Source organism: Hipposideros armiger, unplaced genomic scaffold (assembly GCF_001890085.2).
Source record: "Hipposideros armiger isolate ML-2016 unplaced genomic scaffold, ASM189008v1 scaffold_358, whole genome shotgun sequence".
Lineage (NCBI taxonomy): Eukaryota > Metazoa > Chordata > Mammalia > Chiroptera > Hipposideridae > Hipposideros > Hipposideros armiger.
Genome location: NW_017731708.1, coordinates 1650871 through 1718889, shown reverse-complemented (window position 1 = coordinate 1718889; position 68019 = coordinate 1650871). Strand labels below are relative to the sequence as shown.

The 68019-nt window shown below is 38.6% G+C and overlaps 1 long non-coding RNA gene across 1 annotated transcript; it reads left to right on the top strand.

Moving 5' to 3' along the window:
* Positions 1-8343: 8343 nt before the first annotated feature.
* LOC109392952 (uncharacterized) lies at positions 8344-52046 on the top strand. Its single transcript, XR_002126143.1, has 3 exons — positions 8344-8416; positions 47882-48005; positions 49471-52046. It is a non-coding gene; the product is annotated as an uncharacterized LOC109392952 (long non-coding RNA).
* Positions 52047-68019: the final 15973 nt, after the last annotated feature.

Sequence of the window (68019 nt, the reverse complement as noted above, 5' to 3'; positions counted from 1 at the left end):
ACTGATCTGCCTCGCCCGGGAAGAGTGCAATGATGGTGCCAACTTGGGCCAGTGAAGCAACGTCCTCCACAACTAGACAGAAGAACAAAAAGACAGTAACTTGTCTGTTCCCCTTCCCCCAATTCCCCAGCGCTGTTCCAATTCCCCAATAAAAACCTTTAAAAAAGAAAAGCTGCTGAAAGTTGGGTACATGTCTTTTTGTGGACATATGCTTTCATTTCTTTAGGGTAGAAGTCGGCAATTTTTTTCTCTAAAGGTCCAGATAATAAATATTTTAGACTTTATAGGTCTGTGTTCTCCCTTCTTGCACTGTGGTCTAAAAACTCCAGGCAGCAAACGGGGGCAGTGCTCGGACTCACTTACTTCATTTGTTTCCCTTCCCAGGTACCGCTGACTAGAGCTAGTCCAGTCCGTGTTACCCTGTCTTGGCTGGGAGGGGAAAATGTGTCTATACATTATTTTTTTTAATTTGGGGAATTGGGGGAGGGGAACAGTGTTGGGAAATTGGGGAGGGGGACCAGCCCAGTTGTTGTTCTTCAATCTTAGTTGTGGAGGGCGCCAGTCACCATTTGGCTGCCCGTTGGCAGTTCGTGGGCTCTAAACTCAAGGTGCTGTGTCACAATCTTAGTTGCGGGTGGGCTAGCCACCATCCCATGCGGGAGTCGAACCAGCGCTTTGTTAAGAGTGCACGCTATATCCACTGAGCCATCCAGGCAGCAGCTCAGTTCAAGGTGCTGAGTTCAGTCTTAGTTGAGGGTGGGTGTAGCCCACCATCAAACAGGCAATCTTGTTGTTACACCAGCTGAGCCATCCTGCCACCTGTTGGCAGCCCAGCGGCAGCTCAGCTTGGGCGCAGTGTCACTGGCCTGTGTGGGAATCGAACCGGTGGCCCTGTTACTCAGAGCTTGCACTTTTAAGCTAACTCTTAACCAACTGAGCCACTCTGCCCGCCCTGTCTATAATTTTTAATGCTATTGTATTTCTTTTTTAATGCCTTTGTATTTAAAACCACTGTCCACATATGCGAATTTTGTGTTTTCATATTATACAGAAGGTGCCAAAAAAATGTATACACATTTTAAGAAAGAAAAAAAATGTATTAAAATTGTAATACTCAATATATACAGATAACAAAAGAAGAATACAAGTCACATTTGACTTCTGCAATTACAAGAGGTGCTCAAAGTGGTTACAATCAGCATAATTTTAATACAGTTTTTTCCTTAAGATGTGTGCACATTTTTTTGGCACCCTCTGTATTTATGCCATAGAATATGTAGTTCAAATACTAAACGGGGTGAGTGACTTTTGGAATTCCCTAGTAGCTCATTTCTTAAAATACTCATCTATTTATACAGGAATATTAAAATATGTTAATGTATTAATTAATATTCTACCCATAATTTAGAAGTCACTCTTTTACTGATTGCGTATGTTGTTTTTTTCTTTGTGCTTTTTATTAAGAACTATTATGTTATGAAATATAATGCACACTAAAAAGCACATGGATCATGAAAGTATATAGCTTAATGAAATTTTAGGTAAGCAGCATTCATTTAACCACTACTCAGGGCAAGAAGGAAAATATTTCCAGCATCTTAGATGCCTCTAGCATGCTCTTTCTCATTCAAAAACTTCTCCCTCCCATCAAAGGTAACCACTGTCCAGACTTCTGTCGTTATACTTTGATTACTTAGGTGTAGACCTCTAAACAGTAAGATTTGGCTTTGCCTGTTTTCGAAACTTACTTAAATGCATCCCTATGTTCTTTTACATTTGGCTGCTTTTGCTCAATGTTGTGATTTTGAAATTCATCATGATATATGGAATTCATTCGTTTTCATTTCTCTCTCTCTCTCTCTCTCTCTCTCTCTCTCTCTCTCTCTCTCTCTCTCTCTCTCTCTCATTATATATAGGTATTTGGATGGATGGCAGTTCTGGGGTGATTACCCTTAACAGCCAAACATATTTGTATGTGTTTTAGGATCATGCACACACACACCTGTTGAGTATATATCTAAATGGAATTGCCAGGACCTCGGTTATCTATGTATTCAACTTAGGAGATAATGCATGTTATAAATGTCTTCTAGTCAGTTGCTTCTTTCGCTATTTGAATGTCTTCTTTTTAAAATTAGTGTTTCTTTTCTCCCTCAGTTTTACTGAGATATAATTGATATATAACAATGTATTAGTTTAAGGTTTATAACAATGATTTGTGAAATGATTACTGTAGTAAGTTTAGTTAACATCCATCACCTCATGTAGTTATAAATTTTTTTTCTTGTGGTGAGAACTTTTAGATCTATTCCCTTAGCAACTTTCAAATATACAATATATAGTATTGTTAACTATAGTCACCATGCCGTGTATTACATCTCCAGAACTTATTTATCTTACAATTAGAAGTTTGTAATTCTGGCTACCTTCACCCGTTTCTATCTCCCCACTCCCCACCACCACTGGCAACCACCAATCTGGTGTCAGTTTCTATGAGTTGGGTTTTCTTAGATCCCACATATAAATAAGATCAAAAGTATTTGTCTTTCTCTGTATGACATGACATATTTAGCATAATGCCTCCAAGGTCTACCCATGTTTTGCAAGTGGCAGGGTTTCTTTTTTTATAGCTAAATAATATTTCTTTGTGTGTGTACACACACACATTTTCTTTATGTATTCATACATTGATGGACACTTAGGTTTCCTTGTCTTGGCTATTAAAAATAAGGCTGCAATGATTATGGGGGGTGCAGGTATCTCTTCCAGATAGTGTTTTGCTTTTCTTGGGATATTCAGAAGTGGGATTGCTGGATTATATGTTAGTTCTATTTTTAATTTTTTGATGAACCGCCTTACTGTTTTCCATAGTGGCTGTACCAATTTATATCCCTACCAACAGTGTACAAGGGTTCCCATTTCTCCATGTCCTTGCCAACACCTGTTACTTGTCTTTTTGATAATAGCCATTCTAACAAGAGTGATATCTTTTTGTGGTTTTGATTTGTATTTCTCTGATGATTAGTGATGTTGAGCACATTTTTATGTACCTGTTGGCCATTTGTATGTTTTTTTAGTTCACTGCCCATTTTTTCAATCGGATTGTTTGGTTGTTTTTGCTATTTAAGTTGTTTTTCTTTATACATTTTGGTTATTTACCCCTTATCAGATATATGATTTACAAATATTTCTCCCATTCTGTAGGTTACCTTTTCATTTTGTTGTTTCCTTTATGTTGCAGAAGTTTTTTAGTTTGTTGTAGTCCCACTTGTTTCCTTTTGCTTTCGTTGTCTTTGGTTTTGGTTTCAAATCTGAAAAAATCATTGCTAAGACAAATGTCAAGGAGCTTACCCCTTCCTTATGATTTCTTCTAGGAGTTTTATGGTTTCAGGTCTTATATTCAGTCTTTAAACCATTTTTAGTTGGTTGTTGTGTATGGTGTAAGATAAGGCACTTAGTCTCTTAATATTGGTAGCTTAGCATCTCTTCCTATATACCTTTGCAAAATGATTCAGCTTTCTGTTGTTTACTTCAGCATCTTATTTATCTTTCTCTAGTCTTTTTTATTTGTATTTAGTGCACTCAATATATATTTCACTTAACCAAACATCATTTTCAGTAATTTGTTTCTATTGGCACACAGATTCTTTATTTTAACATGTTATTGGTGGTGATGCTGGTTTTGTGTTTTTGTTTTTTACAAAATTCTAGAGCATTTGTTATGTCTGTACTAGGGTTTAGAATGCAAACTAGAATAGAAAAGTATAGGCTTTGAAAAGTCTCTAAAAATAATAATAAATTTACTCGTTGGCTGATCCAAGTTTTACCTGGGCTTAAGGGCACACCTTACTTTTATTTACATCCTACTGGAAGTCTCAAAGAATGTAGTCCTTCTCAATAATATGCATATTCTCAAATTCAAAAAGGCACTATTGATCCCATATTAAGTGCATTTCTTTTATCTGTTTTTTTCTAGCAGTAGATATGTTAGTTGTAGTCTGCTGTTTGGAGAACTTGCTGTTAGCTATGAAGTGGGGTTTTATGTAAGTCACTACTCAAGATACTGTAAATCTTTTCTAGGTTTTTTTTTGTTGCAGTTTAAAAATATATCTTTTACTGGGTGTTGTAATTATGACTTGTAGACGGAACAGTTAATTTTGAGTTATTTAGCTTCTTATTTTTAAAAAGATCCCCTTTCCCTTTTTTTAAACTTTGAATTGGAAATAATTATTTTCTGGGTTGTCTTTTAAAGCAATATTTCTATCTATCACCAGTTTATGATGAATGAGGTTCTTTTAAATAATGTTTATTTTATTACCTGACAAGTTTTATTTTTTTCCTTTATGTGAGAAACTTTTCTGGAAATAATTTTGCAGCTTTCTTTCCAGTATAGTTATTTGTTACTATTTGTATTTAGGAAATTAGTCTTGCCTATGTTTACTTTTTCAAAAGCTCTAATAGATTCAGTTTTGTTTGTTTTGATTTTAACCCAACAGTGTCTTATTGCTGCTTTCCAAAAAGAGCCTCTTTGGTAGCCACGCTATAGAAGTATTTAGTTACAAACAGATATTTTAGGAGTTCTTAGTTAGCATTTATATAATGGTTATGTTAATGCTTACGTAACTTAAGGGCAAAACACCTGGTACTAAATGAATCTGGGTTTCCATTTTAACATATTCATATAAATGCATTTATCAGTCTGAATTAATGCCTTACTATGGGGATTTGAAATGTGATTGCTGTATTATACACAAGTACCCTGTCATCATAAAATAGAGGCCATTATATGACAATAATTATGTATACAGTTTGGCAAAATAATTTTTTGAAAGGTAAAATCATTTTAAGAAATGTCTCATCTTAAAAGTGGGAATTTGTATTCTCAAAGTATTAATTATTTTACACATAGCAGGCCTTTAAATTATGATACATATTAAAACCCACTCAATTGGTGGTGGTTAGTATAATCTATGGTAAGGAATAATAGGCACATGAATGAGAAAGAACAGTTTTTAAGAAGTGAAATATATGTATGCTCTGTGATTGATATATTTAAGAAATTTCTTGTTTAGGAAAAGGTGGTTTTTAGACATGCAAGTTAGAGGAAGGGGGACACCCCAAATAGTATTTTTTGTCAAGCTTCCTGAAATACATATGCATAGTAATTAGAGGCATATTGGTTTTTAAATGTCGCCTAGCTTTTATTCTCTTCTTTTTCTAGCATCTATTTGTATGAACAATGACTATTCTTACTGCTAAAGGGATTTATCAAAGTTTTTGTGAATACTTGTTATATAGGAAATAAATTACTACTGCTTTATTTACCTAACATTGAATTTATGATATTAGCAATGATTTGTGAGTTAAAGTTTTGTTGGTTGGATTAATTTCTTATTTGTCAATTAACGGCTAAGAAATTTTCCATTTCATAGTTGAGATTTGGGGACACTCCTATGCTTTCTACTTGCATCCAGTAAACAAATGCCTTTAGTCATGTTTATAACCTTAAACAACATGCTAAAATGCAGTATTATTTATATTGCAAACTTAAGTAGCTTTTTTGCTAAATTGGTTTAATTCAGGATTGTGTTCATTAGCTGTTAACATTCTTTTAATGGCCTTTAATGCTTTATAGGCCTTTAAAGAATGTTGGGGAACACATGATGTTCCTGGGAAACTCACTACCTTATTTCATAAAATCTAAGGTGCTTTTTTTTTTCTATTAGTTTCAGGTGTACAAAACAATGTAATAGTTAGACATTTACACCCCTCACAAAGTGATAACCCCCTCCCCCAATCTACTACTCCTCTGATATCGTATATAGCTGTTACAATTCCATTGACTCTATTCCCTATGCTGTACTCCACATCCTGTGACTATATGTATATTAAATTATAGTTGACATTCATTATTATTCAGCTTCAACTTCAGGTGTACAGTGCAGTGGTCAGGCAATTAGAGTGCATTGTCTTAGTCTTACTAGACTGAGTCAGTAGAAGGTAATCACATAGCCACTTCACAACTGTCACCCTATGACAATGATTATATGACACCATAGAGTATCAGGGCCTCCTAATTTCAGAGAAGTTAAAATATGAATAAATGCATATCCTGGAATTGTTGAAGTAGGATTTTTGAAATTACTAACTGAATTTAGAAGGATAGTTATGATAATCTTGTGTTATAATTTTTTTTATTAGACCAGTATGATACACTGAAAATTTTCCATTTGATTGTTTTGAGTTTGCAGTTTTTTTCCTTCACTTTAGATACTACTCGATTTTCCATTCTTAGATTCATGCAATAGAATTTGCATTCATCCTAGAGATAATATTTTACATGCCATAAAAGGCTATTAGCTTTCACTATCTAGACTCTGAGGAGACTGCATGTTGGCCTAATTTTGGGGGGAAAGAGTATAGGCAATTTTTTTTCACATTCTTTATGTACAGTAATGTTAAGACTGGAGTTGTGTCCATTGATTCAGTGTCCATTAGGGAGTGGTGATAAAAGAAAGATGAGATAAGGGCCGGCTGAGTGGAGCGTTGGTTAAGAGCTGGCTTGGGATGCCAGCTCTGAGCATCAGGGCCCCGGTTCGGATCCCACTTGAGGGCCAGTGACACTGCCCTCTACAGCTAAGATGCTGAACAACAGCTCGACCTGGAGCTGGGCTTCCGTGAGTCCCCTTTGATGGCGTAGGCTGCTGCAGTGGGCTGCCATAAGCTACCGTGTGTGGCTGGCAGCCAGCGTGAGTGGCCAGCAGCCAGTGTGAGCTGCCAAGAGCCACCTTGAGCGGCCATCTAGAGGCCGGCGATCCATCTGCCTCACCCGGGAAGAACACAATGATAATACCAACATGGGCCAGTGAAGCCGAGTCCTCCACAACTAGACTGAAGAACAAAAGGACAGCAACTTGTCTGTTCCCCTTCCCCCGATTCCCCAGCGCTGTTCCCCTCCCCCAATTCCCCAATTTAAACAAAGAAAAAAGAAAGATGAGATAAACACAAGAATATTTAATTATGCTCTTCCTCTACCATGTAGCACTATACATTCCACAAGCACAGTTCTAATGATGGTATGCCTTCATTCACAATGTTTTTGTTTGTTTGTTTGTTTTATTGGGGAATTTGGGAAGGGGAACAGCAAAGTTGTTGTCCTTCAATCTTAGTTATGGAGGGTGCAGCTAGCTCAGCTCCAAGTCCTGTCACCATCAGGCTGCCCGTTGGCAGCTCACGGCCACTCAGTTCACTCAGCTCAAGGTGCCATGTTCAATCTTAGTTGCGGGTGAGCGCAGCTCACCATCCCATGTGGGATTTGAACCGGAAACCTTGTTGCTAAGGGCACGTGCTCTAACCCCTGAGCCATCCGGCTTTCACAGTGTTTAATGCAGTCAAGAATGATGAACCTCTTTGAAGTGGGAATAGGAAGGGAGGGATGATTCAGGGAAGATAACCATAACGTTTTTTCCCACTCCCTGTATGGTTTGATTTTTATTTTCATGTGTATTTTCTTTTAATAAGAAATAAATACATCTTATTTTATAAAAATATGACTCCATATTGCTTATAAAAGATAACAGCATTTGACATTCATGATCCATTCAAAACTTCCTTTGGGTTTTCATCTCCAACTAAATTATCCATACTCCAGTCATACTTGTCTACTCTTTGTCTCAAATCATCTGCATTCTTAGGACTTTGTTTAAATTTCTTCCTTTGCCTTATCCACCCTTTAAAGCTAAGCCCAAATCCTAAATTTAGACTTTTCCAGCTCCCTCATAGCAAGTACCTCTTACATAGCAAGTACGACTACTTTGCAATGGCGAATACCTTTATAAATAGCACTTATCAGAGGCCACCTTTTTTATTATTTATTTATTTATTTATTTATTTATTTATTTATTTATTTATTTATGTTTTAGAGGCCGCCTTTAGTTAGGGTTAATTATTTATGTGTCTGGTTTTCCTGTCAAATTTTGGGACCTAATTATTTAGGTTTGTATTACCTCCTTTAGTACAAAGTATAGACATACAGTGAATGTTTCTTGAATTGAATCCTTGTAGATTTTTAAATATAGGTATCACGTTCTGTTCTCCCCCAGAGACACTGTGTAGTAATTTCTAATCTGTTAGTGTTCTGCATTTCAGTTTTTGTTCTCAATACTTACCCACTATTTCTTGAAGTATAAGGATTATTCCTTTGCTAGTTACTACCCTATAGTGAAAAAGAAAAAACAATTGCATAGATACTAATTTTTCACAGTATCTGTCTGTTATCTTTTAATGATTATATAACCTTACATTTAAGGAAAAGTAATTTTAAAAGAATGCTTTTTCTTTTCTTTGTAGGTTACTTCCTCAGAATGTTGGCCTTCTCTATGTTGGAGGTTATGAAAGACCCTTTGCACAAATCAAGGTATGATTTTTCATTTTCCAGTATACTTTTCCTAGACGTAGTTAGTTCACTTGTCTAGAAAGCCCACCAAAAATCTGCAAATAACCGTCAAAATATCAAAAATTTGTGAATGTGAATGATTAATTTCATTTCTTTTGTATATATTTCTGCTGAAGAAATAATTCAGCTTTGTAAAGAATTATTTTAATATTCTTGCCCATATGTAGTAGAATTCACTTTGACCAAAGTACTTCAGTGATTAGTTAAGAGTACAGTTTAGAGCCATAGATTAATCTCTCAGATTACCCCTTTTGCCCTAAAATTTTTTTGACAGCTTTATTGTATGTAATTAATACAATAAACTATACATATAACGTATACAATTTGATAAATTTTGACATGCTTACACTTCTGAAACCATCACTACAATCCAGATAATGAAGCCATCACCCCAAAGTTGCCCTGTGCCACTTTGAAATCACCGTCATCCCCACCTTTCCTTTATCCCTCCTAGTTCTCAGATGACCGCTGATCTGATTAATTTGTCATTATAGACTAATTTGTATTTTCCAGAATTTTATATAAATGGAATCATACAGTATTCGTCCCCCAACCCCTCTCAGCTTCTTTCACTCAACATAATTATTTTGAGATTCATCCACGTTGTTGCACTTATCAGTAGTTCATTCTTTTTTACTGCTGAGTAGTATTCCATTATATAGTTTTTGGCTATTTCAAGTAAAATTGCTGTGAACATTTGTATATAAATCTCTGTATGGATATATAGTTTCAAGATGGGAATGGCTGAGTTAAATGGCAGTCGTACGTTTAACTTCAAAAAAACTACTGAAGTATTTTCCCACCAGCAGGGTGTAAGTTGCCAGTTCTCTCACATGCTCATCAACATTTAGTATGGTCAGACTTTTTTAGTTTAGCCATTCTAATAGGTTTGTAGTGGTATTTCATTGTAATTTTAATTCACATTTCTGTAATGACTAATAATGTTGAGCATCTTCTCATGTGTTTATTTGCATCTGTACATTTCAAGTGAAGTATGTGTTCAAATCTTGCCATTTTTAACTGAATTTTGTTTTCTTACTGTTGAGTTTAGAGAATTTTTTTAATCTTCTAGTAATAAGTCCTTTATCAGATATGTGATTTTCAGATATTTACTCCCAGCTATGGCTCATCTTTTCATTCTCTTAACAGGGTTGTCAAAGAGCAGAAGTTCTCAATATTGATTAAATAAAGTTTATTAGGTTTTTTTTTTCATGGTTCATGCTTTTGGTGCTGATCTAAGAAGTATTTGCCTAACCCAAAGTCACAAAGATTTTTCTCATATGAAAATGAATCTTTTCTAGAAGAAAAGATTCTTCTAGAATCTCTATATAGTTTTCGGTTTCACGTTTAGGTTTATAATCCATTTGAGTTAATTTTTTGCATATGATTCAAATTTTAAGGTATAAAGGAGTGTCCTTCTCTTCCACCCACCTTTTTTGGGGACACATGGATATCTAGTTGTTCTAAAACCATTTGTTAAAAGACTACTTTTCTACCATTGAATTGCATTTGCATTTTTATTGAAAATCAAGTGACCATATATGTGTGAATCTATTTCTCGACCCTGTTTTATTCCACTGACATATGTGACTACACCTCCACCAATACCACCACTATCTTTTTTTTTTGAAGCTTTTATTAATACCACCACTATCTTGATTATTGTAGCTTTATAAGTAATGAAGACGGTAGTGTAAATCCTCCAACTTTGTTCTTTTTCAACGTTGTCTTGGCTAATCTAGGTTCTTTTAATTTCCATGTGAATTTTAGAATCATCTTGTCAATTTCAATAGAAAAGCTTGTTGGAATTTTGGTTTGGATCATGTTGAATCTATAAATCAATTTGAGGAGAAATGACATCTTAACACTATTGAATCTTTCAATTCATGAAGACATATTTTTCCTTTTATTTAGGTCTATAATGTCTCTCAGCAGTATTTGTTTTTTCAGTGTACTGGTCTTGGACATATTAATATAAATTTACCTGTAAATATTTTATTTTGTGATCCTATTAAAAAATTCTTTTATTTCAACTTTTGATTTTTCATTGCTAGTAGTAAATAAAAAGATTAGACTTTTATGTGTTTACTTTGAATCCTACAGTTTTACTATACTCAGTTATTAGTGCTAGTAGCTTTTTTGTAGATTTCATAGGATTTTCTACATAAATGATTATGTCATCTAATAAAGACAGTTTTCCTTCTTCCTTTCCATTCTGGGTTCCTTTTATTGGTTTTTCTTACTTGACTGCACTGGCTGAAACCTGTAGTACAGAGTGGACTAGAACTGGTAAGAACAGACATCTTTGCCTTGTTCCTGATCTTAGAGGGAATGCATTTAGTCTTTCGTCAAAAATTGTTTTTATAGTAATATTATTTGAGGTTTGATCATAGATTTCTTCGAGGCCTTCTGTAAGAAATAGAAAAATATTATGAATGTTCAAGGTAGTTAATAAAAAGGAAGTTTTGAGATTGTCTTTTTCTTTGTTATTATAACTTATTGTTAATGTTTTTTGACAGGCCTGTAAAATTGGTTTTTGTTTTTTGTTTAGTTTTCTTTTTTTTTCTTCACATTTGTTTCTTGTCTTCCTGAGTTATTTTTCTCCTATTCATTTGAGGGCTGTGAGTTTAAATTCATTTCCATTGTGCTTATGACATATATTTTTATACTTTTTTTTTTTTTTTTAAGGAATATATACATACCTTCAACTACCATCAGGGATTAACCAGTTTTATTTATTTTTTTTTTTAAGATTTTTTATTGGGGAATTGGGGGGATGGGAACAGTGCTGGGGAATTGGGGAAAGGGGAACAGACAAGTTGCTGTCGTTTTTTTTGTTGTTGTTCTTCAATCTAGTTGTGGAGGATGTTGCTTCACTGGCCCAAGTTGGCACCATCATTGCGCTCTTCTCTGGCGAGGCAGATCAGTCGCCGGCTTCTGGACGGCCGCTCACTGCGGCTGCTGGCCGCTCACGCTGGCTGCTGGCCACACACGGTAGCCCCTGGCAATCCACTGCCACAGGGACTGCAGCCCACGCCGTCGCCGGTGACTCAGGGCACCCAGCTCCAGGTTGAGCTGTTGTTCAGCATCTTAGCTGTGGAGGGCAGTGTCACTGGCCCTCATATGTGGGATCCGAACCGGGGCCCTCTGGCATCCCAAGCGAGTTCTTAACCATCGCGCCACTCGGCCGGCCCGACATATATTTTTATACTTTGAAAACTAAGAATTGTTCAGAATAGACTGAGCCTGAATAGGACATTCAAGATATTTAATACTGAGAGTTTAGTCACATTGTTGATATTTTTAAATGAAAAATCTTATTTGCATTAACATCAGCATCTCTTTAAATACTTCCATTAATTTAACTTAAAACACTCTCAAAAGTCCATCATCAGGATTTTCAGTCATGGATTCTCTTGTACTTTTCTGATTCCTTAATAATGGCAAGCATTCAAATACTTTTTTTTTCTTATATTTTTAATATTCCTGGAACATGAGTGGAGTTGGAAAGAGTCCCTTTCTAAATCTCCCTCACTATCCTGTTCACTGAATTCAACATATAGCCAGGAATTCTAATAAGTTTCAGCAAGAACATTTCTGAAAGCCTAATTTTTTTTCTGTCCATTGGTTTGGAAAATCCTGTTTTTCCTTATTAGAACTGAAATAACTAAAAGTGAAAGGTTTACCTGATGTGTTTAGGGAATGGTAGAATGTGTGTTAGTGTGTGTACGCGTGCGAGTGTGCAAGTGTGTTTTATACATGTTTCAAAAACATAGTTTAAGTGTATGTATGAGGGTAATTCCTCCATCACTCACCTGATTCATTAACATAACATTTTCTTTATCCAGGCCTTTCCTAACAAGCCCAGTGACAGAGGTCAATCCCTTGTCAACCCTTTATGCCTGGATAATCAACTCAATAGAAAAATGTCCATCATTTTACAGCATCTTTTTCCTTTGATGTTGCTGTGGGAAAGGTTTCTCTCATACACTGTGAAAGGATTTCTAATCCTTATTAATTATTGAAGTTCTTTTCATAATTCCTATGGTTCTTATGAAAATGCTGTATAGATCCCTATCTAATTAGGTACTTATAAGTTAATTGGAGAACAACTTTAAAATCATAGTTTAAATGCTTTAGATTAGGCTAGAAATTCAAGGTTCATTTCCTTCCTTGCTTTGCACCTGACTTCTTTTAGATACAAAATACCAGTGTTTGTTAATGTTCATTTTTCTCCCATTAAACTGAATGTAATGATACTATGTCATATGGCTTAGACATCAGATATAACCTTTAATAAATGGAAACTGCTTTTCTTTTCTTAAGGCATATTGGTTGTTGAATTTTTTATAAATCAAGATAGGAAATTGTTCACTTGACTATTTAGGAAAAGGAATTCTCATTCATTAACATCACAGGACTAAGTGTGAGTGGCTTGGTGTTAGAGTCTCTGTTTGTTAAAGAGACATGTTACAATTGTATTTTTTTAAAAGGATATCCTTTATAAATATCAGGAAGAGAAAAAGAAAAAATGGATAATAGATATTTGAACAAATGTTAATGACTTCAGAAATTTGCTATAGCATGACAATAGATATCTGTACTGTTAATATATAACATGAGTCATTATAACCATTCTGCAGACACATACACACACGCTTCCATTATTGCCCAGCTTTTAGTTTTAGTTTTCTATCCAAGCCCTAGATAAAGACACAAAAATGTACAAACATGGGACTTACTCTAATTATAGTTTTAGACTAGTAAATCTTCATGCTAGTTTCTGATTTCATTATTTTTAGGGGAAGTTATTCCAATTTACCTTGTATCTCTTAACATCTTCTATAAGTCATTGGGATGGTTCTTGTTTTAAAGTAAGTTCAGTCCTTTTACATATAACTTTAACCCGAGGCAGCAGTTCTATTCTCAGACCATTGATCCTTTTGAGAATCCTGTAAAAGCTATGCACTCTCTCCCTAGAAAAATTTACACACACACACACGCGTGCGCACACATACACTCTTATAATTTCAGAGGGTTCATGGACCCCACTGAAGTGCATTTAAGGACCCCAAATTAAGAACCCTAAGAAGTGAGTAAAATACGCTTATGTTTTCTCAGGTTGTTTTCAGGAGGAATTTGTCATCTGAAGAACTTGATTTTAAACATGCATGATTATTCTCTTGTTTTATCCTAAAATATAATAAACTAAATAAAACACTGGTCACTTTATAATATGTTGTAATACTGCGTAAGAAAGGAATTACCTCACATATTCATAGCTATTGTTTTATGTTATAAATGAAGCAGATTTCACCCTCATTCAAGACCAACTTCTTTCAACTTTATTGGGATAATTTGTTTCTAAATGTACTGGGATGTATGTGACTTAGGGTTTTCGTAAGAGATATGATTTATTATACCTTCATATGCAGTCTTTGAAATTAGAAAGGGAAGTTTTGATTAAAATAAAATTTTGCTTAATTCTTTTTTGTATGCTTTCAAGCTGTCAAGTGTTTCAGTAGTCCCTTATTTTGGGGTGGGGGCGGTGTTTCTGTATATCTTTGAATAATACCGTTATCTTAATTGTGGGTGTATATATCTCCTATTATTCATAGTTTATTTTTGTAGACATGTTCAAGTTTAAGCAATAGTTTATATTTTAGACCCATTATTCTGTGTTGTTTTCTAGAGCATTTCATAGTCTAGTAAAAATCTTAATGCTATTCTTATAGGTTTCTAGTTCTGGAGGCTCCACTTAACAGCCCAAATCCAGAAAACCAAGAAGGATTGAAGCCTGTCAGCATCACTTTTCATCAATTCAAGGGTTGTTACAGAAAGTCTCAACGCAACAGGGCTGTCCCTCCCTGCAGGTCTTGAGATTAGTTGCTTCTTCCAGTTTTGACAGCCCAAGAAATGCATGAGATCGTGAGACTTAGTCACATAGTTTTCACTTTGACGTTGCAGAACAGCTGAAAAATGTCTTAGGTATTTTAGCTATGAATTCCATGCAGCAGCCATATATGAAAAGTAAGGAATATAACCATTATTCTTTATAGTCAGCACAGTAGTGCCCTCTTTTCCACAGGTGATATGTTACCAGATCCCCAGTGGATGCCAGAAACCATGGGTCGTACTGAATCTGTAGATACTGTTTTTTTCCTATACCTACATACCTATAATAAAGCTTAATTTATAAATTAGGTACAGTAAGAGATTAACAATAATAACTAATAATAAAATAGAACAATTATAATAGTATACTGTAAGAAAAGTTATGTGAATGTGGCCTCTCTCAAAATATCTTTTTGTACTGTACTCGCCTTTCTTCTTGAGATGATGTGAGATGGTAAAACTCTTACATGAGTAAACATTGAATACAAGCACTGATTGTCTATCTGAAAACTGAGATGGCTACTAAGTAAGTAAAGGACAGGTAGCATATACAGAGTGGATACACTGGACAAAGGGATGATTCCTGTCCTGGGTACAACAGAGCAGAAGTTGTGAGGTTTCATCATGCTACTCAGAACAGCGTGCAATTTAAAATTTATAAATTGTTTATTTCTGGAATTTTCTATTTAATATTTTCAGACAGTGGTTGACCATGAGGAACTGAAACCATGGATAGCAAAACCACAGATAAGGGGGGACTACTGTACAGCTAAATTATTCTGTGCCTCAGAACCTGGTTCTGTACCTGCTTAGGGACTATGTGCCATTGGTCACAGTCTCATATGCTAAGCTTTCTGAGCTTGAATTTTTTTTTTTTTTAAGATTTTTATTGGGGAATTGGGGGAAGGGGAACAGACAAGTTGCTGTCGTTTTTTGTTCTTCAATCTAGTTGTGGAGGATGTTGCTTCACTGGCCCAAGTTGGCACCATCATTGCGCTCTTCTCTGGCGAGGCAGATCAGTCGCCGGCTTCTGGACGGCCGCTCACTGCGGCTGCTGGCCGCTCACGCTGGCTGCTGGCTACATACGGTAGCCCATGGCAACCCACTGCCACAGGGAGTGCAGCCTACGCCATCGCCGTCCACTCATGGCAGCCCAGCTCCAGGTTGAGCTGTCGTTCAGCATCTTAGCTGGGGAGGGCAGTGTTCACTGGCCCTCATATGTGGGATCCGAACCGGGGCCCTCTGGCATCCCAAGCGAGTTCTTAACCATCGCGCCACTCGGCCGGCCCCTGAGCTTGAATTTTTTAAAATCTCTTTACAGCCAAGGAAATATAAGATTGGTGTTTGTATTCCTATGCATGTGCAATAGATGCAAATAAATAATGATCTCTTTGTTTTTGAAGTCATATTGGAAAATCTATCAAACTAGCCCTCAGACTTTTTTCTATTAAAAAAAGAATATTTTTTCAGCTCTGAGCAATAGCGGTTCGAGTCCCGGCCCGAGCTGAGCAGCTGCTGAGCTCAGCTAAAAAAAAAGAAAAAAAGAAAAAAAAAGAATATTTTTCCTTTAAGGTGTATTGTGTTCAAATTGTTTTATTAATTAAAAGGTTTTTTTGAGATGGCTAATAACATGTCAATTTTAATTTTTAGGGTAAATTAAATTTAAAGGTAAAGTGTTTATTTGGAGTGTCACTATTATGAAATACTGAAAAAACTAGGAAAACTGATTTGGTTTGTTTACAGACTGATGATTTTTTAGAAAATACGTGGCTTATTAGATCAACACTTTTTATTAAAAGAGATTATTTAACATCCATATTTTAAATTACTACAATACCTGAAGTATTACATCAAATAAAGATGAGGTTCCTAGAACTTGGTATTCTACGAGTAGTTTAGTGGCTTTTATACTTTTGACCATGACCTGTAGGAATGTAAAAAATGTATTTCCATTAAGATCCAGTACACACACACATGCATATATTTATACACATGCAACGTAAACTGAAAATAAGCATGATGCAATAGCTATATTTTCAGTTCTGTTCTGTTTATTTTTCTGTTGATTTGGTTTTTAAATGTAGCTAGTCTCAACCCACTAAATTAACTTCTCTGTTGGAAAATGGGTCATGACTCAGTTTGGCTGACATTGCTGCAGGGTAGTACTCGTCCAGCTAATGCCGCCATATGCTTCTGGCAGGAGAATGCCACAGTTACATAGTGCCGGTGACTGTGGAAGCTTCCCCGCCCCTGAGTCCTTGATAGCCCTTGGAATGACTTTGGAGGGGAAGGAAATGATGAGATGCCATAGTTGCTGGGAAGAAGGAGGAGGAAAGTATAGGAAAAGAAAATGAGAAATGAATTAAGATGTTTTATGGAGCCAAGTAAAGCTATTTTCTGTTTCAAAAAAAAAAATCCTAATTCTCAAGAACAGAAGGGAGACTTCTACGCCTACTCTGCCTTCGAAATGATTCCATGTATTTTGAGGGTAGAGAAAAAAATAAAGGTAAGATGTCCACTAGATGAAAAAATAGAAAGAAATGGAGGTGAGTGAGAAATTGAGAGAAGGCATTGGAATCAAATTTAGATTTGTGTGATACACTCATTGAACAATGGATACATTTTTTGTACTGTAAATGAAGAGGCAGATTTTCAGTGTATCATATTGCAGTAATAAGGTTGGATGTGGTTATCCCTTTGTTGAATACAGACTTAAAAAATAAAAGAAACTTAAAAAAAAACAAAACCTCATAGAAGCCAAAAGTCACCCCACTTCTCTGTGGTAGCTAATAATTTCTCACAACTTTTTATCCTGCATACTTGCTGACAGTGCTTCAGGGTCACGGCTGGGCTCTTACCATGAGTCCATATTGTAACTTCCATGAACTGTTTGCTAACAAGCACATAGTGATTGCAGACTAGGTTTCTGAAAAGTATATAACTGGAAGTTTGTACCTTTGACCACCTTCACCCATTTTGCCCACCTCTGGCAACCACCGATCTGTGTTTTGTATCTGTGAGCTGTTTTTTTTTTTTAATCATTAAGTATTTACCATGAAGTTCATCAAAATATTTAAAATATACATACTTACTGCCTTAAAACTTTATTTTCCATTCTCTATTACATGTTGAGTTGGGATATCTTTGAGGTTATATAAATTAATTTTATTTTCTAATTTAAGATTGTGGTTGTAAGTTATTATTAACATCAGTAACTATTTGAAATGTAGATTTTGTGAATATATTATTTTGAGAACATCTTAAATATAGTCCTCAAATTAATTTCCATTTAAGAAAGTTAATGTTTTTCTTAGCTGGAAATTCTAATAACTTTTCATTTTTCTTGAGCTAGACACGTTATAGAAAAATATTAGAAATTATTTTAGCATATTCTAGTTTTGTTTTTTGTTTTTTAAACTAGACTTATTGTACTAAGCTGAGTTCTTGTTAAATGTTGTTTGGAAAAAAAAGAATAAACAATTCTTTTTTGTAATTTTGTAATGTTCTCAAAAAAATAAATGGTATCATGCCTACTGAGCTATTTATAATGCAATGACCCTCCTGTTTTGGTGAAAGGAAATAACATGGTGCTTCTTATACTGTTGTGTTTTTTCCTACCAATATTTTACTTCCAAAAAGTAGTAGTTCTCTGACTTGAATTTCAAAGGCACTGATAACCATGTAAATATGAAAGATCATATCTAAAATGACTTGCTAAAGTCATATTTCTGACAATGCCTCAGTTTCTGATCTAGATTTATATTAGACATCGAGAAGTCATATATATTTATTTTATTCCCATAAAAGGAGAAAAATAATTTCTCCAGTAAATAGTCAGTTATGAAGGAATATTCACTTGTCCTCTTGCTCAATACATTTCGAAAAACACCCTCCCCAAATGCAGAGACAACAGAAAAGACCCATTTCAAGTGTTCCATGGCTGTGCTTGAGGCAGTTAGGAAAGCTGCAGACTACTCTTCTCATTGTTGACTCTTCAAGAACAGTAACAAACTCTGAAACTCTGACACTAGGTATACAAACCCATAAATATTGCCAGTGTTTGTAATCAGAAGTAGTAAAGTTGCTACCTTGAGCACCTTCAGAAGTTTGGGACTGTAGCATAAGTGATATCTTGTTCTAAATAAATATTGTGGGGCATGGGTAAAAAGGATCTTTAATTTTCTAAAACAGGAATAAAGAAATATAGTCAAGTAAATTTTATCAATCTCTTAAGAATAGTTTTTCCTAAATAGTGAGCTAAATATTTTTTCCCCCATATTTCCAGGTTTCATCATCTATAGAATTATTTGCCAGTAAGTAAAAATGACAAGTGTGTAGGTCAGGAAATTCATAAACTATGCTTAAGTGTAATGAACTAGAAGGTTCGGAGAAACATTATAAGTTTAACATTGCAAATGTAAGTCAGCATTGAGGTACGTACCATTGGGATATACAGTTTGACTAAAATATTTTCAATATTAATATTTAAATTCTTTGATACCCAGGAAATAGCTATGGAAGTGATTATTCATCTGCTAAAATAATATGTTGTCTCTGATGTTAAAGTACTTTTAAGTTTCTTGCTAAGACTTAAATCTGGTAACAGTTGAAATATTAGATGTGAACATATGTTATATATACAGTATATTATTACAGTCCTTGAAGTCCTTCTGAGTTCCACTTGCACCCTAGGCCAAAATTATCCCTGTAATTGATATTGGGTTGTCGGAAAAGTCATGACACATTTTTGCAATGAAAAATATAGAAAAAATATGTCATGACTTTTCTGACAACCCAATATAATACTGGTTAAGGCACTGATTGGACTAAATGACTTGACCAAGGGAAATTTGGCTCCACCACAAGGATTAAAATAGAGAGTCTTAATATTTTGTTCACATAAAATGAGATGGGATTATAAAGAGCTCCAAGTTATCATCTAACCTCTGCTACTTATTTAGTCATTGTTGAGTGTTTATGTTCATTAGTTGTTAATAGCAAGAGCTGAGAGTTCTTGTATTGGGAACATTTGTGAACCTCTGAGATATTAAAAGGCTCCTAATTACATTTCTGCTATAGTTATGAAGTATTTTCCTTTTTGTTCCCTAGGCATCTATTTTGAAGTTTATTGTGTCATATATTTCTCCTCAGCCATCATGTTTAGAAGGGCCAACCCTACTTGTTGTTTTCCTTTTGTACTAAATGCTTTGTATTTTACCTTTGTTACTTATTAATATCCAAGAGATTTGGGTGAAAGTACTGTATGGTTTTTAATTTGAAATAGTCTCTAGAAATCTACATTATTTCTTTAAGAACTAGCTGGTAGGAAATCAAATATATAAACAAAGCACCTGAGCATTTTGAGTGCTCTGATCAGCTCAGAAAGAAAAGGTTAAATCTCATTTGCAAGATTTTTATTTCCAACCAGGTGTGGTAGTTTTACTAGGTACAGTGAAAAAGTTTCTCATTTTCTGGCTCAAAGTTGAGTATGCTTTTTGAGCATAGCTAGAATTAAAACATTTTAATGGTTTTCAAGATCGGTGTGTCTTGGAAGCATTTTGATGACTCAGGGCTGATTTTAGCTGCAAAAAGAATTATAACAGAATTGCAAGGAGAAGGGAACAGATGTTTTTTAAGTTTCAGGATGAGTAGGTTGGTTGCATAGAACAAGGGTAATTGGATGATGTAAAAGGCAATGATTGTGAGAATAAGCAAGATGTTCTCGGGGTGGTTATGGTTTAGAAAAACCATGAATGAAATAAGGTAACATGTGCATGATATAGGTCATTAGATGTTACACAGGGAAGATGTCTGGAGTGGAATGGAGCCACATAAGGAACAGGTAGAAATTATATTGGTAAGGGTAAGTTACTTTTAGCAATGAACTATCCCATGCTATTCCATGCTATTGTATTCCTTTAAAAGATGTAGATTCCCATACTCTTGTAGGAGTCATTCTTATTCATAATAAATAAAATCTTTAGTCTGATGATGATTTTGAAATACTTTTACTGTCCTAAATGATTTATTAAGTCAACAAAATGATGAAAAATTGTAGTTTGGGAGAAAAAGTAAAGACAAGACTGTTGTTTTGAATTCCATGCATTCTTGGCACTGTCCCAAATGTCTTTAAAAGCCGTGCCTACCTTGGGGCCAGATCTCTGCTCCAGTTCTGTACTGTTCTGTTGGCCAGGACAGTTAACGTCTACCTCTTCTAAGTGACGTGAGGTAGGTCTACATCACTTTCCTCCTCAAAACCATCCACTCCTTGATGGTCTCTATTTTAGGCATCTTCACGCTCTCTGGCATAAATTCAGTCTCCTATTTATGGCTTCAGAACCTTTTCATAAGTTTACCCTGCATTGGTTTGCTGTTTTCTTTTTTAAATTATCACCAGCAGTGGCTTTCTGTTGCCCGTTACAGCAAATATATGTCCTTTCCATCAGCGTGTCCCATCTCATTGCACCGTTCTTTGCCCTAACTCCCACTCTTCTCTAACGTAAGTCCTATTCCCTTGACTATACATATGATTCTCTTGTCCATCACATACATCAGAACTTACCTGCTGGTCAAAAAAACAAAACAAAACCCATTGATTAAGTGTATATGTACAAGGTATTTTGGTGGAGACTGAGGATATGAAAATTAATAACATTTGATCTGTTCCCAACTTATTTATAATCTAATTTGGAGAAATGTAAGAAGCCTCTTTGTAAAAAGGTATTTAACAACACAAGGTAGGATACAATGTGTCAAATGCATGGAATTAGCTATAAATGTCAAAAGCTGAGGAAGAACTATAGACTGGGACAGTCGAGGTAGGAGTTTCTTTCTCTTTTTTTTTTTAAGCTGAGCCATCCTGCCAACTGTTGGCAGCTCAGCGGCAGCTCAGCTCGGGTGGTGAATGGAACCGGCGACGCTGTTGCTCAGAGCTCACACTCTTGAGCGAGCTCTTAGCCAACTGAGCCACTTGGCCGGCCCTGGGACAGTCGAGGTAGGATTCACAAAGGAAGTAAGAACTTCACTGTCCTACCAGTTGGGTTAACAGTAGGTTTTGTGTGTGTGTGTGTGTGTGTGTGTGTGTGTGTGTGTGTGCGCGCGCGGGGCGGCAGGGAGGGAACAGGTATAGATAGATAGATAGATAGATAGATAGATAGATAGATAGATAGATAGTCAGATAGTCTTTCTCTGTTGACTCTCTGTAGGGATAGGATGACAGGGTGTTTTAGGAAAATAGAAAATGTAAAGTGTGGAGCTATAACGACTTGCTTTGGGTATAAGAGCAAAGGTTTATGTAATGAAGTAATAGGAGTTACGGTTGAAGAGGTAAATTGGTGTTACAAAATTACAAACAAACAAAAAACCCCATACCAACAGTAAAACTGTACAGACCACTTTAAGAATTTCTAAGTTGGAAGTGGGGGTGGGGGAGCCCTAATATCTTTTTAGAGAAATATCAAAATTTTAGGTAAGAACCAAGCTTGACATAAAGAACCGACGTTTTCTTGATAATTCATATCAATATTTTAGATGGCCTTTAGGCCCTAGCTAAAGAAACTAATAATAATGGTCACTGACATGGACAATAACAAGAGTCCTAGATTCCTAAAGTCATAACTGTCAGACAGTAAAATAGTTTTGTGGCTTCTTTATATTATTTGAAGTGTTTGTTTCTGAGAGAAAGAAGTGGAGCTAATATAAAAATAGTTCAAATTAATGTTTCTATTTGTTTTTTTCTGACATTCTGTTGCTGCTCAAGTTGAACTGTTATTTGTGATAAGAAGTGACTGCACTAGAGAAACTTTCTTAATGTGACTACTTATAGCTTTAAATCTGACAATTCAAGTCGCAGAAGAGCCTGCCTTTCCATAGATGTTATTTCAGTTATTTTTATTTTTTGTGTGTGTGTGTCTTGAGAAGTTAAGCCTCTTTTTCACAGGAGAATTGTATTCTGGAAAGAAGCAACAGGCTGGTTCAAGTTTGTTCAACACAGATTTTTCTTGTGAGAAAGAAATATTTATTACACCCTTTTCCACACTGAAAGTGATAACTACCTTTTGTTGTTGCATTCAGAGCTTCAAAGAGTTATTTTCAAAATTGTGACTTTAAAAACATTGCATCAGGGGGCTGGCTGAGTGGCTCAGTTGGTTAAGAGTGCGAGCTCTGAGCAACAGGGTCACCAGTTTGATTCCCACATGGGCCAGTGAGCTGTGCCTGAGCTGAGCTGCCGCTGAGCTGCCAACAGGTAGCAGGATGGCTCAGCTGATGAGAGTACGTGCTCCTAACAACAAGGTTGCCTGTTCGACTCCAGCATGGGATGGTGGGCTCTGCCCACCCGCAACTAAGATTGAACACGGCACCTTGAACTGAGCTGCACTGAGCTGCCAGATGGCGACTGGACTTGGAGCTGAGCTAACTGCGCCCTCCACAACTAAGACTGAAGGACAACAACTTGGCTGCTCCCCTTCCCCAATTCCCCAATAAGATCTCTAAAAAAAAAAAAAACCAAAGCAAAACAAAAACAACAACAACAAAAAAAAACCCCACATAGCATCAGGAGTCTATTATTGAGTTAAAAATAAGTGATAATTGTTAATAAGTAATCCATAAATATAAAAATCTAGCTCCTGTAATGTACCATTTTTGCTAAACATTTCTTTCACTGTTTCTACTTGGTAATCTGGAAGGAGAAATGTGTACTCTAGTGATACACTACCCAGTAATAGATTTTCATATTTCTGGTTGGATGTGTATTCTTTCTTTTGGCGATAATAACTTTTGACATTATTTTCAAAGTTAGATGTTTGTGTTAAGATCAATGATAATTTTAAAAAGCTCTGGTATAAATAGTATGATAACATATTGTACTAGGTGTAAAAAAATAAGGTATTTTCATAAAAAGCAAAATAAATTATTTTACTGAGCACATATTATGTGTCCAGAGCATATCACCCCTCCTGATATGTATAGCAGTCTTATAAAGTCATTATTATTTATATTTACAGATGAGAAAATGGAGACACAGGTTAAGTTACTTGCCGCATGCTCATGTAGCCAATAAATGGTATAATTGCGATTGCAACCCAGGTTTTTCTGACTTCCTCAGCCCACTCTCTTTGTTCTGACAATACTGTTTTTATATAAATATTGCTCACTTAAATCTTCCATTTAAGAGTGTTGATGAAGTATTTCACAGGAGTCAGCCCATACAACAGTGCTTTGTAAAGAACCAGCTCTATAGAAATGCAAGACAGTGAAGACTTTAGTTATCCAGTAGTGTCATCATTATTTAATGAAATATTTCCCATGTAGCTTTTTAAAGCAAGGATTTATGATATATTGGAAGTATCTCCACCTTCTTAATGTGTTCTGTAACTTATATAACTTTTATTTTGAGTATTATCTTAGGCTCTTCATCTGTGTTTTAATAAAGCGACATCTTGGGAATTGTGTTAATGTCTCTTAAGCTAAGCAAGACACTGCCTCAGAAAGTGGCCCAAGATTACTGTGCTTTTGTGGTTGGTGATTTGCTGTCAGCTGTCAGTTCTCTAAGTCAAAGTCTGGCAATTACTTTCTTGCTGCTTCTATTTTTTCTGCCAATAACTTAAGAAGTACCAGAATTTATAGGGAAAATTAAGTAATTAAACTTGTTAAATTAGTTGCCTTAATTTGCACCCAATTACATATATATATATATATATAAGTTTTGACTGGTGGGCCTAAATGTGTTGCCACATCCTCCTAGAAAAGTATAGTCCTTTCATGCACTGACATTGCATTCCTATTTTTTCTTTTTTTAAATGATAGGGTGCTAATTCTTCTGTGTTGTCCTTAAGACAATACTACACCAGTGGTAGTGTTTTTGTTTATTGAATGGACCTGCAGTCTAACCCTGTATTTCTCTTAATTGTATACATTGCTCTTGTGACACTAAATATTTGAATGTGGTTCTCTAATACTTACTGGCTGGGTGTGTGTGACTATAGCCAAGAAGGCAAAAAGCATCAGCCATTGTGCTCAGAAAGAATGTTCTTTCATTTGCAGTGGTTTCTTTTCTTCAGCGAGCCTGCTGCCTTGACTCAGTCTCCCTTTCTTCACTGTGGCCGCAGCTGATGTCTCTGTCACTGCTGCTCACAGCCATACCAAGTAATGTACAACAGGTTTGAAACTTTTAAAAATATGTTTTCCAGCTTAACTTGCATGTGCGTACCTCCAGGATTCTTGAGCAAAATGACTGAGCCAGTTCTGTTTTCTATTTTGTCAGTTAGTGCCTTATAAGAATTTTCACTTTTGTCTAACAGTAGCAGTACAGTAGGGTTTATAATCCATATTCCTCTTTTAAGTCCATCTGCAGATTAAGTTTAGCTCTGTCTCTACAACACACAGCTCATCTGTAATGTCTGAGTGCTTACGGGATATAATTATGGTGGCAGTATATTTCAACTACACCAAGGTCATCTTAAAGAAAACACACTGTAGATTTAATATAAATCCAGAGCTTTTCTACCCAACTCGAAACATGCTAATGGCAGATTCCAGGCACTCTTATAAAAGCAAGATATTAAGAGGATGAATAGTTTCATCTATCTTACAATTAATGAGGACCCTTTCTGAATTTTTATTTTGGGTCTTACTACTTAAACATACTATTGTGTTCTCCTGAATATACAAATAATATGTATTCAGAAATGGGTCAATCATAATGCCAGAGCTTTGTCATGGCCATTTATAACTGTGGAATAATCATCTGCAGATAACTCTCAAATCTTTACCTCTAATTCTAATTCTTCTCTTAAATCTCAGTTTTGAATTTTCAAATGCCTCCTGGACAATTACATTGACTATTTCAACATCGCCTCAGATTCCCTCATTTTTGTTACTTATTCCCTAAAAGAGCATTTAATGAATACCTGCCATGTTAAACCTGTATTCCTTAAGCGCCCATTATGTGCCGAGTGCTTTGATAGACACTGAGATTAGAGTGGTGAGTGACGCTGAGATGGTCCCTGTCTTCCTGGAGCTTACTGTATAATGTATACTTTTGATTGAATAAGCGCTTCAGGAGTGAGGGCTGTAATGATAGGGAAACGAAGGGGTTATTTGCATGGATGACAAGGGTAGCTAGTGCAGTTTAATGGGTCATGGAAGACATCCCCAATGAGTCACTTTTAAGCCAAGATTTGAGGGGGGTGAAGGAGTTAGGTGAGTGGGGACAAGCCCTTTGTTCTCTCTGTGTCCTCACTTTCCTCATTGGTAAAGTGGAGATGCTGAGAGAAAAGTAACAGTAAGTTAGCAAGTGCACGTGAAGCACTTAGAACAGTGCTTGGCCCTCAGTGCGGCTGCTGTCTTCATCACCTTTGTCATAATCATCAGTCGTTCATTTACTCAGGTGGTCAAACGTGTAACTGAGCATGCGCCAAGTACCAGGTATTTTTCAGTACTGTGCTAGGATTCAGAGATGAAAAATGTAAAACCTTTTCTCTCCAAGAACTTAAAATATGTATACAAACAGCAAGAAAGCAAAGAATAGTACAGAAAGAACCATAAGGGCAGTATGAGCCAGTTTTTGGGAAGGAGCAGTCCTTTCTTCCAGTGAGTGGTGTGTGATTTGTGTCACTTACTTGGCAAATAATCATATACTGCCTTGTGAAATCTTATATTTGCCTGTGTTCATTTTTATCTTCTAAGATTTTACCTTTGTAGATCTTTACTTACCACTGAAGCTTTCCATCCTTGAAGTGAGAAAGTGTGTGTCTCACAGACTTAAGTATATGAATAATAGGTGCTCTGTATTTTAATTAATAAGTGGTCTTGGAAATCTATTAAACTTTTTAGGGATGCTTATACAAAAGCGTCGTAACTGCTGGAGACATTTCTTGTAACAGTGTCACATGCTTTTGGGGGTACACAATACAGATTAAGAAATAGATGTCACCTCCTCTAAATTAAAAAATGTTCCCCATGTTCTTCAGGGATACACCGTATGTTCATTCCACCATATGTCTGTTTTAATATTTTGCTGTGGTAAAGTGGCATCTTTGGCATCATTTTTTAAATGCATTACCATACTCAGCTGAAAAAAATTAAAAAGTAAGAATCAAAATTGGTAATCATTTTAAACATTTTTTTTGGATAGTAGCAAAAGTAGCGCGATTCACTTTCGCTGACACAAAATGAGAAGCTCACAGACCGCTATATATTTCAACAAATTGAAATTTTCAAAATGTTGCTTACATTTCTCTCTTGAGAGAAAACAGTTATTGCATAGTAAATATCATATTGTAACTTTTGAGAAAACTGCATGTGTGTGTGTGTGTGTGTGTGTGTGTGTGTGTGTGCACGCATGCGCGCGTTTGGTTTGGTTGTTTTGTTTGTTTTGGAGGAAGTTGGCTGACACTTTATGTCTTATTGCTTTTGGGAGAAGGTGCTCAGAAGCTCTTGGTGGGGCGAACCCACTTCTTCTTTAGCGTCAGGGGCTCCTAGATGTGCAGGATGGCACTGGCTCTGCTGATGGCAGCCTTGTGTGGGTCCAGGCAGTGAAAGTGCCTCTGCTTAACTGGTAGAAACCAGTGTAAACATCTCAGTCAATAATGCCTGAGAGTATATATCTGATTTACTAAGGAAAAGAAAATTAGCGAGCATTTTATTTGTTGTAATCTTTTGGTTTTATGTTTTAATACAGTACATTCATGATTAAGATGTAAGTTTTAGTTTTTGATTTAAACTTTAAAACACAAAACTGCTTTCTAATAAACAGATATTTCCTTCACAATTAGGTGGAACATTTGATTTATCATAGCAAACAAACTGTCTCATAGATTATATCACCCTCCAAAAAAGCAGATTAATGGCTTTTTTTTTTAGGTAAGGGTAGTCTTCAGTTAGTTAAGGGTAGAATTCCCTGGTAATAGGTCTTTGTAGTGGCTTTTAATCTCTTAAAACATAAGGCTTGTATGGGATGAGGCATGAATTAATTTTCCAGCTTTTGACAAAATTGAATCTTAAAAACATCTACATATATTTGACAATCACTTCTAGAGAGTAATTAGCTTGCTATAAATACAAGAGATTTCCTGTGAGAAAAATTGCTCATGCTATATAACAAATAGAGGAATTTGGCAGATGAGAGAAAAAGTCTATCTTATCCAAAAGAATGGAACCCTTCAGTTTTTAGTTTGTTTTGATCCTTGTGCTTTTTTTTGCTTAGATTTAATTGTGAGAAATGTGGCAGGCTGGTGTGTGAGACATGTTTATGCCCTTTATGGGGTGTGGGATTAACTTTCATAATTAGGTTTTAGAAATCTTAATGGAAATTTTTTCATGAATCTTTTAAAATGTATGAGGATAATTTGCCATTCAATTGAAAAGCAAAGTAATCCCTGAAGCTTAGGATAGACTTTAGAACTAGACAAACCTGGTGGGATGCTCATCCAATTTGTGTAATTTGGTGGATTTACTTTGGTTTTTCATCTGTAAAATGGGAATGACAATATCTGCTGCTTAGAAAAATTGTATGAATTGTACCAATAGTGTAGATAAAGCACCTAGCACCATGCTAGGCTTATAAAAGTCATTGTAAAAAATGGTGTTTCCTTCTACTCCGTCATCCTCTCCCAAGGCATTTAATAAGCCTTTACAAATAGGTACCCTATTCTTTTATCACCTTGTGATCTAGATCATTAGGATCTTCAGATGTACTTTCTTTTTATGTTTTTCTTTCATATGAGAAATTGTGACATGAGAAACTAAGCAAGCAAATAACTAAAACCATGGGTATTTTTTAAAAAATATTTGTTATAGAGAACGGGGCTGCCTAAAACTTGATACACGTGGGCTATATGGCTGTGTGGTGCTCAGGTGTTCATAGCTGTGACAGAATTCCATTTTAAGGAGACGTTTTAAGCCCAAGGTATTCTGTTTCAAAACCAGGTTTTAATGCATAAATAACCGCGTGGAATAGCCAGCCATTTCCAAACTATCCCATAAAAGGTTTATGCTAAAGTATATATTGAATAAGTAAGAATGAACCACATAAGGTGTAGTTTCTCTATTTAGTTTTATTTTCTTGTTTAAAATGGAAGTTGAAGGAAATGGAATAGGAGAAAAATTCTTCTGTTTATGTAATACATTATTATATTTTCCTACATAAATTGAGTGCAAAATTACCCCAGGGAAAAAACAGGAAAGCGGACCAGAAGAGTTGCCTCCCTGATGTCTGCCAAATAGTTTGCATAGGTTCCCTCATTCAGTCCCAACAGCAGCCATCCGGCAGATCCGAGCACTTAGCTCACAAGTTGCCTAGCGTAGAGCATCGTATCATAGAGCTGCAAGATTGTAAAGCACGGAGCGTGACGCGTTTGTATCAAAATCACTGGAGTCAGGATTTTAATCTAGGTCAATCCACTCAAAAATTCTTTATATTCTCTTGTAGTACTCTTTCCTAAATTGTCTCAGTAATCATAGCAAAATGAGGAAGATACTATACAAAATTGCCCTTAAATTGTTTGCTATGTAGTTATCTGTGAAGAAATAAGAGGAAGAAGCAGTGTGGTATGTTGGAAGGAGCTCAGACTTGGCTGTGAGATTTGGGATTCTCATCTTTGTCTTAAAACAGTTCTGTTTTGTTTTTTAATTAAAAATGTAATGTTTTATTAAATCATATCCAAGATCCTTTCTGGTTTTTTTTTTAAATAAAAACTAAAATAGTCATTTATGGTTATTTGACCTTAAGGATTTATAAAACAAAGGTAAAAATATTGAAAGTCAAATAAAGTAGTAAATGCTTTGAGAATTTTGTTCAGATTATATGGGTAAGAGCTTTGGAGTCAGGGGAAAGTAAGTTTGAAACCTCCTATGACTAGCTATCTGAATTTTGTAAGCACTGTCTGCGACTTCATGGTAGCATACATTTTCTCCTCCTCATAAATTCGAGGTAGTTTACCAAAGGGTGATATATTTCTTAGCAGTAATAAATTGAAATTACTCTAAAAGAGCCTTCCTTATAAAGCAGAATTCAGAATAAGGCCTATTAGAGGCTGCAACCATATTGGCTTTCTTAAAAGAAGTGGATCCACTCCAAGGGGCTTAACAATGTATATCAGAGGCAGTGGTCAGATGGGCAGGGCCGGTGCCAGAGAGCGCCCTGATCACAGAAGAATGGTGGCTGGTTTCTTTCTGGTACGAATATACTTCCACCTCCCTCCCCCTGGGTGGTGGTAGAGGGGGCCCTTTTGATTCATCACACTACACAATCATGCAAGTTGAAAAATATTTGTTGTATAAATGACCTATTTCTGTACCAAAGTGAAGGAGAGGATTGAATCTATAATGCATTTTCAGATACCAGGGTAGGTACTAGAAACACAAGTCCTATATCTGCAGATCTAGAGGCTATAAATAAAAATAATCATACATCCAAATGCTGAAATAACAGTACATAGAGGAAAGACTGCAGGACTGATAATCAAGAATGCAGGGTGCCTGAATCTGTCGTTTTCTGACTTCACAGATAGTTATATATACATGGGTGTATTAAGGGCTGGGAGTTATTCATCTCTCTAGGCCTTGGATGGTTCCAAAATGAAAGATGAGCCTTTTGTTCCTATCCCAACCTCAACTGGAAGGTTTGATTTATTCCTCGCTCTGATTTCTACATGCTTTCTAACAGCTCTGGATTTAGTATTTAAAATCTGAAGGAAAAAAGTATACATTATATACATATATATCATATACAAAGACATATATATTCGTAGGCACATGCGCATTCACCCCCCTCCCAACACAGAAAACAAATACGAATAAAAACACAAAAAACAAAAAGGGAATTCATTGTTTCTGTTTATTTCTTCCCTATTACATTATCTAGGCATTTTGTGATTTTCTGGGTGAATATAGAGAAAAAGCCTGGAAAAAAGAGTGGGCCTAGCAAACTACTACTCAAACTTAACCCCAATTCTACATCAATCAGTAAGAGATTTTTTCTTCTTTCAAGTGTCTTTCCTCCAAAATTCTACCTCTTGCTACAGTAATATGTGCTCCCACCTCTCAAAAAGGATGAGCACTATTAATAATAATAATATATAAATATAATGGAATGCCTCATTTTAAATCTTGTTCTAATCTATCTACTATCATTTCTCCCTCCACGGTGATTATAGCTTTTCCATTTTCCCTTACATATTAAATATTTATCAGACTTCATCTTTTGTATTTTTTTCAAGTTATATTTTATTTCCTGCAATGTTTTTTGCAAAAATACCTTCTCTAAAATTGTTTCATTATATTACTTTTCCTAATGGGTATTCGAAAGAACCTCCAAATTTGGATTTAGATCTTATTAGTGGGCTATTCATTAAGTCATCTGTTGGATCATTAGTGAAGGATAAATTACTAGAGGCTTGAAGCCAACCCTTTGTACACTCAGGGCAGACGCCCAATGGCATGCTTTGTGTCTTTACTCAGTCTGTAACTTTTCAGCTTTGTGCAGTCCTATGGAATATTTTTATTGAGGCCACTTTGAACTAATTTGGCAAGTCATCTTTCTTGAGACAATTTGCCAATTCTTCTGTGCAGACTTGGTGGGAAATTTGATGGAGATATTTCTTAAGATTTTTCTCATGGAAAATTATTTTTTTACATCTATCATTTTTAATCAGACTTATTGAGGTGACATTGGTTAATAACATTATGTAAGTTTCAAGTGTAGAATTCATCATTTGTATATAGTATTGTGTGTTCACCACCCAGAGTCAGTTCTCCTTCTGTCACCATATATTTGACCCCCTTTACCCTTTTCTCCCTGTCCCCTTCTTCTCTTTCCCTCTGGTAACCAATAAACTTGTGTTTATGAGTTTTTGTTTGTTTGTCTTGTTCATTTGTTGTTTTCAGTTTTATATCCCACATATGAGTGAAATCATATGGTTCTTGACTTTTTCTGTCTTGAGAATATCGTGCTGAGTGAAATAAGTCAGACAAATATTATTTTAAGAAGGAAATGTAGGCTCATCTTAGAGTGGCAGACAGGAAGGCAGAAACCTATTTTGCATTCATTCTTATTTACATGGGTCCTAAGTCACTATTTAAAATAGGAATCTTGTAAAACTAGCTTACAAGAATGTGAAGGGTTATTGTTTATAAAGACCTTTGAGTTACTATCAGTGGAGCTATATAAATAAATTACTTATTTAAAATTTGCATCTTTGCAGTGTATATTACCTGGCACTTCTATTTGGATACTTGATACAAAAGGGAATGATACATTTACCTTTTTTTCTTACTGTGAACAATATCGATAAATGCTGAGTGGATGAGTCATTATCTTTCATATTTTAGGAAGCAGAAAATTCTTAGTTTATAGTGAATATGATGTAGTACGATGCCTTAATGAGTTTGCTTCCCATCTGGCATACAAATGCATGGTACATGGTTTGCTTGCTTTCTTTCTCCTCCTGGTTTACCACTTCAGTTCTCTCAAATTGCTAATATCCTCTTTCCTCTTTCATTTGAAATCATACCCACATCCACAAAGGTAGGAGAAGTCTAATTTTATGTGGCAGCATGATTTAAAGGGGCATCTACTCAGAAAGCTATGGTTGATTCAACTACTAATTACCCATATGACTGTGTCATTAGGTTAGGCTTCTCCTATTTTGGTTTTGTTGTTTTCAGGCCCAAAGTACATAACTTTTCATGCATGTGCATGTGGAAATTTTTTTAATTTTTAAAATTCTTTATTGGGGAACTGGGGGAGGAGAACAAACAAGTTGCTGTCCTTTTGTTCTTCAGTCTAGTTGTGGAGGACGTCACCCCACTGGCCAATGTTGGTATTATCATTGCGCTCTTCCCGGGTGAGGCAGTCGCTCACCGGCCACTGGACTCTTCCTAGCTCATACCAGCTGCCGGTTGCTCATGCTGGCTGCCAGCCTCTCACAGTAGCTCTTGGCAGTCCACTGCAGCCTGGCTGCAGCCCACACCGTCGCCGGCGACTCACGGCAGCCCAACCCCAGGTCGAGCTGCTGTTCAGCATCTTAGCTGTAGAGGGCGCATTGCCACTGGCCCACATGTGGGATCCGAACTGGTGCCCTGCTGCTCAGAGCTGGCATCCCAAGCCAACTCTTAACCAATGCGCCACATGGCCGGCCCCCAAGCCAACTCTTAACCAACACGCCACTCGGCTGACCCCATGTGGAAATTTTAATTGAGCACATACTCCATGCTAGACACTATATTAAAGTTCATCTTGCGTGAGCTTTATTGTCAAATTGGAGACAAATCAATAGGCCGTCTTTCTAAGATAAGGGAACAGTAGGGAACTATCAGTGTGTCAAAGAAGCACAGGATCTGTGGAACCATAGAAGGCTTCCCAGAGAAGGTGACCCTGATAGAAGAGAAGAGGCTAGCTAGCGGGGAGGAGAAGATGATGTGTCTGCCACCCAGAGGGAAGAAGTACAGTCGCTTGCAGCAAGAGAGCCTGGTCAGTCCAGGGGCCGAAAGTCATTTAATAAGGGCTGGAATATTCTGAAATCTGGTGTCATTTCTATAATTTCTTTGTGTAATGTTCATCAAAGTTTTTTTTTTCAACATATGTTATGGCTACCATTATGTCTTCAGTGGGATGTGGCAGTGAACAAAACAAAGGCCCTTGTTGTGTTTGCTTAAGGAGCTTACCATCTAAGGTGGGAGAATTGTAAACAGAGGAAGGAATTATACTCCAAAATAATATGTCGTGTGGTATGTCAGGAGCTGACAAAACAGGCTCAATTCTCTAGAGAAAAATGTCAGTTGAAATTATTAAAGTCAAGCATCTGCTTTCTCTGCCAGCATGTGGTGCCAAGGGCTACAGAAGAGATGGGTGAGCGTGTTGGCACGGCCAACGCAGCCTCTTCATGGCGCAGTCACTCGGGGAGAGGAGGTGACATGTGGGAAGGGACGGTAGGAGGAGCCACCAGGTGGGTCTCGTTTGATTTCCTGAGCAGGAAGACTCCTGTCCTGAGAGTTGTCCACTTTTATTTTTCATGTAATTCGTGACTAGAAAAGGTGAAGTGCCTCCCCTGTTCCTTGCTAGTTGCTTGAAATCAATCCATTATTCTTTGTATACTCTGTGAGGTTTCTCTTCTGACTTTGGTGATTGGTCTTAAGAGCAATTTTGTGGGTCTCAACCAGTTTTGTTTGTTTTTGTTTTAATGAAATAAAATAGAAAATAGCAAAGTGCACCAAATAAGGAAATAAATTATGAGTGTGTGTGTGTGTGTGTGTGTGTGTGTCTATAGTAAGTTAGGATATAAACTTTTTCTTGTATTAGATAAACTGGGTCAAATGAGTACATTATTTTTGTCCTCTAGTGAAACTTATATGACTACAAGTAAAAATTTGGCCTTTTGCTTTTTAAGACTTGTCTTGTAGACTATGGAGTCAGTGCGCTGGACTGACATGTCAGTGGTCTGAACCCTTGTAACTCTAATCCCAAAGAGGTATATGCTTTGGACAAATTATATAGACGTTTTGTGACCTCATTGTTTTCAGTCTAAAAAGAGACTTGGCCTAGGTGAATTCTTATACTTCCTTCCAGCCAAGATTCTGGACTTGGTTCTCTTCCTAAAGTAGTTGAGTATAAAAAAATGAAAGTCATCTTAAAGTTGATTGAGGATTTGCACAAAACTGATATCACTTCAGAGAGGTGGTCCTAGGAGTTAAAACAAAAGCCTGAAGCAAAAAAAAAAAAAAAAAGATGGCTTCCCCATGATCTTGGTTTCTGACAGGACCTGCTTGTCCCTCCTCCTATAAAGTAGATGGTCCACTGCATGCAGACAGACCCTGTAAATGAAATAATGAGCATATAAAGCACTTGGCCTGGGACTTATGTAATAGAACCTCAAAAAAAAGCTGAGTTGAGAAAATGTTGCTTGAGCTCTCAACCCCTACACTGGGCAGTTATATGGGCTACTTGTTTCAAAAATGAGGAAGGTGTGAGTGCTGCAGAGACACCAGTACTTGAGAGGGAAGGGCACCTCTAGACCCGTTATTCATTTTCCATTATTGGATCTCATATATTAGAAATGTCCCTTACTCCTTTGTGAGATGCCATGGTGATGGAAGGTATCTTCCAGGTACCTTTTTACCGCACATGCAGTAGGGAACGTCAAGTGCAGGGGGATTCTCCAGTCTCATCCTCTCTGGTTCTCGAAGGCTGCCTGAAAAGATAATCCAACCATAAAATAAAGTAACAGCACCCGTTTATCCTATTGATGTGTTTGGGTATTTAGGGTCAGTTTTCTTGTAGGAGCTCACCTGCATTCTGAGATAGCAGCAATTAAACTGAGATAAATATAGCGAAATAGTGTGTGTTTTAAACTAAATTAAAATCTCAAAGGGCTCTCTGCTTGTAGCAGTTTCTTAATATTATAGAGCACGGAACTGTGCGGCCGTCAGACAGAGCTGCTGACAACCCCATTTGGAGCATTGTTAGGCAGTTCTGTTGACACATGAATACATTTCATATGATTATCATAAAATTGTGGCCTGGAAATTGAGCAGCCATGCTGCTGCATTTCAGACTCACATTTGTAATAAGCTGTAATAAAGTAAACATTTTAAGTGGATATAAGAATAGGCATTACTTGTGATCACAAATGTATGTTCAATTGACGTGCTTTTGAAGCTCAATTTAACAAAGCAAACAAATTTCCTGGCATTTTTCAACATAATTGTTCTCACTGTTGCGTTTTGGTTTCTAAAAAGTAATTTAAGCACAAAAACCAAGTCGCTAAAAAGCAAAACCAGCAAAAGGAATGTAACTAAGAATGAGCTACTTTTCCTTTTTTCATGTCAGATTTTTTTTTTTAAGTCTCAGATGTTCACTCTGCCAGTTCCTCTAACTTGCCAAACCATTGCCAACCTGTATAACTTGGAGTTCATATTTCATGATTTGATTTGGGGTTATATCCAGATGTTTACTGTGCCATCAGCAGGCTCTGGCATGGGATTACACAGCATTCATCTGCTAGTGAAACTCGGGGCTGTGTGACAGTTAAAGCAGAGACATACCCCATCCCCTTTCCTAAGGACAGAAAAGGACTAGACTATCCATTTAACACCAACGTGGGGGAAGCATGACTATATGTACATTTAGCACCAATTAGATGGTGGGATTTGAAGGACTGTTGTTCCTAGAGTATTCCAAAAGCAAAAACGGAAATGATAGGGATAACATCTGAAGTGTGGTACCAAGGCTGTTAAAGCAGTGATAATTTGGAGCCTCTGGGCACAGAACATTACCAGGAGGTGATCACCGCGTCTTCTGTGGCAGCTGGCAAACAGAGCAGATGATGCAGCGCTCTCAGCTTGTTACTTTCCAACACTCCATAGTGTTCTCCGATTTTGAATAAACCCCCCAAACAAACACCCTTCCTGTATTGTCATTTGGGTAGAGCAGACCCTCATGTAGCAAGTGTGCGGCTGGCACAACAGTCTACCACAGTGGAAGCCGCGGGAGCTCAGGGTCGCAGGTGTACTGGCCTGAAAGTTGGCCGAGGCACAGCCTGGCATCGGTAGTAGGAGCGCTTCTCAAAGACTCACACGGTGATCTCTGATAGTCATGGAGTCGAGCTGGCTTTTAAACATTAGAGGGAGGCACACTAGTGTGCGAATATCTCATAAATACTGATGATTTAAAAGCATTCCTGCCAAGCGTACCACTTACCTGATATAGTATTTTTATTAAGCACCAAGATTGTGCTAATACTTTTTACAGGAAAGTGTAAAGCCACCTTCCTTATTTATCTTCAGACTTAATTCCAAGTAGTTTATCACTATAGCCCAGAAAATAATCTTGTTCCTAATAGGTAACCACAGCTACCTTATTCACAGTAGACTCTCTGAAGACCTGGCAAGAGCAGTTGAGTGGTGACCGTCCAAAGATACGAGGATTTTTTTGCCCGTGTAATTTTGATTTTTGTTTTTGATTCCCACTCGGAGACATTTCCATTATCCTCACCAAGACGGGACTAGAACAAAAAACCTAAGGAAGTGTGGGGGTTGAGGGAGGGAGGAAACTAAATGAGAAATTTAATCTGGTTCTAAATGAAATCTCCAGGCGTTGTGAACTGTGACAATTCTGATCTCCCAAAGATTGGGCAATCAGATACAATAGCCAGTATTTTTGTGCATGTTACATACATGCATAATTCTTTGTAAAGATGCTTTTTTTTTTTTCAAGTTTGAAAATAAAAGCAGATAAAACACTTGCCAGGACAGAAAAGACTTTTCAGTCACTAGAGCCTACTAAACAATTAAACAGCTCTAATCATAGCTGAAATCTTCCTTTGTTGAATGTTACTCAACTGAAAAGCGCTTTATCTCCGTTTCACAGACCTGGCTTAGGACGCTTAGAACTGCCTTGGTGTTCTCCACCTCTTTTCCCTACCCACCTGTGAGATTTCTCCCACTCCCTTCCTCCTAACTTCTTTCCAGACCTCTTTTCTTCAGGCTAGTATTAGCCAACCCATGGCACATGAGGGCAGGGTGCTGTTTGGTTTTGTTTGTTTGTTTTTCTCACATACAGTCTGTGTTTCTTATCATTTCTGTTTTAAAAGCCTACATTACTTTAAACTTAACGTAAAGTGCCCCCCACAGGTATTTAATAGATGTTAGTTCTCTCTCCTTCCCTTCTCCATGAAGGAGAAAAAAAATCTCAGCCAATAATTTTAAAAATAAATATCTCCTCTGAAAATATCTTGGGTAAAAACATTAAGTTAGTTTTGAGTACAAGTTACCAAAATAATGAATTTGCTACTTCCCCCTGGTTTTTTATACCCCCTTGATTCATGAATGTTCACACACATATAGATATACTAATTAATAGACGTAATAGGGGTTGCATTTCAGTACTTGAATATTTCAGAATGAAAGTATTTGATTTGATGACCTCCAAATTTTCTATCAGCTTCAAAATACTGGATTTTGTGAAAGGTAATTGTGGTATGTTTCGGAAAACAAATGTTTTTCAAGGAAGATATTTAGGAAGTGTGACACTTAATGCAGGTAATTTATTATAATCATTTTCAAACTTTCAACTTCTTCTGAATGGTTTTTTATATCCCCAATACCTGGAGCTAATGAGGCAGATTTAAATAAATCCATTGTGAATATCATTCAAAGAGTACATAGAGACACAAAATAGAACCCCTTAGGGTTCCGAGCAGTGTTATTAGCACTCTGTATTTACATAATGCCTTTGTCTAGGATATAATAACTCCAGGATTTCTTTCTCAAAGAAGAAGAAATAAGTTGTTGAGAAAGTATATATAAAAATAGAATGCATTGTGCATGGCAAAGAGGAAAAGAATGACTGGATGGCCGGTTGGACATACAGAAGGCAGTTTACTGCTCCTGTGGTTAGTCAGGTTTCAGTGGGAGTCTGCACTGACCTGAGGTACAGACTGTAGGAAAGGAGTCCTGGAGAGCTTTGCTTGCTCAGATGGGTCCTACTCCCCGCAAGAGTGTTGTCACTAAACTAAGTTTCTGTGCACCCAAGGCTAAGGATTCAGAGGCGTGTGGGTCTGTGCATTTCAGTGTCTGTTAGTGCCACTAGAGCAAACAGAGTCATTGTAAAGGAAAGTGTTTACAAGACGATCAAAAAGGAAGAACTTGAGCATTTTTGTTGGCATTCTAAATGGTAGGGAAACAGGAAGGAAATCTTCATGTATTATTATAGCGTTTTGGTTTATTGCCACATGCCACGTAGATCTATCTGGAGGACAGATCTCTTAAGGTCTCTATAAAAAGGGCATAGTTGAATAGTTGGGCTTAAAACTTGGGTGAGAAAAAGGAGATAAAGTTATTACATATAACCAGACATATTGCTAAAGGAATAAAAAAATGAACTTTATTGGATTCAAATGGTTAGCAAGTCCTTGGGAAGTAAACAGAGGACTCCAGGAGGTCAATTTGAACTGTGCATTGACTTCTTAATGACTTGCCTGCCTCAAAAGTTAGATCCAGTATGTTGTGAACTTTGTTAAGCATGGATATTTAGTGATCATTAAAACGATTTTAAGTGTTGTTACTGCCAGAAGTAGACCTTTTACCAAATTCAATCTGATGGATACACTTTATTTGCACTGGTTGTGGCACAGACATCTTAAAAAACAAGTAACATTAGATAAGCCTATCATACTTAAAACTATTTAGGAAGAAAAACAAGTGTTAGACATGCATGTTGCAGTTTGGCCTCCTCCCCATGTTAATGGTAGATTGCAAAGCTTTCCTTGGTCATGTATTGTTTTGATTATCCCAAGCATGTGCTGAATCCATGATCTGCTTATAATTCTCATCACGCGTGGCATTAACCAGACAGGGAGCGATACATTGTTCCATAGTTTGGCAGTCTCTTTCGTGAGCCATTGCCATTACCTCACCTTACCTGGCAGAGCGCTTGCTTTGTCCACATGACCTTTTCATTTTGCTCGTCATGCCCATGGAAAGGTCATTCAATCCAATAATGACTTCTCATTTGGTCTAGAAATCAGACAAAAGCTTTGCAGCTGTGAAATGCAGCCCATTTTAAAATTAACCTATTGTAAATCCTTAATGATCGAGAAAATCTGCAATTTGCTATGATTTGTGATTTGTGCCACAACCAGAATAGCAAACAGCAGAGATGATGCAGGTCGAATGGTGTGCATTTGGGAAGTGAAGGGAAAGAAACTGATAGACACTGTGCTTGGTTCAAGCAACTATGTGATGCCCTTCTGCCCTTCTCACACATCCCCTCATCTTCTACTCACAGACTCTCCCCAGTGGAATGTCATCCTTGGAAATAATTACTTAGATTACAGTTTATTACACAAGAAGTAAAATCCACAAGTGTAGCTTACTTTTGCCTCCATAAATACAACCTAGAGCCTAGATTCTTAGGGAAAAAGAAGGCACAGGTTTTTGATTCACAAAGGCCTCTGAATTGTGATTCCAAAACATATTAGCTCTGTATCCTTATGCAAGTTACTTAAACTTTCTGGGCCTCGGTTTCCACATTTGGAAATGTCATTGGATTCTCATACAGATTAAATTAGATACTGTATGAGAAAACCTAACAGGGTTAATATAATATGTTTCTCTGCCACTTACCAGCTATGAGACCCTAATCAAATTCCTTAACTCCTTTGTGCCTCTGCTTCTCTGTCTGTAAAAACGGGGCTACTTCCTAGGCTTGTTGTGAGACTTAAATACATTAATCCATGCAAAGCACTTAGAACAGTACTCAAAATCCAAACCTAATAAGGATTCAGTCGTTATTAACTATCCTGTTGACAGATATTAAATGGATAACCAACAAAGATTGTGTTTACAAATAATGATAAATAATGTGGAAGCTGTTGAAGGAATCTGAGAGACACTGATGGCTTTGTCTATGGTATTGTCAGTAAGAGAGGGACAAATAGACATATTCAGAATAGATTTTGGAGATAGAATTGGTAGTGTCTGGTAATGAATTGACTGTGAGGGAACATAAAAGGGGAAGGGGTCAGGCAGACACCAGGGTTTTGTCATGAGAAACTGGGTTAATGGAGTTAACCATTTATTGAGAGAAAGAACAAGAGAAGAGATAGATTCGGGGGAAGATGACGAGCTGAGTTTTGAACATGTTGGTTTTGAGAAGTCTATGGGGCTCTCAAATAAAGGTGTCTACTAGATGGCTAGATTCTTTCATATATACATACGTATGTATGAGAAAAGGGTATAATGGAGTATAAGAGAAAGAGTTTGGGAATGAGTCAGGCTTATGTGAGACCCTTTTCAAAGGCTTGTAGAGAACAGTTCTTTATTTTTGTTTCCTTCGAAATGCCAATCTTAAGATCTTTTTTACCTCAGGCCTTAAGACATACTGTTAATCACTGCTTGAAGTATGTGTCTCCCTCACTCACGCCTGCTTGTCTCCTTCCCTCTCTTCCTCTTTCCCTCTCTTCTTCCCCCCCTCCCTCTCTACCTTCCGTCTTTCTGTAAGCTGGCTTCTTACCCTGTAAATCTCAACCTAAATATCATCTCTTCACGCCACCGAAAACCAGGCATCTTTTTTCTCTCTGCGTTACTCTCTGTTATATAGTCTGTCTGCTTCATAGCCCTTATCATAAGTTGTAATTATTTACTAGACTATACATTTCAAAGGCCGGGACTGTGCCTGTATCACCAGTCTACAACCCTGTGCCTGGCACATGCCGCTCAGTAATATTTGTCAGAAGGCAGGAAGGATTCCCAGTGCTGTGGCTGATTTAGGTCTGATATCTTTGTATTTTCGTAGGACTGGCTTTTTATGCTCATATTTGGAGAGGTTTCTGTATCCAACATCAGGCAAAATCTGGGTAGGACAATAACCTTGTTTGTTTGGTTCTACATTTATTGTGCAGAGTCCCAGTCTCTGTAGTAGCTGGTGGGATATGAAATGGCATTGTGACATTGGACAGGGAGACTTGTATTTGAGACTTGGCTGTTTCATTTTCTAGATCTGTGACTTTCAATGAGATACTGACCTACTCTAAGCTTTAGTCTCCATGCAGTAATGTAGTTGAAGGGCAGTAATATAAAGATTGTGGTGCAAACTAAATGAGATTATGTGTGTAGATCATGAATTTATAACGCTTTGCACATACTAAGTGCTCAGTAAACAAGTTACTACTATTTATTTATATAAAGGTGAATCATACAGTTCTAGAAATGGTTGATATTGCCTGACCACTGGGCAGTGGGCCTGAAATCTTCCTTTATCTTTCCTTTCCCTCTACTTGTTCTTCACTGTCAAAGGGGAAATGCTGCCTTTAATACTATTATAGCAAAAACTAGCTGTGACATTACCTCCTCCACCTTAGGCACCCAGAAATAGAGGTTACAAATGCGTTGTTTATTCAGATGATAAACTGAGGATATTTAAGCCTTAAAACCTTTTGTTTTGTTGGGGGAGGGGGCGGAGAAAGAAAGGGTGGAAAGGAGGAAGGAGGCAGAGAAAGGCTGGAGATAGTACTAGCTTACTTTACTTATTAACCAACCTTCAACAAGCAAACTGGGTGATAAACTGAGCTCATGAGCCTCATGAATTCAGTAAACATTCTTCCCGAGGATCTGCCCTGGACTGAGCACTGTGCTAATGGCGAGATCAATGAGGAGGATATTTTATTAGTGATCTAGGTCAAGTGCATGAAATTAACTTAATAGAAATTTCATTCAGTAGCACCATCTATTTTCTGCACCTCAAGCAAAGTTTTTTACTGCTGTTTGGTTTCTATTAAGTGCTAGGTATAAGGCTATTTGTGGGTTTAGAGATTAGAATTGGGTGAAGAATGCATTAAAAAAACTTAGGGCAGAAGTTGTCAAAATTTCTTGTTTATTTTGCTTCAAAGAGCACCTCTAAACCACAAGAAATACCTAACAGGTGCCATTTCTGAAGTGGATAGATCCAGTCAACTGAGTACGTGTTTATGTCCTAACAATTTAGCGCATGTTAAGTAATGCATAACTTCTCAAACCTTGGAATCAGGTCGTACACCACCAGCCTCATTTCCTCTTCCACATTGATTTTTGTGATACTTGGTTTTTATCACAATAACTGCCAAAAACTCCGCTTTGCAAAGACGTAATGTCATCTAAAGGAAATCTCACATTAAAACTGTGAACTCCCTCCAACTAGTAGCTTTTATGCTGTCCAACACATACAACTGTGTTTCCCTAAAAGTTTGAAATACCCCCCAGTGCCTCTGTGAGTTTGCTGCAGCACCCTGGGGTGCCTCATGGCAGTTTGGGAACTGTGGGCAGAGGTCTTATTCCAAGCCTTTTTGTTTTCTCTTTAAATGTTTATCTCTCCTTACTGTTTTGTTCCTGTACATTATAAGCCAACCTGATGTTTATTATTTTTTATGAAACATAGTTTATCTTAGGAACTTTTATTATTAGAACTTTAAAAAGTAAAGCATGTATAATGAAGGAAGTTTGGACAATACAGCAGAACACAGAGAAGAAAATAAGTCATTCCTAATTCCACTATGCACTAATAACCACTATTGCATTGTTGTTTTATCTGTCCAGTTATTTTATATGATTTATCATATTTTGAATAATAACTATTACTGATTTTATTAGGAGGTAATAATCTGTAGTTTAATGGGAGTTTCATACCCAGAAGTTGTGACTTGTCTGTGATGACCTTTAGATAAATAAGACAGAGTTCTAGCCGCTTTCTTTTTATTTGATACTTTCATAAGTTGAATGTTTGATTGGAGGGCTTGAAGACCCTCTCCAATATGAGGGAGAGACTTCCTGCTGCTGTATTTCTAACCTAGCAAAAGCAAGGTGTGTTATTTACACAGTTCTTCATGATAGAGGCACAAACAAATAGATTTTCGTGGAGGAAAAATTTTTTTTAAGTGGTAGATCTGGCACATTTTTAAAAAGGGCAACGTGTCAAATGTTTTACTTCCTCCAGTAGATGGATGCACTTTCTAAAAGTCGTATATCATGACCCTACTATAATGTAGTAGTTCTTAAAGATTATTTATCTAATAATTCAGATTTAAGCTATATTTTTCTGATACCACAAGAAAAACCTTTATAATTTCACTTTATTTCTGATTCATTTGTTGTTTTATTTTTCTGCCTTTGTAAGTACTAGAAATTGAAGTTATTTACATAAAAATAAGATTTTTTTGCATGAGTTCCTTTACGTGAGGTATGTGATTAAAATCTACCTTCTGTTACAATAGAGAGTGAACTTGAATTATCAAAAAGTAGAATTGTAATTTCAGAAAAGAAAAAATGGCCAATTTAGCTTAGCTCCAGAGAATAGTTCACAAAAGATGGGGTGGAAACCTCTAAGTACAAACATATATTCATATTAAGAGTTTCATTGTCATCCTCTCTCTCTCTCTCTCGCTCTCTCTCTCTCTCTCCTTACTCTCATACTCATTCCTTCTCTTTCTCCCTCCCTCTCTTTCTCTCAATAATAATTTAAAATTCTGATTAAAACAAGTGATGGCTATACTTTCTTAGCATAGCCTGGACTGTTGAAGAGTAACTTTGTTTTTATAAAATCCTGGTAGAGGCCCCCAGGGCTGACTCGAGGGCTGGAGCAGAGAAAATACAAGATGAGCCTGGCATGGTGTCTTGTATCGCCAGAAATTAAACGCTAAAAATAAATAAGTAACAGTAGAAGCAAGTTAAAAGGACACAAGAGTCAACCTGAGAGAGTTCCCAGTGGCAAAAACTACTGGAGCAATTTGAGCAACAAAATAAATAAATGACAATAGTATTTTATTAAAAACCAAAGAATAAATACCCATGAGTCCATACTGATACAGACAAGCAAATAAATAAATGAGGGAGAAGGGACATGTCTTCTGTACAGAAGTCCAGATAATAAATGTAGAAGGAGTAGAGAAAATAGAATAATCATTGCTGCAGGCAGGATTCACAGATGGATGCTAAGAAAATAAGTTATGTAAGTGATAAATAATAATTTGAAAGTAAGTAGTTTTTATATAAAATTTTAAAAAGTTGTAAGAAAAAAATAAATACTTTTTAAAAAATACAAAATTAATGAGCAAAGCTTTAAGTAAGGAGAAGCACAATATTTGTAGAGCCTCAAAATATCTCTCTCAAGAAACTTACTAATTTTTGTGGTAGTTTTAATTAATGTCCACAAATTCTTTGATACCCTTCCTTCTTCCAAGAAGTGGAGCTTACTTCCATGATGCTTGAGTGGGGCTGGATATAGTGACTTGTAACTATCGAATAGAGCATGAAAGGGAGAAAAACAGTAACTTTACAGTAGAGAAACGTGGCAGACACCATCAGTGGTCAGGGTTAATATCACCAATAATAAATCATGTTGGTATCATATACCACCAGATATTATGCATTGAGAAGGGCATTTCACTTCTCTTTCATTCTTCCCCAAAATCTATAATCTCAGTCTAATCATGAGAAAACATCAGACTCCTTTTTTTTTTAATTTTTTTAGCTGAGCCATCCTGCAACCTGTTGGCAGCTCAGCAGCAGCTCAGCTTGGGCCGGACTCAAACCGCTGTTGCTCAGAGTTCAAACCTTTGAGCGAGCTCTTAACCAACTGAGCCACTCAGCCGGCGAGAAAACATCAGAAATTCCCAAATTGAGAAACATCCTACAAAATATCTGACTAGTACCCTTCAAAAGTATCAGGGACAATCTGAGAAACTATCACAGATCAGATAGGGAGCAAGGAATCATGACAACTAAATGTAATGTGGTGTCCTGGATTGAATCCTTGAACAAATAAAGAAAAGACATTAGTGGAAAAATTGATGAAGTCTGAATAAAGCCTATAGTCTAGTTAATTGTGTTATAACAATGTTAATTTCTTAGGGTTGATAAATGTACCATGATATGTAAAATGTGAACATTAGGGGAAGTTGGGTGGCTGGAATACTGGAAATCTCTATACTATCTTTACAACTTTCCTGTAAATCTAAAATTGTTTCAAAATTGAAAGTTAAAAAACAACAACTCCCTGATGGCTTTCTCATTCTAAGGATGTTTGTTATTTGAAAGTGTCACCGGAGCAAATTAGTTCAGAGAAATCCCCCTGCCCATCCTCCCAAGCCTTTGTGCAGTCTCTCTAAAAGAAAGATGAGCACTTGGTAACAAAACAGCTCTCAAGGAGCAGGGGCAAGAACAGTACGTTCTAGAGGCCTCTGTCCCACCACTAGAAATAGAAACACATCTTTGCCTGCTCTCTGCAGGTCCGTTTAGCCGACACTGATGGTTTGCTTTTTGTGACTTGGTCGTGTGCCCAGCACCTAGATTACAAAAAGTATTCTGTCAAAACAGTGCGGAATGGAGCAACTGTGATTCTGCCTGATTTTGTTTTGGGCCCTTCGTTCCAGGAATTGTCACTGAGCTGCTAATTTAAAATCCCCAGAGTTATTAGATCCGGTTTCATCTGACAGTCTCTTAACCCCAGATTATTGGTAGATTGAATTAGTATAAAAAGTATGGTGCTCAATGAGATGCACACATGAAAATTTTTTTTTCAATATAAAATACACTATATATTGCTCTTCTTTTTTTTTTTTGAAAAACAGTAAAATCTCATTAATTCAATGTAATTATGGGTACAGAATTGAAATACTGATTTGTAAATATTTTTTTCTTATTTCAAGCTCTTATTAACTCAAACTAGGATAACAGAGGTTTTTGTTTTGTTTTGTTTTTGTTTGTTTGTTTGTTTTATTTAGCTGAGCCATCCTGCCACCTGTTGGCAGCTCAGCTGCAGCTCAGCTCGGGCCGGGAATCAAACCGCTGTCGCTCAGAGCTCAAACTCTTGAGTGAGCTCTTAACCAACTGAGCTACTCAGCCGGCCCGATAACAGTTTTTTATACAAGGCCTAATGGGGTCCCGTTTTAGTATATAGTAATATGTAATTGGCTGAGGATGATTATTGTACAGTGACAAATTACAGTTTGGATACCAGAATTAAACTCCTCCCCTGTATGCCAATCATTTTCTTGATCTGACCATTGGTGAAAACTGTCTTAATTTGTGCACATATTGGAGATATTATTTTTATGAGTTAAATATGTTTTACCACCTAACCAAGTAAATACCTTGCAATATGTCTATTTTGGGAGTGTAACTGGTGTGAGCAATGCAGAACAATGTAGTGTTCTTGAACATGGAAATAGTTTAGGTTAGCATAGTGGCAGGTGTGTGCATTTTCTGGAAAGCCCTGTTCTCTGGATTGTTAGTGCACGCCCAAGTAGATACACAGATACTTACTAATAGTGCTTAATTGCTGTAGTCAGATTGAGGAACACATAATTTGTAGCAATTCTGAAACTAAGAACACAAGAGTGATAAGCTATATGGTAAAGACTTACTACAATTGCTAGTCAGCAAAAGTACAGACTGCACATGTTGTTAGCAAGCCGTTCTTGTAAAATGCCTATGATATAATTTTCTTAACAGCTGCTTTCAAAGTGTACCATTCCTTGTCATCCTGGTTTCTTTAGTGAATTTATTTGTAAGGTTTGGTTTTTTTTAATAAGCAATGTTTCATTTCCCAATTTTATATTCAATTAAGAAATTTACTGGTTGGCTGTTATGTGCCAGGCACTTTCATGTATTGTTATTCCAGTGTCTCAATAAATTGGGAATTTCTTTGCCCATTTTAGAAATTAGAAAACAGAGATTGAAGGGTTTAGAGCGTATCTCTGTTACACCCTACGTATGGTTTAATATAAATGTGAGTTGCCTAATATGTGGATATAGATAATGTATCAAAATAAAAGGAGGTGGATCCCTAGAAAGGAAGGAAGGGGAGCTGAGAGTGGGATAATGAATATCTGAGAATAAACTCAGCAAGTTTGCTAAGTGGAACGTCACTTTTTTTGGCAGGTCTAGTTCCAGAGCCACCAAATGTATTGGACCTGTTGTATTTGTTGAAAATGCAAATAGTCCAATCAAGTGTAGTACTCATTAAGGGAAAAGAAATAATACAATTTGAAAGTTTTTGTGAAGACATACACTGCCTAATCTGTGAATTGAAAGCATCTTTTAAAATTTGCTTCCCTTCATATTCCTAGGTGGTAGTGAATATGTGGGTAGAAAAATGAGAGCATTTCAAATAATGCTAATGAAGTTAAATGATTGCAATCTACCATATTGTGAGGAGAAGTTGTTAGCTGTGAAAGATGAGGACAGAATTAAAATATTACCATGACTGGCATTTGATTTGAAAACTTCAAAGATAAGCTTAGGTTCCTATTTATGAAAACCATTCTCACAGCCTGATGAAATATCTTTTAAAAGGTTTTATAGTTACCATGGATACTTGCTAGCTTTGATAGAGTAAGTTGTAATCCATATTTAATCATCTGAGGTGAAGTAGCCTAAAAAAACCTACCAACTAAAATCAAAAGTAGCGTCATCTCTAAATTCATACTAGTTTGGAGGTGGAAAGGATAACCAGACTAAAGATTAGCTCTTTGATTCATTATCACTGCTCGGAAAGCAAGATCTTTAGGATATCTTAAGATACTGCCTGAATTCGATTCTGATGTTACTTTTATATGTAACTTTTCTGTTAACTAGTAAAGGGCTTTTCTTAGGTTTTGACATAGGAATTTAGATGGTGAGTCCTTTCGGAAAGTTGATGAAACATAAGCAGCAGCCTCGGTTTCTAAAAGTCACAGGGGCACAGACAGCATTGAAGGCATTGGTCCCTATGGTAACATATTTGCCTTTGGCCCAGACGGGGCTGATTTCTGCTTAGCTTTTTTTTAATTGCTACATATTGACAGCCGTTTTCATGACTATTTATAAAATGTTGGATTAATGAGTGTGTGTACAAGGTACTGCGTACCCCCTTAGGCTTGATTAGACACCTCAGATGACAAAGAGATCTGCATGAAGAGTTCCTGAGGTGTTTTTGTCATTTCCTAATGCGTCTGTCACATAGTGGAAGCAAAAAGCCTTTCAAATGATTTAAATATTTTCCTCAATTCTCTTTTAAAACAGGTGACAAAAGAGCTAAAACAGTATGACAACAAAATTATAGAATGCAAATTTGAGAACAACAGCTGGGTCTTCATGAGACAGAGAACAGACAAAAGTTTTCCTAATGCCTACAACACCGCCATGGGTGAGTATGACAACCTACCGATGCTTGTTACATTCAAAAAAATGAGGAAGATAAGGTGTTAGAATAAAAATGTGCTGTCTTTGCTGTTCAGCTTGATGGGGCATGCAGTCATGTGACCCCCCATCCTTGCTTGCTGGGATAGGGGTTCTGTCAGGTTTGTACCCCTGTTGGCTCCAATCAATTTGTAGGATCTCCTCTGTAGATAGACCTGTGGGCTTGTGCCCATGTGCCCGAGAGAGAAGTTTAAAGGGCAGAATAATGGGCTGTCTGCAAGTTGAATTTGTTGAACAACAACAAAAGCCATGATAATTTCAGATCTATTAAAAACTATAACAACCATTGTTTGCCAGATGGTAAAAGATAAAATTAGCAGGGGAAAATGTAATTTCCAGCTCCTAAAATAGCTTTACAAACAATGGAGAGCAAAGTAAATGAAAGCCATTTAAAACAAACCCCCAAACCTGCTATGCTATCCTTTAGGGTGTTCTTTGGGTACAATATGAGTGCTTTGGGAATTCAGAATAGTAAGTTTCTTTCATGGGGAACAACACAAATTAATCATGTTTATAAGGTAAACTACTCCTAGTAGAAGTTGTTGCTCTGGGTTACGTTTTTAGTGGAGTTGAGGAAAACAGATAAAAACGAAAATTAAAGGTTAATAGAATAGTGTACCTTTAGAGTGCGCAGTTGGTAATAACGATGATTATCTGATAAGCTTATGAGAAAATATAGAAATTGCCAGTTTGAGTTTTTCCGCTTAAAAGTTACTGTTGTACATTTAAAGGTTCTTGTTGGCACTACCACCTACGTTCAGGCAAGATGAGTTAATTTCGAAAATAGAAATAATTAAGCCAGTGTCTTCTTCCCCCAAAACCAAATAGATACATAAAATTAAAAGGACTGGCACTAAATTTTGATCACATAAAAAAATAAGCTTTATTTGTTAGTAATTTTGTTATTATACCTTACTTCAAACAAGTTATTAAAAGAAAATAATATTAGGTGCCCCCTACAGTGAAATCTCCCTATTCGATGGGAATAGTGGCTGGTACTGTTATATGCTTCTCAGTGTGGACTGCTTTCTGAGAGAAAGACTGAAGGACTAGCACATATTTTTTGTAGAAATTTTGCTGGAATATGGACTGTAGTGCGATGATGCACTATGTTAGATTAGAAACCTATAAAAACTGAGAGGGATAAAAACCATAGTGAATACATGCTTATAACCCAAGTACTTAGTTTTGGTTTAAAATTGATAGTACAGTAAAGAGTAGCCACTGGAAAAACACTCGTGGGGGGCGGAGAGGGAGGAGAATGGTTGAATCTGAAGCTTGTCATCCAAGTCTGCGAAATGGAAGTGTTTAGCATATTGGGATGAAAACCTTTCCCCTTTCTCATCTCCCTGTGGTGAGTCAGCTGCCTTAATTAACCCTCACGTGAGACACGTGTCTCCCTTTGTCCACAGCTGTGTGCAACAGCATCTCAAACCCTGTCACCAAGGAGATGCTATTTGAGTTCATCGACAGATGTGCGGCAGCCTCTCAAGGACAGAAACGAAAGCGTCATCTGGACCCTGACACGGAGCTCATGCCTCCACCACCTCCCAAAAGACCACTCCCTTTGACCTAAGACCTGCCTGACTTTAGGATTGAGAGGAAAGATGAGTGAGAAAAAAATGCTGTTTCCCCATTTGCAGCCAGAGAAATTCAAAAGAGAATGTGGCTTGATGTTGATACACATTTCAATTTTTTTTTAAAGTATTGTAGCCAGCCTGTAAATATTTGAAGCATTTGTTTCCTCTGTGCTACAGTACATCATGGACTTAAACATTTTATTTATATCTGATAAACTCAGCCTTACCTTGTGGAATCTGAAGACTGAAATATCCAAAGGTTTAAACAAGATTGAAATCAATGAAAAAGAGGCCTTGTTTATATATGGATACCTTCTACTTTTAATTTATAAACTTAGCAATCTGGAACTGTGAGCACCTAGAACACTGTATTTTTTAGAAATTGTATTTCAGCTATGTTAAAATTTCCTTTTAAAACATTTAGGCAATGGCATTAAACATTCTTCTTGTCGTTCATCGTGGATTTCCCACATATCTGAGATTCTTATATTCAAAAACAAATGACAATGTTGTTAAGTATTGTACTGTATTAAACAACTTGGCCTGGCTTTATCATTTTAGGGAGGTTTCTTTGGAAATGTAAAAGTAAAAGAGTAAAGCTCCATTTTTGTGAATTGCATCCTTTGTAAAGGAAGTATGTTGAGTATTTTCATCTGCTTCTGTTGTTTGAACCACAGTATCAGATCTCCAGTGTGCCCGTTGTGGCAGTGGTTTTGGGTTACTTCACAGGACTTGGATGTGCACCACCAGGTCCCTTACATACTGTTTCCTGGGGGACTTTTTTTTTTTTTTTTAATGCCAGGACTACTGCTTTACCTCAGTGGTATCCGTGCGTTGTAAATTACATTAAAACACACAACTCACTGTGATTATGGGAGTGATATCAAACCCAAGCAATGTTGTGTTAGTTTCCTCGAACAAAGCGGCAAAAGAAATGCCAGCTGACCCCTTTGATTAGAAGGTAATGGCAATGGTGCCACTGGAAAATGCTCTCCCACTGCTCCATCAATTCAGAGGCAAAGAGTAGACATCTGTAGAAACTAAACATCACGGAATCTGAGACATTTATTTTCAAAGCCAGAATTCTATCTATAGTTTATTCTGGGAATGCTATTTCTGTTGTATGTCTGAATTTTAAAACGTTTACTGATAGATAATGGATTTAAAGAGCAGCTAATTGGTCATCTGCCATTGTTGAGAAATTGTGTTCTGATTGGTTTGTGAAGGAATCTGAGAATTAGCCGATTAAGAGGCTAATGTATTTATTTTTAGAGGTTTTAAGTATGTGTATTTAAAACAAATTTTCATGATCTGAATTTTATATATGTCTATGCATATATATGTGAGTATATGCAACAGTATATATTCTTTTACTAGCGTAGTCAGACATGAAAATCCAAACGACTTACCTAGTAGACTGAATATCTGGCAGGATTTCTATATGGTATAGCACAGGTTAACCAAAAATGTACTTATATTCACCTGAGTTTCAATGTTTTTAAACAAACTTTTCTCTTGCAGTGCTTTTTCTATACGAAATACTAGAGTCATGTTTGGGCTTTCTCCTTTGTTGTCCCCAAGTTCTGTAATGTATAGTGAATTTATCCAAAATGCCATTTTAGTGTTTCTTTCCCAGAGTGTTTTTGTGCATTTGGGTGCTAAAGGGAATAAAACACCTGACCACCACAATGACTGCAGAAAGATGGAAATTTGTTCAAGTTCCATAGCGTCTTGTACTTTGTAGTGGATCTATAAAAGCCTATGCAACTCTGATGTCTACTTCACCAGGATTAGTTTCTCTTTTCGTACAGTACGTTGCTTTCTTCTGAGCCTGTGTAAATGCAGGGCTCTTTTGTGGGTATAAGAAAAAGCTTTTGCCAGTGATCTTTAATGGAGTTAAAATGTTTATGGTAATTGTAACCTTTTAAATGAGTTATGTGAAAAGATCATCTCATTTTTAATGCACCCAGAAATTTTCTCCATACCTGTGTGCATTTTCCAGCAGTTAATTTCTCCTTTCTTTTCAATTATAGTGAAGTATAATAGTTGGCCTTATAAGTAGACCCCATTTAGCCCCTGAACACACTACCATCTGCAGTATCATAAAAAGTCATCTAGAAAGTTGAGGAGAAAAATCTAGAGGCAGGATTTGGAATATCAGGAAGGAAGCGCTTCCCTTCTCAGCCCACTTCACAAAAACTGGTTTTTGACACTGATGTTTTGTAGGCAAGAAGAAGAAAACTTTTCTGAGTTATCACATATAAAAGCTTTTGCATTGTGTTTGAAAAAGATGTGGATGACTCGACTGGCTGGATGGTTATATTTGCTTTCCGTGAAATGCTCAGAAAATGTCAGGACATTCCTTCTCTAATTGTGTCAGTGTGTATTATAATAAAACTACTGATTTAAAATAACATAAAGTGTATCTACTTGGTTTTATTTGTGATGATGTCTCTGTGTCCCTATATCTAACTGATGCTTTTATGTCCCTTCTATTGCTGGCATCAGAGCCTCCTGCTATCAACCATACCCAACATAATCTATCTGGTTATATTACATTCTAGAGATTATCATAAAGACTCGGGGAAAATCCTCTGTTTTTCTTCCTGAGCAACCAAAAAATTTGATTGATGTGGGGGCTATAGTTTGCACCTTTTGTTTTTGGAGTGTGGGGGTTGGGGGAAAGCACATCTTAATATGATATTTATAATTTTTCTGTTCATCTGCCTCATCTTAGCACCCCATTGTATGGGTAGATATTGTTACATTATTCTTAACGCATTTAATTCTTTTAGATTACTCAGCAGTAAATATTCTGAAATGATGCAACAATGACCTAATTTTTTTGTTCTCTCTGCATTTTTGTAGTTCACTATGCATCTTTAAATGTTTAAGTGATACCACCATTTTGAACTACATGTATAGTTCTTTCTGATTAAAAAAAAAAAAAAACCCTGGGAAGTCAAGAACCAAATACTTCTATGTGGAGAAAAACAATTTAGTGAAGAGAGTCCTGGGCTAGACCCAGACACCGAGTCTACGTAGGTCCTGCCTCTCATTGGTCCTGTTCTCTCTAGAACTCATTTCTCCCCTCCCCCATCTATAAAATGCCAAGATTGAGCCATATGATCAAAAAGAACCTTTTCAGGCCTAACATGATTCTTGTGTAAAAGCCAGTGCTTTTAAAAATATCCTATATTCACAATTATAGTATTATTGATTATTGATTATTCACCAAGCACCAAGATTGTCCTAAACATAGCTACTCCATGCAGGTAGGTACAGTTATTAACCTCATTTTGTAGTTGAGGAACCTGAGACTCAGAGGGTTAAGTAACCCAAGGTAACATAGCTAGTGAGTTGTGAGCGAGACCCCAGACATAGATCTTTCGACTAATTAATTGTCCAGTAAATGCTCTTGTTACAGGCCCTGTGTGGAGGACTGCTTCCATGCCAGTCTCCCAGACTATTTAAGTTGTTTCTTTGGTGGTAACAGGTAATAGGCTTCAAACACCTCTCTAAAATAAGATCAAGTTGGGAGCATGGAAATAAATACATTTTTAGGACAATGTTTAACCACTTATTTAACAATATTTAAATGTGAGTGATGCAGTGGCCATGGAAAGAAGTTTTATATTTTCATTAAGACGCTAAATTCTAGCGATGTCATTAAGATGAAACAAGTGACAAAATTGCACACCGGACCAACATTTTCCTGAGTGTTGCGTAGTTAGCTGTCTACCCTGAGGCTTTGGCAAATTAGTGTCAGCCTTGTTAATCCAGATATGCCCCCTACCCTGACCGGACTCAGGTGACGACTGCATGGTGAGCAAGGTGGAGCAAGGTGGTGGCGGAGGGTACTCAAAGCAGGGGCCCTGGGCTTCTCGGAGGACTTCACATTGTCAGTGCACGGACCTGGGGTTTCCAACTGTTCTGCCATGGAAGGGCATTTATACAAAATTCTGTTACCATCATTTAATAAAATAAAGGGAATCTTAATGCCCCAAAAAGAAGCAGGACATCATTTAGAAAAAAGGACACGCCTTTGGATAGAATAAATTTTGTTTTATGAAAGACTTGCTACACTCCATTTCATCAGTTTTTCATGGACCAGCGTTGGGAATCATTGCATAGGTGAAATTCCAGACAGAGCTCGTAAGTGGGGAGCAGGGAAGAAGCCCTTCAGGGAAGAAGCAGCCCCTGGTGCCACAGCTACAGGTCATTTCCGCAACCAGAGCTGACCATAGTAAAATTACCTCACAATGCTTGATTATATTGTGCTCTTGTGGTATAAGGTGAGAAAACAAAATGATCTGAATGTTTAAAAACAACCAAACGGGCCGGCTGAGTGACTCGTTGGTTAAGAGTTGGCTTGGGAGTGTGAGCTCTGAGGAGTAGGGCCGCCGGTTTGGATCCCACATGGGTCAGTGACACTTCCCTCTACAGCTAAGATGGTGAACAACAGCTTGACCTGGAGCTGGGCTGCCGTGAGTCACCCACGAGAGTAGGCTGCAGTGGGCTGCCGTAAGCTACCATGAGTAGCCGGCAGCCAGCGTGAGCTGCCATCCAATGGGCGGCGTGAGCTGTGGTGAGCCAACCTAAGGAGCCATCCAATGGCCCATGAGCGACTGCCTCACCTCACCTAGGAATAGCTCAATGATAACACCAACATGGGCCAGTGAAGTGACGTCCTCCACAACTAGACTGAAGAAAAAAACAACAGCAACTTGTCTGTTCCCCTTCCCCATTCCCCAATGCTGTTCCCTACCCCAGATCCCCCAATAAAATCTTTAAAAAACCAAACAAACAAACAGAAAAGAAACAACCAAACAGAATGAATCCCTCAGCTGTTTGAGGTACAAAAATAAGCATAGCCAAATAAACACAGAAAAACAGAATTTGGCTTTGACAACAGATCAGACCAACAGAGTCACCAGTTTTCACAAGCACACAGCCTGTTTTCATATAGTTCGCTGCCACCAGAATGATCCTTCAAAACTGCAAGCCTGCTCCTGTCATTCCAGCCCAGTAAGAGCTCCCTGGCCCATGACATCCAAGGCCCTCCATGATCTGTATGTCCAGGTGTGAGTCTCTTGCCTGCCCTGTGATACAGCCGTGTGACTCCATGCTATTCCCAGAACTCCATGCTGTGTTCCCAGGAACCTTTGCTCATAGTGCTGCTACTGCTTCTGCCAGAAGCCGCCAACCTTCCTTCATCTCAGAATCCAGGAGGTCTTCCTGCTATCGGTAGCATCTCGGATCTCCCATTGGATTATAATGGTCTCCGCTCCAGCCAAGGAGTTCCACAAGCAGAGGGACTGTCATCTTGGTGACCCATAGCACAGGGCTTGGCAATAGCGGGCACTCGGTAGTAATTAGAGCAGGAGGTTCAAATGCCCTTTCGTATATGCTGTTGAGACTCAGTCAAGATGTATTTGCTATTTTCTCCCTCAGTTCAGCCAGATGGTGAACATACTGTTTTTTTCACTCTAGCCTCAGCATAATAGAATCACTGATAACATCTCTTACTTCTTAAGAGTTTCTTCAGAGGCCATCTCTGATGCATCTTGTATTTAATCCTGATCAGAAGCATCTTGTCTGTTCTTGCCTTTTGCACTGAAAGTGAGTGCTTCAGAGGGAAACTTCTCAGCAGGAAGAATCTTGAGTGCGTGACCCGGTCTCCTTGCCATGATACACTCTGAGGGAGGTGTGAGGGAAGTAGTGTTTTTAATCATGCTTATTTTTTAGTGCAATTTCACTGAGCTTGCCACATCTGAAGCTAGAAGGCTCCTTCTCCCTACCCACCCACTCCCACCCAATTTCTGATGTTTTCAAAGAGAAGTCCTTAGAGAACTGCTGAGGCTTTTCAGTTACTTTTAAAAATAAATACCAGTTCGTGATCCCTTAGTGTGAATTGGTGCTTCTGGCCATGCCTTTAGAGTGGGAAAGGCAAGTGAAAGATATTATTCTAGTTGCTACTATAGAATGCGATCTTCCAGGATCTAAAGGAATAAGAAACTTCGTAGTTTTTATAGAAGTTCTGCTTCCCTTCTGAAAGCTGTCAGGGGAACATTATGGAGTTTTGATCTACAGTATAAACACACAGTGTGCTCTGATACACATTGAAGATGAGGGCTACAGAGACCCCAGCTGAACCACACCACAACCAAAACTCTGCTATAAAAATTTATTGAAAATTCTACATGTAGGCAGAAATGATACAACTGGAGAAATCACATACAATTGGGATGGTGCACGAGGTGGGAGGTGACCTAGGCCTTGGTGGATGGGTGGGATGGGTGGGGTAGAGGAGGCACAAACAGAGAATGTGGGGAAGGGTATTTGGAGGGTTTGTCTATAGCTTGTGTGAAGGACAGTGGTAAGAAACGTGGCTATAATCACTCCATCTTAAACTAACAAATCATCCAACCACCCTTGGACCCTTGATCTCCTTTCAGCTACTGACCCATTTCTCTGTTCTCCTTTCCTACTAAATTCCTAGACGGAGGTGATTATATTTGCTTACTCCACATCCTTTCCTTCTAGTCTCTCTCAAACCCACTGCCAACAGGCTCTAGCCTCTGCTGAGACTTCTCTTGTCACTGCCACCAATGCCCTCTCCAGGGTCAAATCCACTCTCCTAATTGACCTGTCAGCACCATCAGCATTTGACACAGTTCTCCCAATGTTTTGTTTGTTTGTTTTGTGTTTTTTTATTCTTTTTAATGGGAAATTTCAAACATACACAAAAGAAGGAGAGTAGTAACGTGAACTCCCATCTACCAAGCTTCAACAATGATCAGTCTGTGGCAGTTTTTGTTTATTTATACACTAACTCATCCCCCACTCTACACACACACACGCGCGCACACACACACACACACACACACACACACACACACACTCACACCATTATTATAAAACAAATCACACCTACTCTCTCCTTGTTGAACCCTTTTTGCACTTGGCTTCCAGGCCATTATAGTCTCTTCGTTTCCTCTCCTTCTACTTACTGGCCTTTCTTGCTGAGCCCTCTTCACCTTCTTAACCTCTACATGTTGTAGTGACCCAGGCCCAGGCCTTCGGCCTCTGTCTGTACTCTAAGAGATCTCTCCTAGTCTCTGAACACTGATATCATCTACACACAAACAATTTCCAAATTTATTTCTAGCCTGGATTTTTCTTGTGAATTCTAGACTCAAATATCCAAATGACAACTTGACATCTTTACTTGGATATCTAATAGTCACCTCAAACTTAATACATTAAAAACTGAACTTTCCTCCTATAGACTTCCTCCTCTTCCCACAGTCTTCTTATAGAGCTTAGTTAATTGCAATTGCATTTTTATAATTGCTTCAGAATCATCCTTGATTCCTTTCTTTCTCTGACACTTCACATCCAATCCATCAGCAAATGCTGTCGGCATTATCTTCAAACTACAACCGGAATTTGACAACTTCTCAACCTCTCCAACAACACTCATCCCATCTCTTGCCTAGAATATTGCAATAGCCTCTAAACTGGTATCCCAGTTTTCACTCCTTCCCCCTCACCCCCTGCCCCCCTCCTCCCGCAGCTATTCTCCACACAGCATCTGTAATATTTTTTAGAACATGTCACTCAACTACTCAAAACCTTCCATTGCCTTTCACATCATTCAGAATTAAATCCTAAATGCATACCGCAGACCACAAAGCCTACTTAACTTGGCTCCCAGCCGCCTCTCTGATCTCATCTCTTAGCCTCCTTCTTGTTTACTCTGTTCATCCATACTGGCTCCTTTGCTGTTTCTCCAGCTTGCCAAGCATGTTTCCACTTTAAGGACTTTGAACATTCTCTTCCCTCTGCCTGTAAATGCTCTTCCCCTATATATTTATAAGGCTCACTCTCACTTCATCCTATTCTCTAGACAAATGCTACCTTATCAAAAAGGCCTTCCTGACCATCCCATCTAAAATGCCACTCCCATCACCACCTATGCCCTTACCCTGCCTTATTTTACTACAAGTACTTACGATGTAACATACATGTTTACTTGTTTACCTGTTGTCTGACTCTCCTCTCTAGAATGTAAGTTCTATGAGAACTGAGAGTTTGATTTCATTCATTGCTGTATTTTCAGCATCTAGGCCAGTCTGCCACAATGTATAGGAGTTCAACAAATATTTCTAGAATCTATAAATGAACTAAGATTACATAGTTAGACTGGGGACAGATCATGAAGTTAGGCAAAGAAGTTAGGCTAAATGTAGTCAATAATAAAGAGCTATCAAAAGCTTTTAAACAAGGGAGTTCTTTGAGAGAAAAAACTGGTAATCTGTCTAAGGTGGCACAAGAGAGAAAAACATAATAGGCCAGTTGGGAGCTATTGTAGTAATCCAGCTGAGAGGTAAAGAACCTAAAATAGGGTTGCATCTACAGTTATAGAGGGAATGGATGTGATGGGCTCTCTGGAGGAAGAATCATCAAGATTCAGCAATCAGCTGAGAAGCCAAAGTCACCTTCAAGGGTTTGAGCCTAGATGAGGGAATGAATGGTGGTGCCCTTAACAGTAATGGAACTGAGAAGAGGAACTGATTTGGGGCTGGCTTGAAGAAGGAGTTTCTGAGCATGATGAGCTGGAGGTGCTGTCAGGAAATTCCGATGGAGCTGTCCAAAGAGAAGGCAGACATTTAGAACTGAAGCTCAGACAGACCACAGGCAAGATTTCAAATTTGTCCACACAGCAGTGATGGTAAAAGTAGTGTGGGGAGAAGGTATGGAGTAAACAGAGGGTCAGGGACCTCTATGTTATGGGTGGGGAAAAAAATAGGAAAGAAAGTAAGGCATCAATAGGTAAGGTCATGTACAGATCAAGGAAGTAAGGCCAAGAAATAGAAGAGTCTTGAGAAGGTATAGCCCACAGGAGGAGAGGGGGGGTGGGGTAGAGAGAGAGAGAGATGTTTCTTGAAAAAAGAGACAGAAAATAGTTCTGATTACTCCAGGAAAGTCATGGAGAGCCAAGGACTGAGAAAAGGGCCATGAATTTGGTTTCTAGGTCACCTTCAGAAGTACCATGGGGCTGGCTGGGATCAAGGGAAAAATAAGAGAAAATATGAGGAAATGGAGGTGGTGGGGTTTGGGGTTTAACCTGTGTCCAAATGAATTAATATTCCCAAGGCTGGTGGTTTCACATGGTATGTTCACTTTTTGATGATACATCTCCGAACTGTCCAGAGATCTTCCCAGCCATTTTCAAGATGCCCTGCTATGTAGCCAGGGAGTGTGCTGTAGTGTTGATCCTCTCAGCCAGGTGTTGCCTCCAGCTGAGAGATGCCTCTGAGCTCCTGAGAGAGAGAGAGCACCTCTAGGTTCCCGCAGGCGGAAGCACAATGACCACCATCAAGTACACGTACTGGTACTCCACCATGGAGACTGAGTGAAGCCAACCATGGATGAGGACACTGCCCAGCTCAGACAAGAAGCCCATGGAGCTGCTGAGCACACAGTCCCCCGGGGCCTGGCTGATGAGAAGGGGGGTTTCCAGGAGGCTGGTGAGGGCTTTAGGTGGTGGCACTAAGTCTCTTTATTCATGTATGTCAGATACTTCTGTCCCCTGTGGCTGACCAACTATTGTGACGGGCTTCATTTTAGGTACTAGGAGACTGCTTTAACAATGCACGTGCATTCTGCACATTAGGTCTTCATCATTATTTGGAAATAATTAATGTAAAAATAATCCTATTGGATTAGAAGTCCATTTGCTTATCACAAGAAATGTCAGCAAGAAATTATGAGAGAGAGCGTTTGAGATCTTGCTCCCCAGCATATGTCTTTGGTTTGGCTCAAACTCTTATAAAATATTCTGTACAGGTTTAGGAAGAAATTATGAGAAATTTGTACATAGAAATGAAAAAGAGAAAACGTTGATTCTTTTCAACTGTTGACATTTTTGTAAGGTTGCAAAAAAATTGTTTTAATTTTTTATTCTCAACATGTGCAAGGTTTCTCATTGACAGTGACTCCCAAGAATTTGAAGAGATTATTATTAAAAAGTTTGGATCAGGATTTGAGGACACATTTGAAGCTCGAAACCTGATATTTTAAAAAAAGACAAGCTCATGGACATAAGCTCAAGTTTCTCATTTAACATTTTGAAAAGATTTTATTTCAAAGTTTCATACAAAGCTATCTCTTTTCTGGGACTTTGTATTTTACTTTTTCTTACCACAATTTTATAATATAAAGAAAATGTAATGGACTCCCCACCCCTACTCCCCGAGACCCATATAGACACCCTAATGCTTTAATTTACCCAAAGGTGCCCTTCAAAGGAGGTCATTTTCTGTGTTTGCAATGATGTGAAAAGGGCTGGAAGTATTGTTCTGATGGCCCAGGATTGGAGATTGGCAAGGTGAAAAGAGAAGATGGCTGATAAGACGAGGGACTCCACCCCAGGCTGAGTAGGAAATTACGTCAAGTCGGAAGGGGATGATGGTCTGGGTGAAGGGAAAGAGTAAGGGGACCAGATCCCAATCAGAGTGTAGAGCCAGCTCCAAAAAGCTGAGAGAGGAGGGAACTGAGAATGGCAGGGCTCCATCTTCTATCTCATTTATACTTGTATTTCTGTTGCAGCCTCACCCCAGTATCAGGACTTTTTGTTATAAAATGACAGAAAAACAAACTCACCTATGCTAGGTAACTGAATAGTCCAGAAAGAAGGAATGACCAAGAATGGCTTAATCGAGGAGCTTTCTATCTCTCAAATCCTAGGAAGATGGAGTTTCATATGGTAGCCTCTGGTCCCTCAAAAACCACATCTCAGTTAATGTTCATCATAAAGAACAAATAGCTGTCTACTAATGGTCCCAACAAAAGTTACATCTCACTGCATGTGGTTGGGTCATTTGCCCATTTCTGAACCAATTACTGTGGCCAGGGAATGTAATGCCCTCTGAAAGGCCAGGCTTATGGCTGGTGCCCATCACTACAGCTGAGAATGGAACCAACTCTCCCAATATTTCCTTTCTTTACTTATTACTTTTATCATTTCTTTTCAACAGCTACTTGAGCTTTACTCATATTCAGCGATGGTCAAAATATTAACCAATTGATAGGCATGGGTGCCCATCAATCAGAACACTTCTGGAGCAGCACAGTGGATGTTCCCTGCCTTGCCATCTTTTTATCCTGTCTGGTTGCTAGGTTCTGGGAGGTCTGGGGGTTCCAGGGGAGAGGCAGGATAGTTGGGAGGAGGAAGACACTTGCAGGAGATGGTTAGAGTATTGGCTGTTTCCCAGCTATATTCAACTAGTATTGTCTTTCAACATATACAAGTGGGGTTGCTATACCATGAATACTGGCACGACTTATATTCCAGTTATTTTCGTGTGTGTTTAATCCTTTCCACTACCATAGATAGACCATCCTCCTAAAGCCTGGGAGGAGGCCTTGTTTGTTTCTGAGTCTCCTGTAGCACCCCACAAATCGTACTTGTCCATTCACTTAATCCACTCAACAAGCATTTCTTGAGCCCAGCAAACAGAGGGTCCTGAATACTTGTATTTTAATGGATTCAGTGGTCTCTTTTAAAAAGTTTGCAAAGGAAGTATTAAAGAAATGAAACCCTTTCATTTAAGGAAGAGGTAAGCAGAGTCTGAGGAAACTGGTAAGATTCTTAGGGAATTCATGGTAATAGACACAATCAAGTTGCCCAGGAACAGCGACAAAGGTGACAAGCATGTTACCCAGATACCTTGTTGATGGGATCCAGCAGCTGGGGACGGCCAGGGCTACAGGGGCCCAGGGAGGCGTGGGCAGAAAGGATGGCACTGCCCTGTGGCGAGAAGCAGAGCTGCTGTTCATGCGGCAGGAGAGGAACAACAAGCAGGGGCTGGATGCGCGGAGGAAGCTTGGGGAGGAGGGAGCTGCTTCCTGTACCCCGATCACCTCCTGGGATCTTCCCGGAGAGAGAGCATGAGGCTGAGTTGGAGCTGGAAGTCACCTTTGAGAGCTCCTGGTCCCATTTTAGAGGTGAGCAAAATGAGACCCAGAAATACTAGGTGATGTTAACAAGGAAACATAACTGGTACCCTGATTTTCTGAGTCCCAGCTCATTTGGTATTATTACCCGTGGAGCTAAAGATGGGGGTGAAAGCACATTGCTTCCAATTAGAAAAGCACTTTGACCTCTGACAAAGCTCCTAAGTGGCCCAGAGGTGACTGGCTGCCCTTGAACTTTCTCCCGTCCTGGAGCTTGAGCTACCGGGGGCGCTTGGAGGGCCTGGGGAGCGCTGGGGCACACACGCCTCCAGGGCTTCAGGTTCATCCTGGGTGAAGCAAAGATCACAGGCCCTGCTGGTGGGTGCTGGGAGTTGCGTAACGCACACACGTCTACTTAGGAAAGTTTGATTTTGATTGCCATAGAAGGCAAAACATCTTAAAATGAAGTTGAGCTATCTTTGGGTAGGATGCAAAACCGCCCATGGGTATATCACATCAGAAACGATGTGTGATTTCTTCCAGGCCCTCAACTCAAAAAAAGATGAACAGATTTAACTGATGCATTCTAAAAATAAATAAATAAATAAAATCTGCTTTGAGTTTGAAAACCAAGTATAGAAGTTTTAGGGTCTTTTTTTTTTTTCTTTTCTGGTGGTAGGGGCAGTCGGGATGGAGAAGTAAAGGACAGTGGGAATTTTTTTCAGTGTAAAGACAAAATTATAAAGAGACTGTTTTAGCTCTGAGCATTTTCTACTGGGAATAACAAGATTACGATAAAAGGTCACAGAAACAAGGTTGGCTTGGGAAAAAAAGTATGAATGGTGGTTATTCATTTAAGTCATCACACACATGCCTGAGGAGATTTCTTGAGTTGAAAACCAACACTTCCTTTTTAAACCTGTAGTTTCAATAACAAAACAAGTCCGACCCAGAGGTAGCCCTTCTCACAGAACTCCGATTTGGAGGCGCAGCAGCTGCCTTCAGCAGGGGGAGGGGGGGGACTGCAGGAGTAGCCTCATGCGTGTGGATGCAGACCCCAGCAGCTCCACCCTGGGCAGGCGGGTCTCACAGTCTTCCCACCAGCCTCTGGGTCCCTGGGCCTTGGAGGAGGAGGCAGCCCTGAGGTCTGTCACATAGTCACCCCCTTTGGTGGCCAGAGATTCATCGGCTCCTCTCTTCTTTGGGGCACAGCTGAGCATTCACTTATTATACAACAGGGTTTTCTGGTTAGAAGCAAAATGTCCTTCGCAGGTCACTGCTATAAAAATAGGCAACTTAATTAATTTTGTTGTATAATCACCCCCATGCCCCCACCCTTTGGAGTGAAAGTTTATTCTTTTAGTTCTCTTTTGTCTTTTTCCAAAAAGAGATTTAATGTGTTACTGTGGTGCAGAAAATCAATGCTTTGAAATCAATGGTAATTTTTCAGGCTGTTTAAAATTATTCACATGACTGGCTAAGCCTGCTGCTGATAGAAAAACAGGTTTGTTTTTTTTTTTGGTTGTTGATGTTGCAGAGGAAATCTTCAAGTTTGAAGCATCTCCACTGTGTGTATCTACGTGACTTTAATTCTTAAAATTTGAATATTTATCCCACATCACTAACTGATTCAATCCAGGCAGTACTTGTTTAATCCTAATATGTGCTGGAGACTTTAGTGTGTGTAAACCTGAACTAGCTGTCCAACTTGTCTCTCAGAAGCTTACAAAAATGTGAAACTGTATTAGGGTCAAGGGTGGGGGTAGACAGCAAATATATATTGCACGGATGAGTAATAACTGATACCGGGCAGAAGAAGAGTGAGATATGAAGGATACGAGTTGCTTTGGAGGTACCAAAAGGCTGCTCTTTTTTTTTTTTAAGATTTTATTGGGGAATCGGGGAAGGGCAACAGACAAGTCGCTGTCCTTTTGGTTCTTCAGTCTAGTTGTGGAGGATGTTGCTTCACTGACCCAAGTTGGTATTATCATTGCATTCTTCCCAGGTGAGGCAGATCGGTCTCCGGCCTCTGGACGGCCGCTCACGACGGCTCACAGAAGCTCATGCTGGCTGCTGGCTACTCACGGTAGCTTCTGGCAGCCCACTGCAGCAGGGACTACAGCCTACGCTGGCGCCGGCGACTCATGGCAGCCCAACTCTAGGTCGAGCTGTTGTTCACCATCTTAGCTGTAAAGGGCAGTGTCGCTGGCCCTCATGTGGGATCCGAACCCGGGCCCTGCTGCTCAGAGCTGGCATCCCAAGCCAGTTCCTAACCAACATGCCACTCGGCCGGCCCCAAAAAAGGCTGCTCTTTGGTTGGCTTCAGCAAACTGCTTTCTGGAGGAAGGGCTGTGATCCTGAGCAAACACTGTCGAGAACTTCATAGGGAACCAACCCCATTCAACCCGTGACTAAACCTTCCCAGCAACTCTGGGAAGTGGTCCTCATTCTTTCCAGTGTGCCGACGAGTACATTGGAACTCAGAGAGTTTAAAGGACTTGCCCAAGGTCATGTGGCCAGGAAAAGATGGAACTGGGACATCTTTCTTCATGTAGCCTTATGGTGGCATTTGACGTGGGTCTTTGGGGCAGGAAGAATTCTGATCATTTCAGATTTTGCTAGTGGACAGAGACACACTTCCGGGTGACTCATGTCTGCATGAGCAAAGGCATGAGCCCAGGGACACTGAATTCTACAAGCTCAGGTTTGGTGTCATGGGTGGACCTTAAAAAAATAGAAGACACAGCTCTTCTCCTGGAACTTACCCTAAGGTTGAAAAGATAAAGTGCCCAGTGTGAAAACCCTGGAAAATGATTTGCGGCAACTTGTAAACAGAAAGAATATTGATTCAAACCTGCCACCAACTAGAGTATTCCTGGCAGGGAGCAGTGCCTTCCCCTGAGAGGCCTGAGTTCTTTTGATGCTACAATGAACCCCTGTCCGAAATACTAACGCGGAACAAATGGTGGGACCTGTCCTGTTTGTCCTTACTGTGGAGCGTCAGGCCTGGACAGTTGTCAGATGGGAACACACTTCTAGGACCCTCCTCCTCTACATCTGACCTGGGCCCGTCATCACACTCATCAGTGGGGGCCATTCCCGGGGCCCTGCTCACCCATACAGCACCTTGGTGGGAATCAGAAAAACTGCCTCGTTGCCTAGCTTGCTCAGCCCAGAGTGAGCTTGGCTCTCAGCCCCTCCTACACCCTCAGCAGGGCCCTAACTGCACGTCAGAAGAGGTGAGCCCGGCCTTTCCTCTCAGCCCTTCCCGTGGCCAGCCAATCCCCTGCAAAGCAGCTCACTCTGTCTCAGCGGCCCCAGGAGAAATGTTTTCCCAACACCCAGCACTTCCATCATCGCAGCTAAGAATTTGGATTGCACAATGATTCCTAAAACCTCTAGCTCTGGTGACTACTCCAGAGAGGGCATGTGGGCATTAGGGAGGAAAAGGTGACAACTAAACAGATGGAAACAAGGAGCTAGCCTCCGGAGTCTTGTTTCAGCTGCAAGGGATCGCATGCTTCAGCCGCACCAAATCACAGCTCAGCTTGTCGGCAATAAATCACGCCCGGTGAGCGCACCTGTGAGAAATTCAGGTTACTAAGATTGACGCTGAACACGCCCTGGACAACCACTGCTCAGATAAATTATCAGAAGCAGATCAGGTGCCCTAGAAAACATCAAGACATACTCCAGCTCACAACTCAAGCAATCTCTTGAGGCAATTGGGATTGGGGTTGATGTGTGTGTTGGGAAAAACCAGTTCCTTCCAGCCTTCTTCCTCTGAGACCACCTTTCTCCTTCATACCACAGGTGTATATTGCTTTATCAGCAGAGACATTCCTGAGAAGTCATAAATAATTTGAATTTTGGTAAAACCGATAATTTATACTGTGTTCAGAGAGAACTCCATATTTGCACATCACAGTGAAGAACCTTCTCCTTGAAGGGACTTTTTTGTCAGCTGCTAACCCAGGACCTTACCTGGAGGCTATGAATGAACTCCAAAGGTGCCTGCTTTGGGGGGAAATAATTGGCAAAATCTGTGTACATGTACATTTTCCTCTGGAACAAGAGTTCAGAGCTTCTGTCTACTTAATACTCAAAGGGTTCTACAATCCAAAAAGTTTAAGAACCAGAAGCAGTTTTTGGACAAGTTTCGAGTTGGAGTATTTGTGCACACCTGTCCCAGCAGTGCAGAACTGTCCCTTACATGGGCTTCTGCATGAAGTAAGTTCTGTTCAGGTGACTCCCTTATTCTTGGCTCCTGGCAAGTTATCAGACCTTTCGGTGTGCATTCATAAAGATGACAGAGAAGGAATCCCAGACACAAAGCTGGCCTGGTCTCTTTCCAAATGAAATGACCAACCTATGTTCATCACTTAGGGTTATACCACTCAGAGCCCCTTTGGGGATGTGGAGGTTATGCTTCTGTCAACCCGAAGTTACGTATTGCTGGTTAATATTGCTACCTCAGAACCAGCCCATAACACACATATGTTCTGAGCTTCCTAGAAAGTCACGGTCCAGGGTGTTCTGTGCTGAAGAGTCTGTTCCAAGCTCCAGCCGCACTGTCCACCTTCGCCTGTCCTCTGAGGTTGGAGTTGCAAGGCCCCAGGCCCCTTTCTCCCTGCTTGTTGCTTCTTCCATGCCAGGAATAGCATATTCAACAATATGGAAGCTGTCCCCTATTGCCAGCATCTTTGCTGAGAGTTGTCATTAAATGCTGGTGGGTTGCTGAGTTTTTGCATCATAACTGGATCATAAAAGATAATTAATTGGGCAACAAATGTTGAAGCTGATGCCGTGATGGAAGGTCGGGTGGAGAATGGGGTAAGTAGGGGTTCCTTTATAGACTGCCCAAGGCTTTAGGTGAGAGGCAGCTTGCCTCCTCCCTGGGATTTCAGGGTTATTATTTCTTTGCCTCCCGGGCCAAGTGCTTGTTCATGAGCTTTGCCCAATAACTCACCACTCCAAGGGGCAAGGGATGTGAGGGAGGGGACCAAAAGCTTATGGCCCTCCAGGGATTGCTGAGCTCTCTTCCTAGTCTTTCTGAAAGAAAAGCTGAAGCTCTTTTATTTTCCCAGATTCTTAGGGGTTACCTTCAATACCCAACTGTCTTGGTGTAGAATTAACCCCTAGTGGTTCGCACAGTGTAAAAGAATTTACGAGACTCTACAAGAGTATCCATAGAAAAGATTTATTGAAAGTCAAAAAGGGAGAGAGAGTTCTGTTTGAAACTGGCACAGGTTTAGCCCGGGCAGTCTGAGAGGGAGAGCTGCAGAGTCGGAGGGGTAAGAGAGAGACACGGGCAGGAGTTGTGCCAGGGCAGAGTCTGATGGAGGACAGCTGCCCCGATGAGGAGTGCTGAGGTTTTATATTTCTCTAAGCAGGATGTAGGGTGCTTGTCAGCTTGCAGGGGGGCTGCTGTTACAATTGTCTTCTCCTGGGAACTGTTCTGTTTCCATCTATGATGGGTGATTGTTAGCTTGCAGGGGTTGCCGTTGCGATTGGGAACTGTTCTGTTCCTACCTGTGATGGATGTAAGGTGCTTGTGAGCCAGGGGAGTCAGAGCCAGGCGGTTAATGTTCAAGCCCATTCCTGTTAACTCTTTGCCTTATTACCAACTGCGAAGGCTGTTTAAGTCAGTGAATGATGGTTAGACAGTTTTCCACCTGGAATATTTTTATTGTTGTCCCTTCCCCTCCATTTTAAGAGGAAAGATGTGAACCCAACCTGCTGGCCATGTCTGCAGTGATTTGTAAGCAAGAGCTTAGTCCTCTCCACCCCACCTTCCACATTATGTAAATCTGCCCAGTAACTGTAACTACTGTTTCAATGGTCCCAAAACTCAGAGAGCAATAACCTTGATGAAGCTAACCAGGCTCCACACGTGTCTTTTAGAGAACCCCACATCATAAAGCATTTCCCTTGCCGATGCACATAGTATGTTTTATTTTTGATGATTTTGGAAATGTAAAAAATGTCCAAGGGATTCTGGCTGTAAATGTCCCCACAATGGTTATGTCATTTTGTAGAGAAAAGAAAGCAAGCTTCACCACCACATGTTTCAGAATAGGCCAAGCTGCGGGACCCAGCCCCCTCCTTTCAGACCCCTTCCTACCACATCCCCATCCTATTCATATTCTGATCTTCCCCACACTTGAAAAGATGTTATTTCAAATGTTTCTACTGAAAAGAAAAACTTCCTTGTGTTTTAGAGCCTGCTTTCAAAGGCCTCCATTTGCATTGGGGCCCTGGCTGCAGATGTGGGTGCTGAAGGCAAGAGAATCCTACACAATGTGGCAGAGCTGGCGGGTCCTCTGGCTTCCTAGGGCCACCCTCCTGCCAGTACGCGGAGGCTACCCAGGCTGGACAGTGGAGCTTGTTGGTCCAATGTGTCAAAGCCCAGAAATT